Source organism: Salvia hispanica, chromosome 1 (assembly GCF_029641045.1).
Source record: "Salvia hispanica isolate PSC_SH4W2 chromosome 1, Shi_PSC_v1, whole genome shotgun sequence".
Classification (NCBI taxonomy): Eukaryota; Viridiplantae; Streptophyta; class Magnoliopsida; order Lamiales; family Lamiaceae; genus Salvia; species Salvia hispanica.
The window spans coordinates 21474810-21545916 of record NC_142692.1 but is presented as its reverse complement, the minus strand read 5'-3'; the positions used below and the strand labels follow the sequence as shown (position 1 = coordinate 21545916).

The window sequence follows — 71107 nt, the reverse complement described above, 5'->3', positions numbered from 1 at the left end:
TAATTGATTTATGAATGCGCTTCCGCTGCCAACCCCTTCACACCGTGCTTTGTGAACTTCCGGTGCATTGTGTTGAATCCATCGGTGCAGATCTGAAAATGAGAGAAAAACTGGTCGAATTTGGTTAGGGTTTAGTTTCTAGAGAGAGAGAGCAAAAGTAGAGAGAAGGGAGAGTAAATCAGATTTCGTCGATTTGGGATTATTGGAGAGAGAAAGACGACGGTTGCTTTTCTGATGAAAAGATGGTGCGGTTGCAGGCATGATGTAAGCAACCGTACAACTTCCATAAATATCGGCTAGATTATGAATTTCAAAATATCTTTTTCCCTCCTTGACCCCTTCCTCCAGGCTTCCCTTGACTTCTCCCTTCAGGTTCTTCTCTAGCTGATTCCCTTGACCATGTCCTACATAAAAAAGAAATGAAGGTTCCAGACTCCTAGGTCAAGGTTAGAGTATAAAAATATCGGTTCCCTTCGGAGTCTGGTGCTTCGAAAATATTTTTTGGATTTTCTAAGTTTGAAAAGTATTTAAACTATCTACACACTTTTTTTAAAGTATTCCCGAGATTCCCTGGTTCAGTTTGTATTTTCAAAATTGTTAACTTACTCCTTGACCCAGGAATTCATCGGGAATATCCCCCCGTCCGTTTAGGCGATAGTAGGGAGTGCATGTAGTGGAACTTCGTCCACAACACACAACTCGGAATTATCCCTATAGACTTTCACTCTATGACCATTGACAAGGAAAGGAACAGAGTTCGGAGCACTTCCCTGGATCTCCACTGCTCTGTTTGCTCGGATGCCGATGATGGTATATGGGCCGATCCATTTAGACTTCAGTTTTCCTGGCATTAGCTTGAGCCGGGACTGGAAAAGGAGCACTTTCTGTCCCACATGAAGTTCCTTGACCCGGAGATTCTTATCATGCCATAACTTCGTTCTTTCTTTGTACCACATGGCAGACTCAAATGACTCCGGCCGAAGTTCCTCCAATTCTTGCAATTGTAACTTCCGCTCTTCTTCGCAAGCTGTCGGTTTCATGTTCAGTTCTTTCACTGCCCAGTACGCCTTGTGCTCAATCCCAACAGGTAAGTGACACATCTTGCCAAACACAAGTCTGTAAGGCGAGATTCCAATAGGCGTTTTAAAAGCAGTTCTGTAAGCCCACAATGCGTCTCCGAGCCTCTTGCTCCAGTCCTTCCTTGACGGATTAACTGTTTTCTCCAATATCGCCTTGATCTCGCGATTAGAAATCTCTGCCTGGCCATTAGACTGAGGATGGTATGGAGTCGACACTCTATGGTGAACACCATATTTCTTCATCAAAGCCTCGATGGTGCGATTACAGAAATGAGTTCTTTGATCCGAGACTATGGCCCGAGGAACTCCATATCTGTTGAAAATATTGGTCTTCAAAAATTTTGCCACCTCCTTCGATTCGCATGTTGTGGTGGCCTTAGCTTCTATCCACTTAGACACATAGTCCACTGCAACCAATATATACGTGTTCCCACAAGACGATGGGAACGGTCCCGTAAAGTCCATTCCCCATACATCAAAAATTTCGCACATGATCACCGGGACCTGAGGCATCTCGTCTCTCCTTGAAATTCCCCCCGTCTGCTGGCACCTCTCGCAACATTGGCAGAAATCAAAGGCATCCCTATTTAGCGTCGGCCAATAAAAACCGTTGTCCAAGACCTTCCTCGCTGTCTTCCTTGGTCCAAAGTGGCCTCCACATGCTAAGGTGTGGCAATGAATTAACACATCTCTTTGTTCCCATTCGTGAATGCAGCGTCTAATCACTTGATCTGAGCACATTTTCCACAGGTAAGGATCGTCCCAAAAGTAATATTTAGCTTCACTTCTAATCTTCATCTCTGGGCCCGGGAAACTTCGTCTGAACTTGGCATCTCTCCCGTGACCAAGTAGTTGGCTAAATCAGCGAACCACGGTTCTGCATTTAGTGTGCGCTTCCCCTTATCCGATTCCCCTAGACCGGTCAGAGCCAAAACTGCTTCCCAGTTAGGTGGTCTAGGAAATTTCTCCAGAAGGTACAAATGCTCCTCAGGGAAGGCATCGGGTATGGCCTCTTCTGTTTCCCCCTGATGTATTCTGCTCAAGTGATCAGCTACTCTATTCTCCGTTCCTCTCTTGTCTCTTACTTCCCAATCAAACTCCTGCAAGAGTAATACCTAACGGATTAATCTCGGCTTAGACTCTTTCTTAGCCAGCAAGTACTTAATCGCCGCGTGATCCGTGAAGACTATAACCCTCGACCCAAGGAGATAGGGTCGGAATTTTTCAAACGAGTATACGACCGCCAACATTTCCTTCTCCGTGGTGTCATAATTTTTCTGAGCCTGATTTAGCGTCTTGGAAGCATAGAAGATCACATAGCTCTTTCCATCAATTTTCTGTCCTAGGACAGCTCCCACAGCAAAGTCGCTCGCATCACACATTATCTCGAAAGGATGGCTCCAGTCTGGTGCCCTGATAATTGGTGCTGATACTAACCTGTCTTTAAGCAACTGGAACGCCCTTTCGCATCCTTCGTCAAAGACGAATTCCACATCATTATGTAACAACCGAGTGAGTGGTTGCGCGATTTTTGCAAAATCCTTGATAAACCTCCTATAGAACCCCGCATGGCCTAGGAAACCTCTCACCTCTTTTTGGTTCGTAGGGTATGGTAATTTTGATATCACATCCACCTTTGCTTTGTCTACTTGAATACCTCTCTCAGAAACCACGTGACCCAGGACAATGCCTTCAGTCACCATGAAATGGCATTTCTCGAAATTCAACACTAAATGCTTCTCTTGGCATCTCTGTAACACTAGATCAAGGCTGGCTAAACAAGTATCAAATGAGTTCCCATATACGGTGAAATCGTCCATAAATATCTCAATGCATACTTCCAACAGATCCGAGAAAATGCTCATCATACACCGTTGGAAAGTTCCCGATGCATTACACAATCCAAACGGCATTCTTCGGTATGCATAGGTACCAAAGGGGCACGTGAATGTGGTTTTCCCTTGGTCCTCTGGATTAACGTAGATTTGGAAATAACCGCTGTATCCATCAAGGAAACAAAAGTACTGTTTGCCAGCCAGTCTTTCCAGCATCTGATCAATGAAAGGTAAGGGAAAATGATCCTTCTTTGTGGCTTCGTTCAACTTCCTGTAGTCGATGCACATCCTCCATCCTGTTACTAGTCTGGTGGGTACCAACTCATTCTTTTCATTCTTAACAACCTGTATTCCAGATTTTTTTGGTACCATATGGACAGGACTGACCCACTCACTGTCAGGAATGGAGTAGATAATCCCTAGAGCAAGCAATTTTAACACCTCCTTTAGGACCTCCTCTCGCATGTTCGGGTTCAGTTTCCGTTGTGCATCTCGATGAGCCTTGGCACCTTCTTCTAAACGAATGTGGTGCATACAAAGATCCGGACTTATTCCCACCAAATCTGAGAGAGTCCATCCTATTGCTTTCTTGTTTCTTTTGATGACTTCTAATAACTCCTTCTCTTGCTCCTTGGTCAGGTTGTTGTTGACTATTACCGGAAATGTCTCATCCTCCTCCATGTAACCGTACTTGAGGCCTGGTGGAAGTGTCTTCAGCTCTTTTTTTGTTCCATTCGTCTCCTGGGGCAAGGGATTTTTGTCCGCAATTTCTGGTAACGTCTCCTTCCCAGACCCAGGAGATTTTTCCAGACTAGCCACGTGAGTCGATCCCTTAGATCTAGCTGACTCAGGGCTTCTGTAGAATTCCATAATGGCCTCCGTGAGTTCTTCATCTGTCAATTCTGCTGTGTTCATTGCTGCACACCATCCTACAACTTCTCTGTCAATCGAATGACTCAACTCCAAGTTGTCGATTTGTTCATGTATCAATTCCGTCTCAAGATACTCTTGGACTAAAGGGTTAATAACATCAATAGCATAGAGATTCTCAACATCTAAAGGCCTTTCCATCCCCTCATCTATGCTAAAGGTATACTTTTCCCCGTTATAGTCCAAGCAAATTGTTCCATCAAAGACATCGATAATGGTCTTAGCGGTACGCAAAAATGGTCTCCCTAAAAGTACCCCACTGGACTCAGCAGACTCATTATCATTCATCTTGATCACATAAAAATCAGCAGGATATAGAAAATCATGCACCTTGACTATAACATTTTCCAACACTCCTTCAGGGCAGATGCAAGTTCTATCTGCTAACTGGATCACTACCTTGGTACCAACCATTCTCACCCCAGTCAACCTCTTATAGATCGAAAGCAGTAAAACATTTATTGACGCCCCTAGATCACACATAGCATGCTCGACCTTGATATCCCCTAGAGAGATGGGTAATGTGAACATACCTGGGTCGGTGCATTTTGAGGGCATCCTTCTCTTTTGTATCACAGCAGACACAGTCTCCCCGATCACAATCTTCCCATCTGGCTTGGTCTTCCCTGCAATAAACTCCTTGATAAACTTACTGAAGGCAGGCATTTTAAGGGCTTGCAAGAATGGCAGGTTGATTTCCAACTTGCTAAAAATCTCCATGAGATCCTCTGTATCATCCTTTTTCTTCTTTGCTTCCCCTCGGTATGGAAATGGTTTTGCTCGCTTTACTGCATTTGTGGAAGTCCCAGCCTGGGTTTCATCAACTCCCTTGTTTCCTTGCTTGTTCACTCCTTCCGGTTCTTGGTCTAGGAAGAATGGTTCTCTCGGTCGAGGTAGGGATCCCCCTAAATCTCCCTTCTGGAGGTCATCTTGAACAAGGCTTTCCCTGGGTCTAGGGTTATCCCCTTGATGCATCTGGCCTTTTTGTCCTCCACTAACCTGCACGGGTACTTCCTCGTCAATCTCCACAGTCGGCCCTTCATAACCCCGACCAGATCTCAAGGTGATTTGACTAATGTTTGCTCGGTCTGGCGGTTTGACGGTGGCGGGAAGTTTCCCTTCATTCCCTCGCATCTCATTCAAGGAAACTGCGATCTGGGACAGTTGCTTTGCCATCATGTCCATGGCAGCCTTATGTTCAGACTGAGCGTCTTGCAATTTGTGCACCACGTCATTATTGGAGTGTAGGTTACTCTGCATGAACTGCTGTGAATTCACTAGATCATGGACCATGTCGTCCAAACTCCTCTGTGGTCTGGAGTTAAATTGACCAGAATTTGGTCCTTGACCTTGGTTCTGACGATAGTTTTCTTGATGATTGTTGTATTGGTTGTTAGACCCTTGATTTCCCTGATGGTTGTTGTACTGGCTACCAGACCCTTGATTCCCTTGATGATTTGGTTGGGAATTCTGGTAGTTCCCTTGGTTATTTCTCTGATGAGGTGGCATATAGGAACTCCCTGGATTGTTCTGATTTTTGTTTCCCCAATTAGTATGGTCCTGATTCCTGTACCCCAGCTGCAATTTCCCCTCTTGACCTTTTCCTGACCAGTTGGACTGCCTCTCCGGAGGGTGTGCATAATTCGTGAGCTGAAGTGGGGGTGGCTGACCTTGATCATGGTCAGTCCATCGGAAGTTTGGGTGAGTCCTCCATGGAGCGTCCCTCTGTCTTCCTTGGTTCCAACTTCCCATCGAATTTGCCTGAGCTTGACACTCCCCTTCGCAGGGCTGACTGTAGTATGGTTGAAGTTGCCTTTCCTCCTGAACCGGGGGTTTCTCAATTTCCACTGGAGCATGCGGATTGTATTTCTCAATTGCATTTAGCAAGGCCTTTTCCAGTTTATCGATCCTATCTTCCACCTTCTTGTCTTCTTGTTCCATCACTGCATTGGCTGATCCTCTCCTCAATATGCTTCGCGGGTTATAATAGGCCTTCTTCGCCTCGATCAGCCTTCCCAAGGTTTCCCGAGCTTCACTTGCCTTATTCTTGGTAAAATTTCCCCCGCTCGAGGAGTTCATCAAGTCCTTTGATTCAGGGTTTGCACCTTCATAGAACAGATAGTAAGTCTCCGCTTCTATCATCCTGTGGTTCGGACAAGCATCCAGCAGCCCCTTGAAACGGGACCAATAAGAACTCAGACACTCATCGTATTCTTATTTGCACTCCTGAATCTCCTTCTTCAAGGCATTCGTCTTGTTGGATGGAAAGAAGTAATCCAGAAACTCTAGTTTAAAATCCTTCCACGTGTTGATCGAGTCCGGTGAGAGCCTTAGCAGCCAAGTGTTCGCCTCCCCTTTGAGAACAAACGGAATTGCTCGAAGACGGTAGTCCTCCTCTGTTGCCTCGTTGGGTCGCTTTTGAATGTTGCATAGTTTACTGAACTCGTTCAAAAATTCATAGGGGCATTCGTTCCTACGCCCAGAGAAAGTGGGTAGAACTCCGAGTACATTCTTCTTGATATCGATCGACCTCCGTCGTGGGTTCGAGACTATAGCATGAGCGGGTTCACCGTCGAGATGTGCGGTGAGCGACCCTATTTCCGGATCGGGATCTAGCAGATGAGCCATATTCGGGTCTTCCTCCTCCTCGGTCTCGGAATGCTCTGGTTCTGTTGACGACTCCGGGTTCTCCTCTGTCGACGAATTCCACTCCTTTTCACTTTCTGACTCGAACGGGAATGGATCCTCCGTCCTCAATCCTGATCTGGTGGTGATGGTAGATGTAGATTCCTTGACTCGCCACTTGTATTGGCCACTCCCTGACCCAAATGAGCTTGCCCAACTTCCAGAATGGAAGCCTGCTTTCATAAACTGTCAAGGAGAAGGAAAATAACAGAAATTAAAATATTTACACCAAATCCTTAAACGCAATAACAATAAACGACATCCATCCCCGGAAACGGCGCCATTTGAAAGGTTTGCTTTTTAATTGTGTTCACGGTGCGCACGGAAGGAAATAAACAGGTTCCCTTGGTCCAGCAAATCCACTAGATCACGCGGTCTAGGAACTCGTTGGTCGTAGGAATTCCTGGTCGTCGAAAACACAGAGCACTTCTTTCAAAAAACCCTCAACCACTTTACTAAACCTAGTATAGGGAAGTAGGGATCGATCCCACAGAGAAGGATGCGTAATAATCATGTTCAAGGATTTGGACTTGTTTTTGGTGTTGGCTGCTGCCACGCATTTTTTCTTGGGTTGAGGAAAACAAATTAAACTTGACTTGGGAATCTTAAAACTCCTACGCTAATAGCTAGACCTAGGCGAAGTAACAAGAGAACGTTGCAAGAAAATTAACTGCTCAATCACCAGATCTAAGAAAACTACTCTAATTACCTAAACCTAGGAAATAAACTGACTGTGGGGACCATGACTGAAAAAGCAGAGATCATCTTCTTCAACCAAATTGCGTAAAAAACTCATAAGAAAATCAACATGAACGAAATCAGAGCAGAGCTAACTAAATCTAAATCAAATTGATGCATAACAACGAAGAACTAAACGGATCTATAGATGTTAGACGAAGTAAAACAGGAAACAAGCAGAAAACTCAAATCCATCTAATAACTTCCTTTTCTCACTTCAGATCCAACCTCAGACTCTAAATCCACTCCGGATCCAAGCGTCCGACACAAACTCCAACCAACAGAAACACTTCATCACTTCAGATTTAAACAACAACCTCCAATCAGTCAATAAACCACAGATCTATCACCCAATTCCCAGATCGAGCACCACAACATCAAAATAAAACAGAGATCGACATAATACTTGTTAAAATAAACTCTCAGCAGCGAGATCTACGTAAATCAACTCAAAATATCACAACTAAACGCAAATCAACAAAAGCGAAAAGATAACGAGTATCATCAACAGCCAAGTCGACTCCCGAAAGTGATGTTCGACCGCAAAAGTGCAAAACAACTAAAATTAAAAGAGATTGTATCTTCGTCCACACGCGGACGGTGTTACAACTGAGAACTTCTAAAGAAATGAACCTTTCGTAACCCCGAACTACCCCAGATCTTCCATTCCCAAGTGTGTGTTATGTGTGTGAGCTAAAAGAGAGTGAAAAAGTGATATGATGTGCGTTGCATGCTCTTCTATATATAGGCGTTGGAGTGGGGCCCAACGAGGTATAGATAGACTTTGTTGCCCTCAGCTACTGACTCCCTCCGTCACGCCTTCTTTTCTTTTGAATTCTGCTCACTTAACTTCATTCCTTTGCTAGACCATCTCCTTCAGCATTTCCTCGATCTGGCGATTTTTTTCACACACCTGGCTTAGGAAACGTGTTAGACCCAGCAAATTATAACGCTTTTCACCATATAACCGATGCATGAAATTAGCCTTATCACCCATCATTCTATTAACACTACTTTTCACTTACTTTTTCTCCTTCTCTCTTACTTTTTTCTCTTCTCTCTTACTTTACCAATTCTACATAAAACTCGTGCCATACACCAATTACCCTTTTTTTTGTGGACGGTAGGAGTATTTGTTTTCCATTGTCTATGAATCTATTTACAGAAATATTAATATTTATTTTTTGTTTAACGCACGCTTGTTACGTGGACAGAATTGTCTATGAAAAAAATGGTGACACCTGACAAGATGTTATCCAACAATTAAAGGATGGACGGTCGAACTTGTGAAAGAAAGACAAAGAGCAGATTTTGGTCTGGGTCATAAGTATGACCGATATAAAAAGCAACTACATGAAGAGAATGATGAAGTTGATGAATCTGAGGGTGTAGAAGCTTTGAGAGCTTTGAAGATGAATGATCATGATGAAGAGAGGACAATAGGTGGAAGTCAAGAAAAGACTTTCATAGATGAATGGAAGGAAGCTGCCGGGATGTTAAAGCCTCAATATCGAAGATGGTTAAGGTCATGGAATCGGCACTGGTAAACTCATGAGCGTTAATACTCCCTCTGTCCCCAATTAATTGTCCATTTTTGCCATTTTTGTTCGTCCCCCATTAATTGTCCACTTTCACTTTTATACTATAAATGATAGTAGGTCTCACATTCCACTAACTCATTTCACTCACAATTTATTATAAAACTAATATATCAAAGTGGGATCCACATTCCACTAACCTTTTCAACTCACTTTCCTTTATATTTTTTAGAGTGAGCATGAAAGGTTCCTAACTTTTGCATTTGTAACACTGGTGACCCCTAACAAAAAAAAATATCACCACAGGGGTCTAACAAAATATACATTCACAAACCAGGTGTTTTTAGCCATTTTCGGACGAAAATGCCCAAATGACTTGAAGGACAATTTTGTCTAATAACCGTCAACCTACTCACCCACTCTACCTTGACTTCCAGAGCTTTGTCAAATCATACAGTGTAAGTGTCATATATCCTGTGATGTTGCATTTGAAGAGTTAATTTATCTCTCTCTTCAATTTATTTCTCTATTCAATTTATTTCTCTCTAGTTAATACCTCTTCACAACTCCACTAATCTCGATCTTCATCCCCACCCCAAATGAAAAAAAAAATCAAAAATCATGGCGGGGGAAACACGTTTCGCATGCAAGAATTTACCATGTGAGAATCTTTTGAGGTCACATTTAGTCTCATATAGCTGCGAATTCAGTTGTTTTTCAGGAGAAATTAGAGTGTTTCGAGAGGGGAAAATTGTTGAGTGAATCCAAGTTTGTAGAATTGGGACACGTTTTGAGGGAGAATTCCCAGAAGACGTGGCGGGCAGTGTGGCCGCCATTGGAGGAGGAGAAAGCTTGCAGTCGATGAAGGCATTGAGTGGGCACATGTCATGACACTCAGAAAAGGATAGAGGAAGAATGGTTAGTGTTTCTTGTACGAGTCACCATGAGAGAGAAAGAAAGGAAGATGAATTAACTCTATGTAAAATATGCAGTATTCTGGAGAATTGACCCTATGTAATCATTTGTAAAATTGAAAGAAATTTGGTTATTGACGATAAGAAAGAGGGAGTGTGAAGAAGAGGGGTTGACATGTCATGTCGCCTACAACTGTCACTCACACATATTCTGCCAAATTAAAAGTGCAATCAATTTTAAACATTTCTTAAATATATATTTATATAGAGTGAAACAATATTACTTTAAGTCACATCCTCTTGATGTGTAAGTGTGCCAGTACATGAAGCAGGCTGCATGGTAGGGGCGACGTCAGCATGGTGTCTGTGTTTGAAGAGAATGCCCTTTTAGGGGTTGAGGGTGTTATGGTCCGAAAAAACCTCATTCGTGATTGTATAATTTGTTAGACCCCTGTGGTGGGATTTTTTTTTGTTAGGCGTAACTGGTGTTACAAACTGAAAAGTTAGGGACCTTTCATGCAGTTCACTCTATTTTTTAAAACCCATGTCAAAACCAAAGTGGACAATTATTGGGGGACAGATGGAGTAGCTTTAAGGTCATTTTTGATACAACCAGAAATGCAAAGGGATTGAGAGAGGAAGGTGAGAAACAAGTTATAGAAAGTAGGAAAACAATGACACGGGCAATGAGCAATGATGAAATTTATGATCTTTAATGGATCAACATCATGCTTGAGCTAACTAAAGCCACTGAGAGGACATATATCCTGAATATGATAATAGTCCTAATAAGGATCAAAATTTGAATCGGGAAAAGGAAATGGAGAAGGAAAAAGATGATGAGGTGGAGAATGAACAAGAAATGAATAATGAAACAGCTGAGAAAGAAAATGAACAAGGGAAAGAAAAGGAAAAAGTTCCAGAGAAAGAAATTGAAAATGAAGAATACAAGGTAACTTTTAAATGATACGTTTAGTGGTTAAATGATTATTTATAGGGTTTAAATGATATAGGTTTGATAATGTTTTTTGGTTGTCTTGTTTTATTAAAAAAAAATACTTTCGCATCATAAAATGATTCTTTAAGGGGATAAAATGATAGTTTCAGATGATAAAAATGATACTTTTGCATGATAAAATGATAGTTTCAGATGATAAAATGATACTTTTGACTGATAAAATATATAAATGATAGTTTAAGTGGATAAAATGATAGTTACAGAGGATAAAATAATACTTTTGGTAGATAAAATGATACTTTTGGCTGATAAAATGATTCTTTATGTTCTTTGGGTGGATAAAACGATATTTTTACATTATTAAATGATAGTTTCAGATGGTAAAATGATACTTTTGTTTCATAAAATAATAGTTTTAGACTTTTGGCAGATAAAATTATACTTTTAGCTGATAAAATAATAGTTTTAGACTTCTCTTAATTTCCTGCTTTTCATCCAAATCTACTAGGTAAAAGATAACATTATTACAGTAGATACTATCATTTCTTAGAGTGAAAAATAGAACTTTTACAAATAAGGTTCGTGAATTGACATTCCTTTGATCTCTCACAACACAGTTAAAGAAATTCATGAACTGTACAAGATTTGCACGTGGCTTTGTGTAGTTTTTAGAAAAGCTATTCTCCGATCCAAACATCGATGTAGTCCTAAGAAACGACCTCATAGGAAAATCTCAAAAATAAGTAGGAACCCAAAATTCTCCATCTTCAAACATCAATGCAAACCGGTGCACGTCTTCTAATCCATACCGTTCCATTATATCAAACTGATCAGGCTCTAACAAATCGGACACATGCATTCAACTCTTTTTCTTCATTACCAAGCAAGGATTTGGGCAACTTATCAGACACCTTAACCATAATATACCACATACACCATCGGTGTCTTGTTTGTAAAACTACTCGTTGAATTGCAACTTTGATCCCCCAATCTTGATCAGTGGTAATCAATTTAGGTGCTAACCCCATACATCGAACAAAACAATCAAACAACCAAGAATAAGAGTCCCGACCTTCATTTGATAACAAGCAAGCTCCAAATGTAACTGGTCTGGAATGGTTATCTTTTCTAGTGAATGGAGCAAAAATCATGCAATACCTTAATAACATAACATAAAAATGAATTATATTTTCATACAGAGAGAAGTATCATTTTATCAGCCAAAAGTATCATCTGCAACCATTATGTGATTATGATACTCAACAAAATGATACACCTCATAACCTCTGCCCATACCATCAGAAAAATATCTCAAGTTGAGCTTAGCAAGACATTCACACCTAAACGACCGACACCTACGCTTCTTAACAGACACTTCAGTTGATTGAGATGCATGACCAGGTGTAAAATTCTTAGAGCCTTGTATGTTGCAAGTCAAATACTGCCACTTAATAGTACCATGAACTGATTTGTTGCCTAGTTTTCGAATGCCAAACCAACTGAACGAGCATAATGTTCATAGAAATCAACTACTTCTACTAATGTATTTAATTTCTTCAAAGCATCATCGCAAACAGGAATGTACATACCTATAAAGTAGTAAAAGTATTATTTTATCAACTCAAAGTATCATTTTATCAGCTAAAACTATCATTTTATGCACCAAAACTATCTTTTTATCAACCGCATGTATCATTTTATGAACCAAAAGTATAATTTTATCATTCAAAACATTTATTAATCGATCCATTCAATATCATTCAATATGAAAATATCATTATATCTTTTTGAAACTTGAGGTATAACACATAACCGATGATACATAATATGATTAAATGAGAATTTCAGTAAATTAGATATATAACCAATCGATCAGCTAATATTAATCTAAAATCAAATTCAATACATGAAGCAAAACAAACTCAATAAACTAAAATATGGATCAGCTAATATTAATCTAAAATCAAATTCAATACATGAAGCAAAACAAACTCAATAAACTAAAATATGAACACAATCAATAAGCTAAAATAATAGATAATGATTACAATACCTTCGAACAACAAAATAAGCAAATTATGACAGCAATTAAACAGGTGATCATTGAAAATAAGAACACAACATTGAAAACATTTTCCTGATCACAATTATGTATATATATAATTTAAAAATGAATCAAATCGGAAGAAAATCTGGAGCCAGAAGTATGGAATCAAAATATGCGAGAAATATAGAAACGAAATCTCTGAAAAAATTGAGAGAAAAAGGAATCGAACAGAAAGAGAGTGAAAGAATAGAGCGAAATTAAGATCATAAATGAAGTGCAATGACAGTTTTACCCTTTGCGCGTTTTTTATGAAGGAAAGTTACGTTTGAATATGGACCACACGATTGGAAAATACTCCCTCCATCCGTCATTAGGAGTCTCATTCATGGGCGACACGAGTTTTAAGAAATGTTAAAAAAAGTAGGTGGAAAAAAGTTAGTGGAATAGGGGTCCCACTTGTATATATTAGTTTTAAATTAAAAGTGAGTTGAATGAGTTAGTGGAAGGTGGGACCCTATTACCATTTATGGTAAAAGTGAACCGGGACTCTTATTCACGGACGGACTAAAATGGAAAAACAGGACTATTATTCGCGGACGGAGGGAGTATGTATGGTCCAGATTTGGTTATATGGTTATTATGTGATTTATGGGTTATTATATGCTCACATCTCTCTCTATTATAATAGAATTTAAAAGAAAAAATCTCCGGAAATCCTACTTTTAAATATTTTATGTACAAAATATAGGTGTACCGTACTGTACTTCAGTATACAGTAAAAATGCGGTATACCACAATAACGTTAAGGTAACAGTATCAAAAATTAATCATACCGAATTTTCAGTATACCGGATCGGTATGATATTTTGTATATCGCAGTTTTCGGTATAGTATACGCACCCTTAAATTCTCATTGACAAATGTTAATGTGAATTTATAATTTAATTGCAAGGTTTGAAATTTATAATAAATTACCAAAAATTAATTTGACAGTAGTTATGATTTAAAAAATAACTTCTCCAAAATAAAATTTTAAAAAAGGAAAACCACCCAAAATATCAAATATCGGATCCTGCGAATATATATACTAATCCAAAACTAGATTAGCTTTAAAAGGGCCCACCGATGAAATATTTGGCCCAATTAGCAACATTTTAGTCTTATTGTTTACTAAGTATCTCTTTAAATCGATGATAATTTAGATAGCAATCATATATCCTGAATCCCAACTACTTCGTACACTCACTCCAAGCTCTTCAAGATAAATTAAATCTCCAATTTAATGTTTACCAAAAAGATATTAGTGTTATTCAAATATTAAAAAAAAAATAAACTTTTATACATGCACATATTAAAGGACCCCAATATCTGATAGTACTTTATCTTATTCCTGAAATTATTGAGTGGTGAATATTTAAATAAAAAACTAGAAATATTATAAGAAATTGATGATCAACAGATCAAGTACAGCTTATATGACCACATAATTAATTAGGAAACACCATTATTATCAAATCAAAGCTTATGGTAAAGATTATGGCCCACAATAACATTTTGGACTCGGCCCAAATGTTTTTATTTGCAACTTTAAAGGAAAAAGCTGAGATCAAAATTTAGGGTTTTGACGTGTCGGTATCTCGGGCAGCTCGGGCAGATTTTGTGCCGTTACCCGTGTATTTATTTTTTCATTTTATTCCTCAAACTTCCCGTCCCGCTTCTTCTCTCTATTCGAATTTCTCTCCCTTTCTCTCTCTACACGCATTTCATTTTCAAACGCCAAATTTTTGCTTGCGAAATCTGATTCGTAGAAGTTATAGAATTACTATAATTCATACCTGGAGGAGATAATCTGATCTGTAATTTGTGTTGAAGAATCGTTAAAAGAATCAGTCTAGCTGTTTGATCTGAAATCGAAGTGATATTCAATTTGCTGTTTGATTGAGGTATTGTCCCTTCATTTCGTGTTTATTCAATTCAGATCTGAGGATATTTGGAGTTGATTTGGTTTAATTTTCTGCGTATCTACGCATTTAGTATCTGGCTTCGGTTTTTGTTTATTTCTGTTTTCGTGAGATTGTTGTATAGCCCTTGATCATTTTTTCAGTTAATGTACACAATATTTTATATGTTTTGTTTAATGAGAATGAACTCAATCAAGCTTTAGGTTCGTCTATAAGATATTTGATTGATTTGCTTATCGGTGTGTGAATTTAAATTTAGGTCAGGACTGAGTATGACTCGGATTTCACCTTTGCTTTTAAATGAAACCTTTTGAAGTTGTTTACAGTTTGATTCTTCGCATTGATCTCTCTTTGTGTCGATCTATTTACTGTGTCGAGTTTAATTGTATAACCTTCATATGTGATACATATTTTTATCTTTCATGGTTTCGCTCTTATTTATATGAACATTGTGATTTATTTTCCTTAACCTCCTAGCTCATTTGTGCAGAAAAATGGCGTTGGAGATTACCCAATATCTATTGGCTGCTCAATCTCCGGATGCAAAAATACGAAATGAGGCGGAGACCGCTCTTGGTCAGTTCCGTGAACAGAATTTGCCTGGGTTTCTGCTGTCTTTATCGGTTGAACTATCCAGCGATGGAAAGCCAACTGAATCGCGAAGACTTGCTGGTATTGTACTCAAGAACTCCTTGGATGCTAAAGAAGCAGCAACCAAAGGCAACCTCGCCCAACAGTGGGTGGCAATTGACATTTCCTTCAAGTCCCAGATCAAAAACTCTCTTTTGAACACTTTGGGATCATCTGTTAGGGAGGCTAGTCATACTGCTGCCCAAGTGATTGCTAAGATAGCTTCAATCGAAGTGCCAAAAAAGGAATGGCCGGAGCTTGTTGGATTGCTGCTTTCCAATATGACTCAACCAGATACGCCTGTATTGCTGAAGCAAGCAACCTTGGAGGCACTTGGTTACATATGTGAGGAGATTTCTGATGAAGATCTTGTGCAAGAAGAAGTAAATGCTGTTCTAACAGCTGTTATTCAAGGAATGAATGTCTCTGAACAAAACTCTGATGTTCGGCTGGCAGCAACCAGAGCATTGTATAATGCCCTCAATTTTGCTCGGACGAACTTTGGTAATGAGATAGAGAGAAACTATATAATGAAAGTGATATGTGATGCTGCATTGGCAAATGAGATAGAGATCAGAAAGGCTGCTTTTGAATGTCTCGTTTCCATTGCATCAACATATTATGAGATCCTTGAACCTTATATGCAGAAGATCTTTGAGCTAACGTCGAATGCAGTCAAAGCAGATGAGGAAGCTGTTGCCCTTCAAGCATTAGAGTTCTGGAGCTCTATATGTGATGAAGAATTGGACATTCAAGATAATGAGCTGCCTGAGAGCGGAAATTCTAATCCTCCACACTCTCAGTTTATTCAGAAGGCACTATCGACATTAGTTCCTATGCTGCTAGAAACTCTGCTCAAACAGGATGAGGACCAAGACCAAGAAGATGGGATATGGAATCTGGCCATGGCTGGCGGCACCTGTCTTGGTCTTGTTGCTAAGGTTGTTGGGGATCTAGTTGTCCCACTTGTAATGCCTTTTGTAGAGGCTAACATTTCAATGAGTGACTGGCGGTCTAGGGAAGCAGCCACATTTGCCTTTGGATCTATTCTTGATGGACCTACCATGGAGAAGTTGTTACCTATGGTGAATGCTGGTCTTGATTTCATGCTCAATGCAATGAAAGATGAAAACGGTCACGTTAAAGACACAACTGCATGGACTCTTAGTCGTATATTTGAGCTGATGCACCTGCCGGCATCTGGTTTCTCTGTTGTTACTCCTTCTAACTTCCAAAAAATTTTGGTTGTTTTGTTGGAGGGTTTGAAAGATGCTCCACATATCGCAGAGAAGGTTTGTGGAGCTATTTATTTTCTTGCTCTAGGATACGAGGATGCTGGGCCGACCTCTTCGCTGATGACTCCTTTTCTTCCTGATATCTTTAGCACCTTGATTGCCACAGCTGAACGTACAGATAGCAGTGACTCTAAGCTTAGGTCTTCGGCATATGAAGCCCTGAACCAGGTTGTTAGGTGCTCAAATCTTCCTGAAACATCCCAGATAATCTACAGACTTCTCCCTGCTATCATGTCAAAGTTGGAACAGACTATCAATCTACAAATTGTGTCATCTGATGACAGGGAAAAGCAAGGGGACTTGCAAGCCTCTCTTTGTGGTGTGCTTCAGGTCATCATTCAAAAACTAAGCAGTGCTGACGACACTAAACCCATAATACTTCAAGCAGCTGACCAGATCATGGTGCTTTTCCTCAACGTGTTTGCTTGCCGTAGCTCTACTGTACATGAAGAAGCTATGCTTGCCATTGGGGCACTGGCATATGCAACTGGGCCAGATTTTGAAAAGTACATGCAAGAATTCTACAAGGTTTTAGAGATGGGTTTGCAGAACTTTGAGGAATATCAAGTTTGTGCCATTTCGGTTGGGGTTGTTGGTGACATATGCCGTGCATTGGATGGCAAGATCTTGCCATATTGTGATGGGATCATGACGCATCTTCTCAAAGATCTCTCCAGCAGTGAACTTGACCGGTTGGTTAAACCTCCCATATTCTCCTGCTTCGGGGACATTGCTCTTGCAATTGGCGAACACTTTGAAAAATACGTTACCTATGCGGTGCCAATGATGCAAGGAGCCTCAGAACTCTGTGCTCGGATTGACACCAATGATGAGGATATGGTCGACTATGGCAACCAGCTCAGGCGCAGTATTTTCGAGGCTTATTCAGGCATTCTTCAGGGATTCAAGAATGCCAAAGCTGAGCTGATGCTTCCTCATGCTCCTCATCTTCTGCAGTTCATAGAACTGGTTGCAAAAGACCAGCAGAGGTATAATAATAATACTAATAATCAATCAATGGTTTTTTATATGTTTTCGAATATTCTTTCTTATATAGTCTGATGTGGTGTGTTCTGTACTTCAGAGATGAGAGTGTTACTAAGGCAGCAGTGGCTGTTCTTGGTGACCTGGCTGATGCACTGGGTTCAAACTTGAAGATGATGATCAAAGATAGTGCTTTCTGCACTGAATTGCTAGGAGAGTGCCTTGTGTCTGGTGATGATCAGTTAAAAGAAACGGCAACGTGGACTCAGGGGATGATCGGGCGAGCCTTTTCTGTCTGCGGTTAAGCTTTGTTTCTCAGTTCATTGCTTTGTTTGAGTTTCTTAATGGAACAAGTCCTGGTCTTCAAATATGTGGTTGATGAAATTCTTTTCATCTAATTATGAAAAACGTTGCTTATCATGTTTCTGTGGCCTTGTCATTATTCTTAATGATAATAAAGTTATGCTTTTTGCCATATTGTTGCTGCTTATTTTGTTGATTTATTTTATACTGCTGAATTGATTGAACTTCTTGTGTAGCAGATTAATAATTTTGAGCATATGAGAAACTGCAATTTGATTTTCGATCAGGTGTGGTGAAGGAAATTTATTCTACTTTTATGTGGCTTCTGTAATCAATCAGAAACAGCCAAATGCAATTCAGCAAATGTGAAAATTTTTACACAAAGTTCCTATGATCAATGACTAGCAATAGCTGCACAAATAATGAATTGTTTGTTCGGTTTGATTTATGCTAATACCGAGTAAGATTAATCCTAAATTTATCTGTGTGAATTAATCAACTATTATGACAATAGTTTCCGGAATTTGCTTATTCATACCTAGTCCATAAGAGCATCCACAATAGAAATAGGTCAGCCATAGACCAGCCACTCTCTCTCCCTGCTACATCAGCAGCACTAAAAATCCACCTACCACATCAGATAAAAAATAATTCAAAAACAACTACGTTTATGGAATTAAACACAAAATACGGAATTAAATTTACGACACATATACGGGAAAAATTCGTTAATTTTATTTAAATAAAAAAAAGTACATTAACTAAAAATCAAAAAAATTACATAATAAAAAAAAATCCGGGCTTCCACACACGAGCCACCGCCTCACTCTACTCCTCACTAATTTATTAAAAAAATACATTAAAAAATGTTAGTATGCCTTGAATCCGTTATAGTTTGCCGCTAGCCGATGCTATGACATGTTTCTGTTTTAGGTCTTAATTTTGTATTGGGCCTAGTTGTTGTTGTCCATCGCTAGATGTTGCTCTTGTACAGAAATTTAGTGAGAGAGAAAATCGCGTTTATATAGTTTTTCAAAAATTAAAAAAAAAAATAAAAAATAGCGCTAGCCGATCGCTGGCCGATCGGCACGCCACAATGGCGGCCAGCGCCATCAAATCGGCTAGCCCACGCCGATTTTTTCGCCGATTTTCGGCTGGCCGATCGCAATGGTTCGGCTAGCCGACCGGCTAGCGACGCGAATCGGCTAGCCGCCATTGTGGATGCTCTAATAAGAGTCATATTTGGTGTGGGCACGAGTTTTAAAAAATGTACTCCCTCCGTCCCATAGAAGTTGGCACACTTTCCTTTTTAGTCTGTCCCACAAATGTCACATTTCCCTTTTTGGAAAAAGTTTTCTCTCACATGAATATAAAAATTATATTTTCTCTCTCCATTTAACACACAAAACAAAACCTCCTAAAATCTCGTGCCATTTTCAAAGTATGCCAACTTCTCTGGGACGGATGGAGTAAAAAACATTGGGTTGGAAAAGTTAGTGGAATATGGAGTCCACATTTTTATATTTGTTTTATAATAGAATGTGAGTGAAGTGGGTTAGTGGAATCTGAAAGTGAAATTATTGTGGGACGGACCGAAATGATAAAATGTGACTATTTTTGTAGGACGGAGGGAGTACTCCTATAGTAGTATTGATTTTAATGATTGAAAATAAGAGTACGTGAATAGAGTGATGCTAAATGGTCATATTTTATGGCTGGCCATGATCAGATTTTTTAATAAAAAATTGGGTCAATTCTAACAAATTTAATGTGCCTGCATAGCTTTATTGATATAAATATCATGCCTCATATCTCTTATACCTTTATGTGGATGATCATAATGTGACTGATATGAATACCATGCCTCATGTCTATTTTCATAGTGAAATGTTGCCTTTCAACTCATATCTCCCTAACTATTCATATTTTAGCCCTAAAAGTCTTTCTTTTTTTCTTCGTTTTTAAATCTAAGTATTTTGATGTACAGTTGAACTTGAATCTGTTAGATAAGTGTTTTCATTATTATGTTTTCATTGAGTTTGAACCTCAGTAGATTTCTTGAAGGAATTATGTTTGAGGATCAAATCATACATGATAGTACTACATATAAATAAGGGTTAACATTGGGGTGAGAGGGGAATCAATAATTGCCAGCAAATCCCAATTTAGGCATCTAATTTCTTTGCAATTTGTAAACGTACACAAGTATAATTAATTTTGAGAAAATAAATTAATTACCTTCATTTTCATTTATATTCGGTCATAGAGAGTCGGCAAACATATTCCACGAAAGATTTCAACGGATATGGTGGGGTTTATTCAGACATATTATATTAGGAAACATTGAAGATTAGATGATTAACCTTCTTTGCTTCGATTTTTCTCTCTCTTTCTTTTTCCGTGTAAAACAAACATTATAAAATATTTAATTATTTATTGTTACAGTAGATATCGATCGATATCATTGATTTTTTTCTCTGAAATTACGAGCCTGCTTCCCCCTCACTAATATAATTGTAAAAGTGGTAATCCCTCCAAATTCCAATCCAACAAAAATAAGCTCTTAAATTTTTTTCTTCGTCCAAAATTTCTTTGAAATAATATACTTTTGTCAAGATTAAATTATGTATAACTAATTAAGCCTTATTTATCATGTGTTCCTATTTTTGAGGCTGCATTTTGTAGTTGTCACAAAAAGAGAATTATTTTTAATGATCACTTTCAATCTCAATTTCATGGACATTAAATTAAACATGTCTTCTATCATAAGCCTTAATGTTTAATATTTATCTATTTCATGAAAACTACGACTTCATCTTATTCTTCGACTGACACGCGTAAATATTGAGCCCAACACATATGTGTGTGTGAGTATGTTGTCTTATTAATATAGGTTTTTAATCGTTGTTGAAAATTAATGCAATTCCATTGAAAAGCCAGTTTTTGGAATGTTGGGTTTGTTTTATTAGTATTTTAATTTTATTGAAAGAAATCAACAGTATATACATGTCCATACTTATGTATGTATGAGTGCTATTTATCAATTGATATGAAATATAATGAAAATCACTTTATCCCAAGTGTCTTTATAAGTATTTTATATAGATTGTCTCGTCCAAATTTCGAAAATAACAGGCTTCCAATTGTGCAATTTTAATCAATTCTTACTTAATACTTGTTCCAAAATGAATGAGATGTTTTGGTTATGAGAAAAGGGGTAGTATTTTTTTGGGATTAAACACACAAAGAAGATCAGCATCACTTGCAAATATAAATGAAGATCGAAAAATTGTAGATAATGGAGGTTGAATTAATGAATCAAGATTTGCAAATTCATTTATCCAACAAATTAGTAAACTAAAACTAACGACAAATTAAAGGCTGTATTTCATATCTTATCTTATAGAGTGACATTTGGCATAGTAGCTTAAGAATGGGACAACGGATGGCTGATTATGTGAAAATTAATTATTAAAACCCCCTTTTTATCCATTAGCAATCAAATTCAGAATTTGCTTGATAAAATATATGGAGTACTACATTATAGTACATTTTAAATAAATATTAAAACTATATCAGAATTCTTAAATACTCAAGTTCCGATTAATTCCAATTTAGCAGTTACTACTATAAGGATGAAAAGGAATTAACATCTGTCGTTTCTTGTCAATTAGAATAGATTGTGAAAGTCTGATTTAGATGTACTGATTAGTTTCACTATGGTTCAAGCATGATCAAATTTTTTATATATAGTTCCATGCAAGAATTAATATACATAAATGTTAATCACAACCTTGTAAAAGATGCGACAGCTCATCACAAAAATCATCGTTTTTAATTTTTAAATTCCGAGAGATTAGCATATGAATTGGAGGGCTAGCTATTGATAAGAACGAATAAAATTGTAGTCCATATATGTACATTATTTTACTCAGATTAAATTTCCAAGTAATCACTAAAAGCACCACATCACATCTTTTAATTATTCAATACTCCTAATCCTATATTAATTATTGGCCTAAAAAATATGTTTCAGTATATTTACTACATGTTATCATGTTCTGGTCCTCTGGTCAGGCCATTCAACTTCAATAACATATTTTCTCAGAATGAAAATGGTTATCAAAATTATATGGTTAATTAAAAGTGAAATCATTACAGAAACAATTCAACTGTGGTTCTGAAATTACAAAAATGGATTAAAATAGTATTACCTCTGTCCCATGATAAGAGTCTCATTTTGCCATTTCAGTCAATCCCACAATAAGAGTCCTATTTCACTTTTACCATAAATGGTAAGTAAGTCTCACGTTCTACTGACTCACTTCACTCAAATTTTATTATAGCACTAATATAAAAAAAAGCGGACCTCATATTCCACTAATTTTTTCAACCCACTATTTTTTACATTTCTTAAAACACACGTCTACACCAAATGTTACTCCTAGTATGAGACGGAGATTATATTTTATTGGCAATGAACCTTTAAACATCATTGTTACATAATTCCCTGTTAGTATAAAATTTCCGAAACTATTTGTAAGCAACATAAAACCAGAATAAATTGCTCTAATCCTGTCTTATCTGATTGACTACTAATTACAAAAGATATAATAATGGTAGGCATTTCTGATCATTTTCATGTCTACTTGTGATTTAACTGTATTATGAACTGCTAATCTAGCCATTGGTAAAAAGTTGATAGTGTAATGGAAGGGAATAAACTTGAAAGTAACAAAAAAGAAAAATTAAATATAAAAAGTAAACATCCAAGAATAATTCAAGAAAGAAAGAGGACTTCACCGGGAACCTTACCTTAATAAATTCCTTTGTAACATATGACCAACGGAGTAGTCTCTCCTCAAATTTATTTTATTTTTTGTGTCACCATCTTGATATCTACACATATATTTCTATATATATCTGTGTATAAATAAATGATTGATCATGCCTACTACCACACCTCAAATCTATCTCTTACTCTCTCTGTAAAGAGCCACCAAGATTCAAGAAATGATGATGCAACAGGAGCTGCTGCCAAGCTACAACTTGACATGCTCACCCTTTGATACAAAACTGATGTATGATGATCAAGAAATGGATCTTTGTGTGGTTGATGGTTGGGATTTTTCATCTTCATTCATCACCTCACCGGAAGACTCCTCTGTGATGTCTTCAGACTCATGCATCCGCGAAGCTGTGGTTGAAAACGAGTACTATCATGTAACGAAAGAATCGTGCAACGAGTTCCAAGCATGTTTGGACATGGAAGGATTGGAGACAATTTCAAGAGGTGACATTGAGAGCATATGTGAATGGATGAATGAAGAAGATGACACATCTTTGATCCATCTCTTGAGGGCGTATGGCGAGGCCGTGGAGAATGGGGAGGAGGAGCTAGGCGTGGTGGTTGTGGGGGCGATCAACGACAAGAGCAGCCCTGTTGGGAACACAATGGAACGCGTTGCATACAACTTGTTCGGGTTGAGGGAAGGGCATGGGGGGTACATGAGGGATGAGGCAGCGAAGAACCTGATAGCCGCGTTCAGAGTGATGTATCAGAGCCTCCCGGATGGAAGGGTAGCACATTTCACTGCGAACGCGGCTATTCTTGACTCCATCCCTGATGATGCAGGGGTGGTTAGGGTTGTGGACTTTGATATTGGAGAGGGGATTCAGTGGCCTCCGTTGATGGAGGCGTTGGGCCGAAAAGGGAAGGCCCTGAGGCTTACCTCACTAAGGACTAAAGAGGAATGCACTTATTCTTTTTGGAAATTTGAGGACACCAAGAAAATGCTTCTATCACAAGCCAAACAATGTGGGGTTAAGCTCCAAGTTGAAGAAAAGTCCATTGAAGAAATTGGTATTGAGATGATGAGAATGCAAGGAAGGGAATGGGTGGTTTTCAACTGCATGGTAGGGCTTCCACACATGGGGAGGAGACGGCCTAGAGCGAGCGTGGAAGGATTTCTAAACGAAGCCAAGGCTATGGTGGAAGGCTATGGGGGCATTGTGGTGCTTGGAGATGGAGAGGCTATGGAGAATTGTGGTGGTGGTTATGCCTCATATTTTGATTTTCTTCAAAGGCATTACCAAGCCGTGTTTGAGTCGCTTGAGAGGAATCTCCCGGTTTATATTTCGGAGGCAAGGGCCGCCATGGAGAGTCTGTTTTTGGGGCCTTTGATGTGTCCGGTTGCGTGGCTCCGGGACTGGGATGAGACAAGGAGAAGTTGCAATTTTCGGAAGGAAACTCGATTGGAAGGAAGGAAGCTTAGGTTGGAGAGCTTAACTGAAGCTAAGGAGATGGTCCGAGGGGTAAATCCGTATAGTGTTATGATCGAAGGTGTGAGCGATCACGAGATGGTTTTGCGATGGAAGGAGACAACACTAGTTCGAGTTTCTACGTGGGTGTGAACGACACCATTGGTATATACCTGCTAGCGCATGTTTGGTAGGGTAGATAACTCCTCTAAGGATGGAATTCTATGAACAAAAATGACATTGTTCATAGAATTCCATCCCTAAATGTATTAGTTGTTCTGATGATATTTGTATGATAGCTACTGGTTATGCATTTAGTATTCTACTATGGTCATGTAAAAATCCAATTCGTATCAATCTAATTCTAGCCCATTTCCTTTCCAAAAATTGAAAACAATTGACAAATCCTCCAAAACTCTCATGTTTATACATTTGATCACTGCTAAGACAAGAAACTTGCTTTGAATATAATCATTTTTTCCCCAATAATTCTATTACATTTGATTATGAATTCATAATGTAAGAATAAAGAATTTGATTCCAAACATCAGGTACTCCAGGTAAACACCAATGCAGACAATCTGAATAGCTTTTAGGGTCAGCTAATTGTGTTTGGGTTAGAGATCCATAAAATTGCTTATAAATAGATGGGTGAGCATCTTTTCTATAATCTGATAAATGTGTTATATTGAGGTATTGCACTCTCACTCCTCTCTTCTCCAACTTTTCTATGGTTGATTCAACTATGTGCATCATCCTACGATCTGCCATAACTCCCCAATATCCTTCATTCAGAATTGGCTCAGTTTCATTGTAGCAATGTTGTTGTACATCCCATCTTTCACCACTGCAATATTAGTATAGTCAATTAGTAGTAAGAAAAGTATTTTCGATAGATTTATCCAATGTTTGAGGTTGGGTCACATCATTTTTTCATGTTTTAGTAAGGGACACAAGTAGAACTAGAATGTAATTAGGATGACTTACAATGTATGAGTGGGAGAAAGACTCATGAAGAATAAATTTGTTTTAGTTCGATTAGTGTTGACCTCTAACCAATCTGACCATGTATTTAGAGCCATTTCATACAACCGCAGGTGATTGTGGACTTTCTTGTAAATTGCGTCGGAGCTCTCAAATGATCCCCACCTGAGTTTATATTGATATTAAGTAAAATATAATACTCTATACTATATAGTACTCTATCTATCCATGATTTAAAATTCCACTTTGACTCATGCGGATTTTAAGAAATATGAAGAAAAATTGGTTGAAAAAATTAGTGGGATGTATGTCTCACTTTTATATATTGATTTTATAATAGAACGTGTGAGTATAATGAGTTGGTGGAAAGTATGGTCCATCTACTGAAAAAGGAAAAAAGCAAATGTGAAAATTATTTTATGGACGGACTAAAATGGAAAATGTGGACATTATCTCCTGGACTGGACGGAGGAAGTAAAACAGAGATGGTTTGTTGACAATTTTTGTCATTTACTCGCATATGTAGACAAACAACAAGAGTTTGCAATAATGAGGATTGGGTAATTTTGATAAAATGTTAGATAGATAAGTAGGTAGCTGGTGAAAAAAATTGTTCCATGAAACAAAAAGTGTTAAAGAAAAGAAAGTAGCACAATTTTAATGGGCTCATAATGAAATCCTCGGTATGTGTCCCATTTTTTACTCGACATGATTTAAGAATACAATACTCCATCTATCTTATTAAAAATAAAACATTTTTTATTTGCATGTATTTCGAAAAAATAATATCACTAATAAATACTTAAAATGGAGAATAAGTAAAGTAAGAGAGATGATAATGTAGAGGAAAAAAAATAAAGTAAGAAAGAGAATAATGTAGAGAAATGAAGTAAAGTAAGAGAGAATAATAGGACAGACGAGTAGAAAATGAGTTGAAAAGTGGAATTTAAGTTCTACTATTATATGCATTAGGTTTAATATGAGTGAGAATGAATTAGTGAAATGTGAGGTCCTCTACTGAAATGGAAGACGTAATGGGAAGATAGATGGAGTATAATGAATGAGCTTTGAGTTGACCGATGTAAAAACCGTTGGCATAAATTGATAACACTGTATTACTATAAATTTATCTATTTCACTAGTTAAGCTACTAAAAAAAATAAATTGATAACTTACAAGATTGTCATGCTTGGCATAATCCACCACATATACGAATCAAACACAACTATGTCTGCGTCATTCCAATGTCTGGCGTGCTTTTCAATTGATGTAATCCTAACAACACGATCACTTACTTTGTGTGCAAATGGATGATCACAATTAGACTCGACTAGTAGTGGAGACCAATAAAACTCGATTGTTGCATTGTATTCCTTGGTCAAGGTAAGCAACAAAATTATTACTTTCAATTTCAATCACACATGTAAATATATGATAATGGAATGTAATCAAAATACTACTAACTATCTTAATATGCTATTTGCTAACTGAATCAACATAGTAATACTAACTATCTTAACATGCTACTGTATTTGCTAACTGAATCAACATAGTTTGTATTGACATACACATATCAAAATATTGATATTTTTAATATAATATGTTGATTAGCTAGCAAGAAGCACATTTATTAACTAGCACACTAACGCTATCCTCGCGTGCACACTATATTACTATAATTTAACCAGAAAAATCCATGAAAGTCTAAAACATAATTTGTCAAGTAGAGTTGATCTAACATGATATTTTTGATTCTATCAAACATGGCCCAATCTGACTAGGATGAACCATTTTAATTAATTTTATAACCACCCATAACCAACGGTTTTGGTTTAGCAAACTATTAGCAGTGGATTAGGTAAACCATTGCTTACTTTGATGGGAAACCACAACACCAAAAATGAGATTTGCGAATACTTTGAAAGGGTGCATTATGGTCAATAAGTGAAATCCTGTAAAAAAATCAAAAATAAATCTCATTTCTTTGATCCTTAGATTGGATGATTGTGATAATAATATTTGAGCTATATTATTACAGTAAAAGCGTTACATTATTAAACTAATACACGTTACATTATTAGCCGAGCTATATTATTAGACTGCACATTATACATTATTGGATGACATATGACATTCATCTAACGATTACAACACAAGATCCAATGACTGAGATTTGCTTTGATTTTTTGATAGAATTTCACTTATTAATCTGATCATATCCCTTTGAAAAGAATAACTTTTTTTACATAAAAATAACTTTAGTAAAAATCACTTGTCTCTTTTGTAATAATCATTTTATATCAAAATAAATTGTCATTTTTCCTTGAGAACGCACTATAAAGTTAAAGAAAATAACTTTTAATCATTATAATGATAAAAATAACAAATTTTACTTGCAGCAATAACCATTTATAACAAAATAACATTAATTATAAGAATAATAAATTTTAACAAAGTAATTTTGCATACAAGAACGAAAAAGTAACTTTTTCTTAAAGTAATTTATAGTGAGAAGAGAGTTTGCACAATAATTTATAAAGTGAGATTCAAGAGAACTTACTATAGCTTCAACGACAAACAAATTATCTCTTCTAACAACAGGTTGTAGTGAAGATTGACTGAGTGAAGACTCAATTAAGCAAAGCATCGATGTCCATTGATTCCTATTTAATGAATCTCCTACAAAGACTAGCCTTTTCCCGCGTATTTTCTCCAACAATGCCATACCATTGAACCTATGATTATCATCCCAAAAACAATCTAATTGTGATGAAATGTTAAAGAAATTACGTATACAACATACTTATATCAATTGGCTTGACAAAAAGATTAATACTCCCGTTGTCTCATAAAAATAAAACTTTTCCTTTTTGGGTTGTCCCATTAAACATGAAACATTTCACATTATCTCAATTTTTTCCTCTCTCTTCATTAAACTCACAAAACAACATTGCATAAAAATTTCATGCTGAAAGCCAAATGTTTTATATTTATTGGAACGTAAGCAAAAATATTTCTGACCTTGGAAGATTGCAACGATGAGGCTGCCATCTCCAATTCCGATATCTCATATCCTTTCTACCAAACTTCTCACAAGCATAGTCCCCCATCATGAAAGAGCATCGTCCGTCGTTGTACGATGCATTCCCCGTCTCATCGTAAATCCATTTCCCAGAAAACAAATCGCAGCTCGATGCAGTTTCATTAATATCACCACCCTCCTCGTACTTTATCTCCCCCACCAGTGATGGTGGCGGAGGACCGGCTTTCGGGGATTCCAGCTCACGGATGCTCCCGTTTTCTCCGGTCAGAAGAAGAGCGGCGGTGACGGCTAAAGATATGAGGAAGAGAGCGACGACAGAGTAGTGGGATTTGTTTCGGATTTTCGATACTCCTACATCCATTTTGTTCACCATTTCTCACTAACTCCTCTTTCTTTCTACAATGCTAAGTAAATTCAATAGTTGGTGATATACTACTAACTTATAAAGAATATTGTAGATTAAAAAATTGTTTCTATTGTCCTACACGATCATGCTGAGAAAGTCAAACTTAGGTGAGAACAAATCAATAATCTTCCACTAATTGAAATATTACCAACTACCTACTATAGATTATATGATTTTGGTAATATACCAGCTGTAATGGATGGAACGTGCATAATGCAACAAATACACATACCACACACAAATAATGAACTAACAGAAGTACATATTTATTTACATCCATTTTTATGCATTTGGTGTAACAAGACATCATATTTAAATCTACCTGTTTCGTGGATGTTGCAATATTGAGATTGGATTATATAATATGGGAAATATTGTAAAAATAGGTCAATCAATCATCCAAGAATATGTAGATGAGACATGATCGGGTTTTCAATACACTTTGCATGTGTGGACCTAAATGCGCATGCACTACATGTATTTTTTAAGGACACGAAAATTGAGATGCAATTACTAGCGTTTGAAATTTTTTAAAAATAACTATAATTTAGGATGCAAAAGAAAGTCTCCCTAAATAGAAGGTAAATTATCTTAACCTTTTGCTTTTTAGGATACTTTTATTTGTGTCCCCTAATTTTGATTGAGACAACAACAATAAGGACACTTTATGAAGCGTTGGTGGTATAATTAGACACGTAAATTATCGTCCTTACCAGCATTAAAAATCTCCTTGACCATTCTTTTTGTTATAATGATACTTCTAAACATCCAGACAAAGAGATCCTCATCAACTTAAACTCTATTTTGATTTCATATAAAAATGAGTCACTCACTTCCTTAAAGTCCTCTTAAAAGATGGCCCTCCAAAAGTATAAATAAGACAAAGATCTCGGTTCGATATGGGATAAGAATGACAACAACTACTATTTGCAATTCTTAAAATTATCACCAAAATAAATTTCAATAAGTGACATTTGAAGGTGTATTCATTTTACACTATGCACTTTTGAGAAAATTCATTATTTATACATTTTCTTCTTTTTTCTTCTTATTATTAATAACATAAAGAATTGCTACTATCAACGGAGTAACATATAAATGTGGATGAGCTAATGATATTCGGCCCGTTAATAAATAGGTTAAAACTTAGTTGGGCCTATTAAATGAATCCAGTATCCTTTTCAACTAAACCCAACAAAAACATATTGAGCTAATGACATTCGGCCCGTTAATAATAGGTTAAAACTTAGTTGGGCATATTAAATGAATCGAGTATCCTTTTTTTAAGCTGAAAAGTTGCATGATGGTTTTCATTGTTATGTTATACTCAATCGTCCCCTAAAAATAATCGTCCCCTAAAAATAGAAATTTTTTATCTAAGAAAATTTCATTCCCTCTAATTAGGTGGGATCCATATTTCACTCATATTTATTTCTATCTCTCTTACTTTACTAATTTTGTATTAAAATCCATGCCATTTCAAATGTTTCTATTTTTAGAAAACGGAACAAGCTTCTAAAAAAATGAGAAAATTCATTATTTATCAAATTACCAATTTCATTTTCTTCTTATTATTACTTCCCCCATACACGATAAATTGAGCACGTTAGACTTGGCTCGGATTTTTAAGAAATATAATGGAAAATTGATTGAAAAAGTTAGTGTAATGTGTGACCTATTAATTTTATAATAAAGTGTGAATGAGATAAGTTAGTGGAATGTTAGATCTATTATAAAAAATAATAAAAAGCAAGAGTGTAATTAATCATGAATGGACGAAAAAGAAAATTAGTCTCAATTAATTGTGAGAATGAGGATGAAGTTAATAGTAATACATAAAGAATTACTATCAACTAACATAAAAATGTGGATGAGCATAAGATATTCGGCCCGTTAATAAATGGGTTAAACTTAGTTGGGCCTATTAAATTAATCCAGTATCCTTTTTAACTAAACCCAACAAAAACATTGGAAATCCCAACATTACCCTTCCCGTAAATCATATAATTCCGTTAGGGTTTACGCTTCTTCAGTTGAGACAGAAGCAGAGGAGGCGCCGCCGTTCTACATCCACCACCTCCAACATGGTTTGTCGATTCCCATCCGTTTTACTCTTCCGATTTCACACATTAGCGCTGTTTGTTCATCTTTATGATTGCTAATTATTAACGATTTTCTTCACTGATTTTGTTCTGAATCTCGTTTCCCCAATGATCTCTTATGCAAATCTAGGCTTTCACTTCTGCGTTTCTTTCCGTTTTCTGTTTCAATAGAAATTGCAGTATTTTCAATCAATCGTTCAACTTTTTAGTTTAGTTTTCATGAAAAAGTATCAGTATTGTTACCCTCTCGGTAGTTTGATTTGAATAAATGTGAGCTTGATGCATATGTAGCTGTATTTTCTGATGAATCTCTGCTTATCCTGTAAAGTAAAGTTCAATTACTGGAAAAATTTTGATGAACACATCTCTTGATTAGATCTGTAGAAGTATGATTGTAATTTAGCTCTCTGTTTTACTGAAATCTGTATTTAAGGAATTGATCCCAAGAAGTATTTGGAAATATGTAACATTTATTTTGTTGCTAAACAGGCTAGAGGATTGAAGAAACACTTGAAGAGGCTCAATGCCCCAAAGCACTGGATGTTGGATAAACTGGGTGGTGCCTTTGTAAGTATATCCTTACATTTCATGAATGTGTTTTGCATTTAGTTTTAGTTTTGACATTTGGGTGAAAATGTGTAAACAGGCCCCCAAACCATCATCTGGTCCCCACAAATCGAGGGAGTGCTTGCCCTTGATTCTCATCTTGCGAAACAGGTTGAAGTATGCTTTAACTTACCGTGAGGTTATTGCTATTCTGATGCAACGCCATATCCTTGTTGATGGGAAAGTGAGGACGGACAAGACCTACCCTGCTGGATTCATGGGTATGCAATGCTCTTAATTCTTTGCGTGTTGGTTGTTGTTGTTTCCTGATATTGAAATTTTCTACTTTTAGATGTTGTCTCGATTCCCAAGACCAATGAAAACTTCCGTCTACTTTATGACACCAAGGGACGGTTCAGGCTCCACTCTATCAGGGATGAGGAAGCAAAGGTCTGTTTTCAATTTACGTTGTGGGTTTGGCATTTGCCTATGTTAATTTCAAGTTGGTATCTTATGTTCTCTTTTACTAATATTTATGGTGCCTGAGTTATATTTATGGAGCAATGGTTATGTATCTATAAAAATACTCAAATACCATAGGATTTCATTGTTGTTTGAACCACTTTTTCGTGCAATTGCAGTTCAAGCTTTGCAAAGTCCGCAATATCCAGTTTGGCAAGAAAGGCATTCCTTACCTGAACACTTATGATGGCAGGACCATTCGTTACCCTGACCCTCTCATCAAGGCCAATGACACAATTAAACTCGACCTTGAGAGCAACAAGATTACTGATTTCATCAAGTTCGATGTAGGTAATGTTGTTATGGTGACTGGCGGTAGGAATAGAGGGCGTGTTGGTATTCTCAAGAACCGTGAGAAGCATAAGGGAAGCTTTGAGACTGTCCATATCCAGGATGCAACTGGGCATGAGTTTGCCACTCGATTGGGCAATGTCTACACCATTGGAAAAGGTACCAAGCCGTGGGTATCTCTACCAAAGGGTAAGGGTATTAAGCTATCTATCATCGAGGAGGCCAAGAAGAGGATTAGTGCCCAAGCTGCCACAGCTTAGAGAGATACTTACCTCCTTGATGATTGGAGTAGTTTTTAGCTCTTGTATTTTGTTGATCGGCGCTTTTCTGAGATTTAGACATTCCTATCGAGTTGGCCTTGAAAAACATAGCATTAAGTTGCTTTAGTTGGATTTCTGAATTTCGGATCTATTTTATTAATGAAAAGTATCAAATTTTGGTTGCACCTTGCCTTGATTTTTATAGTTTGTATATTTTGTTAAAAGAATGTTATAGGTGTTTGTTAGCTCCTTAATTTTTTGATATTAATTCAACAGAAAGCAACTTCTCTATTTGAACCATGCCATTTCGATGCATAAACAATTTTTTTATGTAGGGGTGTCAATGTAGTATGAAATTTGAGTAGACTATAATGAATGTGCTAGGTATGTTTTTTGTTGTTTGAGATAAAATGATTTCGAGGTGTAATGAAAGTGTGTTATGTTTTGTGTATGTTTGCTTGATCTCCGTCCCCAAAAAATAGAGCACGATCACCATTTTTTGACGTCCATAAAAAATAGAGTATATTCATTTATGGAAAGTTTTCAACAAATAATGATCCTACACATCATTTCACTAACACTATTCTCTCTTACTTTTTTCCCTTCTTTCTTACTTAACCAATTCTACATTAAAACCCGTGCCATATACAAATTGCCATATTTTTCGTGGATGGAGAGAGTATGTTATTAATACTTATTTTTAGGCCTGTCAAATCGGGTACCCGATCCGAAAATGATTTCGGGCTACCCAGATACCCGAGTCGGGTATCCAGTCCCAAAAAATCGGATATCCAATCCCGATGTTAAATTTTGATTTTAATTTTGATTTTATTTTTTTAACAAAATTAACTACAAACTTTTAGAAATACAAATTTATAATAGTTCGAATTTGATACAAACTTGAATTAGTTCGATTAAAAGAGAAAAACTAATACAAATTTTTAGAAATAAAAAATTCTTAAGTTATAGCATCCATCATTCATCAATAATAAACATCACAATATTAACCCTAAATATGACTTAAGAGTGAAAGATTTTGGGACTAGATTTAATTATTTAATTTTTTAAATAATAGAATAAATACATAATTTATTAAATTTAAATTTTTTTTAAAAAAATCCGGTAATTCGGGTAATTTGGGTATAACCCGATACCCGATAATTCAAAAATCTTATACCCGAACCCGAAAAATCGGATATCGGATATCCAATTACCCGATATTTCGGGTTCGGATATTGGGTATCCAATACCCGATATCCATTTTAACACCCCTATTTATTTTCATCCATCTTTCCTAAGTTAATACACTGTCTATAATAACGTCTAATCTTTTTATTGCTGTTTTTTTTTTTTCTCTCATGCTTTTTTTATAAGACAATCAACTAATTAAGTTTAAGGGTTGCTAACACATGTTTATATGTTTTAAAATGTTAGATTTATGTTGTTTTGAATGCAAATTACGTGAATTACATGAGCTTTCGTCTATATTCCTTTCAATTGATTATGTAACTAAAAAAGTACTCCCTCCGTTCCATTGTAGTAGAGTCATTTTTCCATTTCCGTCCGTTCCATTATAGTAGAGTCATTTCTACAAAAGGAAATAATTAGGGCAGTTAATGACAAATTAAAGATTTTAATTAAAAACCCCTTATTACACTTAACAATTAAAAAAACAAAATTAAAAAAAAATGGAAAATGCGGAACCCAAAAGTCTAATTCATTTGCACAATACCCTTCTCTCTCTTAATCTCAAATCCTTCTCTCTCTTCGTTTGACTCTCTCCATCTCAAACCCTTCTCCCTCTTCATCTCAAACCCTTCTCTCTCTCAACCTCACCCAAAAATTCCGACGATTCGACTGTCGTTCTACTTAGAGAACTCCAATCTAACGCTTTATGTCACGGTCGCCTTCTCTCGCCTCCGCCGTGCCGATAAACCTGCGATTCCCAAGATGGTCAAACCCACGCAGCCCCCTCGCCGACGCATTGGGAAATTGGTGGCCGATCCCGCGGCAGAGGTCGTATTCGAGGAGGTTCCCGCCGCGGTAGAGATCGTGGAGCCTCCTCAGCCTCGTGATTGAGTCTGACAATATTTCCCCATTTCTATCCTAGAGAGAAAATGAGATATAAGGTTTGCTTTGGTGCTGATTTATTTCTGGGCTACTAGCGTTGGATCTTCCAGACTCCTTTTGCATGAGGTTATTAGTGTTTGTTTTATTTTTGTTTACAAATTTTACACACCACACCAGATTTTCATAAATGCCCACCATACCAATTGTAGCAATATACATTAGGAATATAGACTTCTAAATTTCAAAATCCAAACCAAGCTTCTAGCACTTTGAATTTCTTCCGATTGGATGATTTTGATAGTGTGTCGCATGGTCCTTGGTTGACACCAATCCTCTTTGATCTAGCCTCGGAAATGGATTTGGAAGGAACGGAGAGACTTGAAAGCAGAGCTGGCATTGGGCTTGGAAGGAACGGAGAGGCGTCTAGGAGGCCTGGCAGACTTCTCCTTGCCGGAGAGATCGAGAACACTCACACTCTTAGTTTTTTGCCTATTGAATCATTGATGAATGTAGCTATGCTTTCTCCCACTTTTATTTGTTTATCAATATCATTGAACTAGATTTGAGACCCCCCTATGTTCTAACAGAAATGAATCTGTTATAACCTGTTCCTTCGTATTTTTTGCAGGCTAACCTAGATATGAGCCCTATAAGGAGGTCGACGCCAAGTTTTTGATGTCAATGTGCACAAACAATTATTTGGGTGAGATCTTTCTATACTATCTTTCCTTGAACTGTTGTGTCCCTGGTTTAGAGGATAAAATTGTGATTTGCTTGAACTATGGTGTCTCTGCCTCATTTAATTTATGTGGTGTACATTGTGGGCTGGTTGCTTGGAAAGTTGTTTGGAGTTTTGTTGATTGCTGCTTAGTTGTTGGTTTATGTACATTTTTGGCTGGCTGTTGGCTATTTGTTGGGTTCTATGTATTGTTGGCTGGATGTTGGCTTATTGTTGGATGGTTGTTGATTGGTTAAGCATGTCATGTGTGTTATATGTGCATTATTGGGGGATTTTGTAAAGCTATTTGATGGGAAGTTTTTGTAAAGCTATTTGATGGGTGGGTTGAACAAGTTTTGCTTTGCCATTTCATGCCTGCATACAAAATAATTTACATTCAAAAAGTTTTACAAAAATATGCATGATTTATGCATTATGTTTGTCAACATAATGCAATACTCATGCAACCCTTTAGCTTAACAAAATCTAACATGCACCGTCATTTTTCACAAAAAAAACCACATAATGTGCATTGCCATAGCTTAAACCTCTTCAGTCTCTTCAACGTCTTCAGCCCCTTCAATCACTTTAGCTCCTTTAATATGCTCAGCCCCTGCAATCACTTCAGTCCCTGCAATATGCTCAGCCCCTACAATATTCTCAACCCTTGCTTCAGCCCCTTCAACGTTTGCAGCCACTTCAATCACTTTAGCCCCTTCAATATGCTCAGCCCTTCAATCACTTCAGCTCCTGCAATCACTTCAGCCTCTGCAATATGCTCAACCCCTTCAAAAACTTCAGCCCCTGCAATGACACCTGCCCTTCCTATCTGTTGAATACCCAAAGCTTGGGATATTATATGAAGCCCATCAGTACAACCCATAGTCTTCAAGTATTCAATTGCCTCAATGGCCAGGTCCACGGGAACCTCCAGATTGGTTGGAAGTTGGGCATATCTCCTGAGGCTCGCCTTTCCCATATGTGGGATTTTGTATTTGTTTTGTCCCTGGACCTTCATTATCTCCACCATACAGCCTTGCAGGGATAGGAAAACATTATCCAATGTCTGAGGAGCTAAATCATGGAAAGATTTCTCCACAGCTTGAACTAATTCATCTAAATTGTTGCATGCAGTCTGATGTTGCAATGACTGTATTGCCCTGAACCACCCTAAGTCGTTCACATTAGTGTCAGGTGAGTTTGGTGGTTGTTGAACTAGTGACATTGTGAACCCATTCTGATTGGCAGCCTGTATAAAATCTGGATCATCATTTGAAATGTGTGGCTTTGCATTATCTTGTTGTATCTTGATACACTTGGATGCCCCATCTGGCCATTTTGCCATGATGGCAGGGATTATCTGAGTAAATACATGAAAATGATTGAAATGGGGTCATAAATGAAACTGGAAATAAATATTCTTGCACATTTGCATTAAAATTAGTGGGTCATGAAGTTGTAGGCCCATTGGAATGCATTTAAAGTGTGCATATAGTAAAGGCATTAGGTTAATGCATACATACATTTGTTATTAGACAATCCTTGATCACAATCTTTGTGATACTCTCTATGGGCTTTGTCTCTATTGTGCCTGCGGGTCTATTCTTGCTTGACCTTTGGGCTGCAACTTGTTTTGTATAGGGAAAAATCCCAATTTTTCCGTCAAATAAGCATTCACCGTTTGATCCAAATAGTGGCCTGCTCACTGCACACATGAACATTATCTTTGAAATAAATTTCTTATTGCTACATGTCCTATGTGGTTCTTCCTCCCCTGGTGCGAGATAGTATCGGTCTGAACCTTTTGTGATATAAAACCATTTTTCATCAATGTGAATGGTATTGTGCATGTTTTTGAATATGATCCTATTCAAGATCATATCCAATTCTAATGCTTCCAAGCTGAATCTCATGCGTAGCAGCTTATTATCAGCTGATAAATCTGGCCGGTTGGCCGAAGTATGTGGCTTGATCAAACCTGCTTTGACCCATCTCCAAACTGTAGTTTTGGAACATTTTAACCTAGCACTCAAGCTCAAGAGGTTGCTCCTCTAAGAGTAAGGTAGGCTCATGAACAGATCAACATCGAAAGTAACTCTCTTAGGATAATACCTGGTCTTTTTGTTGTTTACCAACTGAATTGCCTGACCTGTAGCTTGTTGTTTTTTGGCAGCATTCCACAGCCTTGTGCATGATTGACATGAAATCTTGAACTTCAGTTGCGCCGCCTTCATCGTACCCCGGGGTGGTTTTCCATTGATGCACTTCCCGATTATGAACTGCACAACCTGGTTTTTAAACTCGGGACGGAATTCAATTCGAGCCATTTATTGCATTAAAGAAGTTATGAAAACTTGAGGTTGTTGGAGCATTGAATTTGAAGTATTGAATGTGAAGAAGTTGAAGTGAATGTATTTATAAAAGTTGTTGAACACAAATTTCAATGTGTATTCATTCACTTCTGCCGCCCATTTTTTGGTGGCAAAACTGGCGCCTCATTTTTTTGTAAAAATTTGATCTTATTTTCAGTTTCCAAGAGTTTCATAAGCTAATTAAACATATTTGTATTTTTGTGCATATTTCTGGAATTAATGGAAGTGAGATCTAGTAATAAGTGTCTATATTAATAAGTGTTGGTAAATGCATAACCTGTTACTAGTAGCATTAATTGCGTTTATTGCATTAATCATTTGTGCATTATCTCAAATCACAGGTTTGCATTATGACATTAATAAATGTTGGAAAATGATTTGAATCATTTATTTCATTAAATGTTTTAAAGAGTATGGAAAATTGATTATGAAAATAAATATGCATACCTTTTATCACCTCTATAAATATAGCATTAACACGATTAATGATCAAATCCAGAAATTTGCATTTAATGATTTGAATGATATATGGAAAATTGTATCAATAAAATACGTGCACATTTCACACATCCAAAAATGAGGAGTGAATTGAGGGGAATTAGACTTAATTAATCTAAATTTTTTATAAGATGACCAAATAACAAAAAAATAAGTAGCCATCTATAAAGAGCCTTTACAAGTCATTCCATAAGTGCCTTTCCATATAAAAAGTCATTCCATAATAATTTTCCATACACCAAATTCATTACATAAATATTCAATACAACAAGAGCCAGAAGTTAAGTCTCCATTCTATACTAGAAACATTCAATACAACAACAAGAGCCATTAGAAGTCAAGTCTCCATTCTATACTGCCAAACTATATTAGCCTAAAAAACATCATTGATGTAACCATGGACCAAAAAATGAAATAGCATAGTTTGGAGTCAAAAGTGGCAGCAGCAGAAGTAGCAGCAGAATTTGGAGTCAAAAGTAGTAGCAGCAACAACAACACTTGTTTATGGATCACAAGCAAAACTTGAAACCCATTGTTGTTCACATTTGGCAGCAGCTGTGGAACAAGTTAGAAAAGGAGAGCCAATAACATTTTATGTCAAAGAAGAAAGGTCGAATCCAGATTATATGAAGATAGTAGTCCGGTCATTATCGGTGTTCCAATGATCAACCATACGAAAGATGGATATAATTGCAAATGTTTGCATCATCAAATATTTTGTTACCTAATTGCAAACCTCTAAACATAATGAACAAATATTAAACAGATTCATCATATTGAACATACATTGAACAGATTCATCATATTGAACAAATTCATCTGATTCAAATAATGAATAAACCTCTAAATATTTTAGACAACCTCAAAAAAGCCAACATTTAGAATCAAACTAACCTGATTCTGGTGAGATGAACATCCCAGGCCAATATATTGCCAGAAATTCCATGACAACTCTCTCTGAATTATAAATAATCGGTTTTTTAATCCTGTTATCACCTGCTTCAGAAATCTGTGGACAAAACTCAGATTTTTTGCAATATACACAAAGGGAAAATTCAATTAATGGTTATTCTACAATTGAAATTAAAGAGATAATCGTTCAACACAAACAAAGAAACCTAAATATTATTGAAACAAGAGACTAAAATACCTTTGTGGATGTGGCAAAAAACGAGTGCGAGAAGTCAAATGGGAGTTTCATCTCCTGCACCACCATGTCAGATTCGTCACAAGGAGGAATCATCTCTGGCACTACCATGTCGGAATCGTCAAACAGAAGAACCATCTCCGGCACTACCGCAGTCGAGTCTTCAAATGGCAGAACGATCTCCACCGTACCAGAGTCCTCAAACGGAATCGGAGTTTCCGGCACCACCGTTTTTTATTCCTTCACTGAAACAACCGGATCAGACCCTGAACTTTCAAAATCCGAAATGGGGGCGACAAGAACACTTCTGAACAAAGAGCGATTCACGTTTCGCCGGAGTGGAGGGCTGCGGCTGCGGTAACGCCAGGGGGGAGTATCCGGCACGATGGTGTTCATTTCGGATTCCATTGACAGAAAAGATGGAGGGAGATGAGAAGGAGAGAAGATAGATGAACTAGGGTTTTGATTTATTTTGGGGTGTCTGCCCAAATTGTTTAGGAAGGTTTTGATTTAGTTTGAATCTAGAATGGTGTCTCGATTGTTTTAGCTTTTGGGACTTTCAATTTAAGTAAAAAGAAAATAAATTCTTTATCTACTTTATTAACAATCCCACTTAATACACTAAACATCCCTTTCTTATTCTCCGCGCCGGAAAGAAGTACCCCCTACTACAAAGGAACGGAGGGAGTAGTAGTGTAGTACTATCTAATTAACGTTGTTTGCATATTTGTTGTACCTCATGAAATTTACGAGCACTGGAAGTATATGGTGAAATGGTTTATTATCTCAACCTGGTAAAAAGTTGAAAGCAACATAAAACCTTAAAAACCTTGTTTCTAATTCATCACCAACAATTATTCAAGTTTACCTGCTCTCCCAAGAATTCACTCTCAACAAAATCTGCTAGTTGGAGATCATTATTGGTGTAACGCCCCGAATTTTCGTTCCCTTCCTTCGGGATAAATCGGATTTAGTAGCTTAATCTATTCCCTTTAAGATGCCGTGTAATCGTAGTTATCGTGGTAATTTTCAACTTTGGGATAATCTAAGTATTTTCGTTGGAAGAAATAAAGTGTAAGGAAATTTACATTTCGAGGATAAAAGTAAATGCCATAATTTTATTAGATAAGTACTTGGAGGAATTTAAATACAAGTAGTACATATTTACATATGTGAGAGTGACAATACACACATCTATTCTACACCCTTTATCCTACAACACTAATCAACAAGTTTGGAAGCTAGCTATTTTGGTGATGGAGCCAAGGGATCTCTAGAGGAGCATCTTCTTTCTTTCTCCCTCACCCTCTTTCTCGATTAGGGAGCAGCCACAAGACTCCAAAGCTCCAACCCATATACCTACAAATTAGCACCGAGAAGGATATTAGAAATAGGCTTCACAAAGACTCAAGGTTGGAGACTTCTCCAAAATAGCAAGTATGACCCAACTTACACCAAAATGGCATACAATTAGATAAGCACAAGGGAGAGATGAGATGGCAGCCCCAAAAATAGGAGCCTTTGCCCCCAAGACTTTCTCAATTAGGTAAAGGAACATGATGCCAAGAAAGAGATGGAGCTGGCAGCCAAAAAATAGGAGGCTTTGCCCCCAAGTTTCCACACAAGAGGCCTATATAAACTTCCTCCCCACCTCCTTTTTCCTCCACCACTTTGACACCCCAAATTCCACAAACTTAGAACTTTCGGTGAGGAGTAGAGAGGAGGGCGAGGAGAAGCAGCGACAACGCGGAGGAACAGCCGCATAAACCGAGGATCCACCGAGTGAGGTAAATACCTCATCACCCCAACACCATCCTCTGCATCATGATAGAATCCCATGATTAGGAAGGAACTTAGAAAATTTAGAAGCCTCAACAGTAGCAAAGAATAGAATTTCCATGTTAAGCTCAAGAACTTAGAGCTTTAGAGATCTTTCAATCACAAGATAAAATAAGAATCGATCATAAGCTGCCTTAGCTAATTAAATGCCAAAAGATGCACCAAGGTTTCACCAAACGATAAACTTTAAGAGACTTTAATACCACAAAGCTACTGCCCAAAGAGGAACTCAAGATACTAACTAGATAATGGAAGTTAAAGAACTTAGCTTTAGGCTGATCGAGAAGCTGTCCGACAATGGTCGAGCGACGACGGACATCCCGTCGGAGGGAGCCGGGGAGAGCGCACGCAGCAGCGCCGCTTGCCGGAGGGAAAGCTCGGCGGAAAGCTCGACGCAGAGAGCTGATGCAGGGCGCTGGCAGCAGCGACGGAGATCCGGCGAGCGGCGAACGGCAAGAAACGTCGGCGGCGGTGCCGTGAGCTCTCCGAGCGAGAGTGAGAGGAACCGGCGGAAGGGAAAGGCGACGCCTTCTTCCCCATCGGTGAAATCGCTGGAGAAAGCGAGAGGTGGAGAGAGGTTCCGTCTCTGTCAGAAGAAGAGGGAGTTCGATAGAGATAAAGCTCGACGGAGAAAGGGACCGGTGTCCGACGACGGTGCTGTGATCGCCGGAGACGAGCGGCGACGGAGAGGGAAGACGACGCTGTTTCTTCTTCTTTTAGGGATTTCAATTTGTGAAGAATGTGATTTGGGGAAGGAACAGTGACGATGGGAAGGGAGTACTGCTGATTTTAAGTAATGGTTTGGGCCAAGTAATTTAATGAGAATTGGGCCAGTAAGCTAATTAAGGATTTGAGCCAAGAATTAATTTAGTTGCTGGGCCTTAGTGAATTAATGGACTAGACTTAAGAAATTGGTAAAAGAAAGGGATCCATTAACTCTAGTCAAGAAATGGACTATGGATTTGGGCTGGGAATTATTCATGTTGGAGTGGAATTAATTTAAGGGTTGAGTTGGAGCTCAATTAATTAATTCTCAAATAAATATCGAGTTGGAGCTTGATGAATTAATCCCCGGATAATTTATTCTATTTCCGAAGATGGGAGAAATTTAACTGCGAGATGCGAAGGGCCGACCGACGTCGCCCCGCGATGCCTTGGGCGGCCACTAAGAAAATAGGAGGAAGGAGAGACGACGTTCTCGAGCCACGAAAATAATTAAGTTTAATAAAGAAGTGCTATTAATTAAATTTCCCGATTTAATTAATATGCGAGTTCCTAAAAATTTCCTAGAAGTGAACGGAGGATAAGAGAATTAATTAGGGGCATGCATTCCTATAAGTATGAGAACTTCTTGAGTCTTATTAGTACGTTGTTTGCTTTCAAAAGGCTATATCTGCGAGTAAAGGCGGAGTGAGGAAAAATCAATTTAAGGAGTTTTAAGCGAACGAGGTGGGCTTTCTATTTAAGATACGATTGTTGCCTTAATGTTTAAAGTATGGTTTTTATGAAGAGTGCCAAGGTGATATGAAAAGTACAGTTTACGTTTACAGTTTCATGAACAATATTTTATGATGAGTGCTATTTACATCAAGTGAAAGTGATGTTATTTAGTTATGTGACATTATGTGTTGCTTTACGGGTGCTTGTGAACTGTCAGCCTTCGTTGATATTTTGTTCGGCTTTGACCGATATAAATGAGTTTTAGTCGAAAATGATTAAGAGGAAAGGAAGTTTTTGAAAGTTATGTCAAGCCATGTTATGTTTTGAACTTTTCCTATCTGATTGTCTAGCAAGGGCGATGTCCCTAGTAGACCAGGAGTTCGTGAATTAGTTTCACCAGGAGTTTGTGAATTCATTTCACCAGGAGTTGTGAATTGGTTTCACCAGGAGTTGTGAATTCGTTTCACCAGGAGTTTGTGAATTTATTTCACCAGGAGTTGTGACTTTGTCTCACCAGGAGTTAGTTCAGATATGGCATAAGTTCCAGCAAAATAGAACAGCAGATCGCTTTTGATAATGACAAGGAAAATGTTTTAGTGCTCTCGGAATTTTTCCTAAAACCCCGAGTTTACTTAGGAGTGACTTGACAAAATCAGTTTTTAGAAAAATATATTTCGGCACGTGTCCACTGAGTACACCAAGTACTCAGCCCTGCATATGTTTTAAAAATGTGCAGGTTGAGCAGTGATGACGGCGGGCGGTGTTGAGTATAGACGATGAAGATCCTTCGATAGAATAGTACTTGGATGCGTCGTGTCTCCATACACGATGTCATCTGCTCTTGACTCTTTCGCTGCAATGTAAAAGTCGAGATTTCATTCTTTTGTACCATGCACTCTGATTTATATATATATTCCAAGTTATTTCAGTTCAAGTTCAGTTGTGCCACAGTTTTCCCCTTTCTTCCCCGCTTCTTTCATCCTCCCCTAGTCACGGTCAACCGGGCTTTCTATCCTTAGAAAGTGCGGTCGTGACAATTGGCATCAGCAACCTGTTGAAGGAAACAAAAAATGCATACTTATTCGCCCGTAAATTCAAACTTAGCATTTGGAGTATCAAATAGATAGAGCAATACTCTATGAAGTTTCAAAAGCTTCTCATTGGTTAACTTCTCCAACGACAACGCTAGTTCCATGGCTGAGACAGGACAAACATAGTAGATCTGTAAGAGATCAATTCTCCTAGGGCTGTCAAATCGTGCGGGTTGGGTCGTTATCGTGTCAACCCATTATCGACCCAACCCAATCGTGTCCAACCCAACCCAACCCGAAATCATCGGGTTCTTATCGTGTCCCAACCCAACGGATTCGTGTCAGATTCGTGCGTGTTATCGACTTATCGTGTACCAAAAAAAAAGTCAACTCTCTGTTAATGATAGTAAGTTAGCTTGACACGACACGATAACGATTAAAACATGATGTTATTATACGATTTAAACCTGATATATTGATATTACACGATAAATAAAAAATTACCAAATTAAAATAATTATTTTCTTAATCAAATAATAAAATTAAAGTATAGTAATATTAAATCTATATAATAAAGTTAAATAATTAAAAAAAATAGTTTTTAATAAAATCTAAGCATAATATTTTCTTAAAATGCATAAAAAATTAATTAATACTCCATTTTTTTAATTAATAAAATTTAGGTACAGTATTTTTTAATCAATTAAAATTAAAGTATAATATTTTTAATTAAAAAAAATAACTAAAAATTAAAGTTTAATAATTTTTTAATTAATAAAAAATAATTACTCCCTCCGTCCCACTTTAGGAGTCCCGATTTATCATTTTTGGGTGTCCCACTTTAAAAGTCCCGGTTGGAATATTCCATAAATGGTATTAGGCCTCTCATTCCACTAACCTTTTTCCACTCACATTTTATTATAAAACTAATATAAAAAAGTAGGACCCACATTCCACTATCTATTTTCACCAACTTTCATTTACATTTCTTAAAACCTGTGCCGAACTCAACCGAGACTCCTAAAGTGGGACGGAGGGAGTATTTGTTTTCTTAATGTATAACCCAAACCCGACCAAAACACGACCCGACCCAACCCGTTATCTTCATGTTCTTATTGGGTCGACCCTATAAGGATCCAAATCCTGAACGTGCGTGTTCGTGTTGTATAATCGTGTTGTGTTATTCCCCCCTCGTCTGACTGGCTTCGTTGTTATGTTATACTACCTCCGTCCCACAATAAGTGTCACATTTTGCCATTTCGGTCAGTCCCATAATAAGAGTCACATTTCACTTTTACATAAATGATAAGTAGACCTCTTATTCTACCAACCAATTCTACTCACATTTTATTATAAAACTAATATATATAAGTGAGACTCACAATATATTACTACCTCCGTCCACCAAAATTTGTCCCACTTTGACCCAACACGAGTTTTAAGAAATGTAATGGAAAGTGAGTTGAGAAAGTTAGTGGATTGTGAGTCCTACTTTTATATATTAGTTTTATAATAAAATGTGAGTAGGAATGAGTTAGTGGAAGACGAGGTCCACTACCAAAAATGGTAAAAGTGAAATGAGACAAATTTTGGGGACGGACGGAAATGAAAAAATGGGACAAATTTTGTTACGGAGGTAGTAACTTATTCAATCTACTTTTTTTACATTTCTTAAAACTCGCACCCATACTAAATGTGACACTTACTATGGGACGGAACCATCTTCTGAAAAAATTGAGAAAATTCATTATTATCAAACTTCCAATTTCATTTTCTTCTTCTTCTTCGTGTTGATGAGCTAATGATATTCGGCCCGTTGATAAATGGGTTAAAACTTAGTTGGGCCTATTAAATTAATTGAGTCTCCCTTCTAAATAAACCCAACAAGAACATATTGCAATCCCAATATAACCCTTTCCGTAAATCTTATAACTCCTCCGTTAGGGTTTACGTTTCTTCAGTTGAGACAGAAGCAGAGGAGGAGGCGCCGCCGCCCGTTCTGCATCTTCCACCTCCAACATGGTTTGTTGATTCCCATCCATTTTGCTCTTCCGATATCATACATTAGCGCTGTTTCTTCATGTCTATGATTGCTAATTTTTAAGGCTTTTCTTCACCGATTTGGTTCTGAATTCCGTTTCCTAAATGATCTCTTATGCAGCTTTGTTTGGTGTCGCAAATCTAGGTTTTAATTTCTGCGTTTCTTTCCGACTTGTTTTTATGTTATTTAATTAGTATTGCAGTTTTTTCAATCAATTGTTCAAATTTTCAGTTTCGAACCTTTAGTTGTACGCATATGTTTAGGAGATGTCAGAATGATTTTGGAACTTTTTCAATCTGCTATGGTTTTAATTGTTTGCTGCTTCACACTGTTTCATTTTCTTTTGCATCTTCTAAGCCGAGGCTGATTTCTTTGCCTATTAGTTTACATGAAAAATTATCAACATTATTACCCTCTCTGTAGTTTAATTTGAATAAATTTGAGCCTGATGCATATGTTCCTTAATTTTTCTGCAATGAATCTCTGCAATGAATCTCTGCTTATCCAGTAAAGGAAAGTTCAATTACTGGAAAATTTTGGCTTAACTCATCTCTTTATTAGATCTTTAGAATCACTATTGTCATTTTGCCAGATGTTATTTTTGGAAATATGTAACATTTATTTTGTTGCTAAACAGGCTAGAGGATTGAAGAAACACTTGAAGAGGCTCAATGCCCCAAAGCACTGGATGTTGGATAAACTGGGTGGTGCCTTTGTAAGTATATCCTTACATTTCATGAATGTGTTTTGCATTTAGTTTTAGTTTTGACATTTGGGTGAAAATGTGTAAACAGGCCCCCAAACCATCATCTGGTCCCCACAAATCGAGGGAGTGCTTGCCCTTGATTCTCATCTTGCGAAACAGGTTGAAGTATGCTTTAACTTACCGTGAGGTTATTGCTATTCTGATGCAACGCCATATCCTTGTTGATGGGAAAGTGAGGACGGACAAGACCTACCCTGCTGGATTCATGGGTATGCAATGCTCTTAATTCTTTGCGTGTTGGTTGTTGTTGTTTCCTGATATTGAAATTTTCTACTTTTAGATGTTGTCTCGATTCCCAAGACCAATGAAAACTTCCGTCTACTTTATGACACCAAGGGACGGTTCAGGCTCCACTCTATCAGGGATGAGGAAGCAAAGGTCTGTTTTCAATTTACGTTGTGGGTTTGGCATTTGCCTATGTTAATTTCAAGTTGGTATCTTATGTTCTCTTTTACTAATATTTATGGTGCCTGAGTTATATTTGTGGAGCAATGGTTATGTATCTATAAAAATAATCAAATACCATAGGATTTCATTGTTGTTTGAACCACTTTTTCGTGCAATTGCAGTTCAAGCTTTGCAAAGTCCGCAATATCCAGTTTGGCAAGAAAGGCATTCCTTACCTGAACACTTATGATGGCAGGACCATTCGTTACCCTGACCCTCTCATCAAGGCCAATGACACAATTAAACTCGACCTTGAGAGCAACAAGATTACTGATTTCATCAAGTTCGATGTAGGTAATGTTGTTATGGTGACTGGCGGTAGGAATAGAGGGCGTGTTGGTATTCTCAAGAACCGTGAGAAGCATAAGGGAAGCTTTGAGACTGTCCATATCCAGGATGCAACTGGGCATGAGTTTGCCACTCGATTGGGCAATGTCTACACCATTGGAAAAGGTACCAAGCCGTGGGTATCTCTACCAAAGGGTAAGGGTATTAAGCTATCTATCATCGAGGAGGCCAAGAAGAGGATTAGTGCCCAAGCTGCCACAGCTTAGAGAGATACTTACCTCCTTGATGATTGGAGTAGTTTTTAGCTCTTGTATTTTGTTGATCGGCTCTTTTCTGAGATTTAGACATTCCTATCGAGTTGGCCTTGAGAAACGTAGCTTTAAGTTTGTTTAGTTGGATTTCTGAATTTCGGATATATTTTATTTATGAAAAGTATCAAATTTTGGTCACCTTGCCTTGATTTTGTAGTTTGTATATTTAGTTAAAAGAATATCTATTATAAGTGTTTTTTAGCTCCTTAATTTTCAGATATTAATTCAAGAGAAAGCAACTTCTCATTTTAACCATACCATTTCGATGCATTACCAAAATCTGATGTAGCGGTGTCAATGTAGTATGAAATTTGAGTATGATTAACTTTGTTAGGTAAACTTTAAGTGCAACTATAGGCATATTTTTCATTGTTTGAGATACAATAATTTCAAGGTGATTTAAGGTTTATAATGAAAATGTGTTATGTTTTGTGTAGCTTTGCTTGATAGATTTTCATCCATCTTTTCCAAGATAATACACAATAATGACATCTAATATTTGCATTTGTGTTTTTTTTTTCTGTCTTGCGTTTTTTTTAAGACAATCAACTAATTAAGCTTAAGGGTTGATAAACACGTATTTATATATTTTAAAAGGTTAGATTTATGTTGTTTTGAATGCAAATCACGTTAATTACGTGCACTATCGTCTATATTCCTTTCAATTGATTATGTAACTATAAAAAAAAGTATCTAATTAATGTTGTTTGCATATTTGCGGTACCTCATGAAAATTATGAGCACTAGAGGTAAGGTGAAATAGTTTATTATCTCGATGAAATTTTTTATTGTTTTGGGCTATTTTGGCCCTTTTTAAATTTTTTCTCATTAGTGGATGGTTTGGTACATCAAAATTATTTGATTTTTGTGTCCTCTTGCACTTCATTTGTTATTTATAACAAATCCGAAATCCGATTAGTCTATTGGATTAATCAAAATACATAACTTTTAGGATTGTAAATTTCAACCTGATAAAATTCTAACATGATTAAATTGTATCCGATTAGAACTAATCGAAAACCTAATGAAGAAAACAAATTTAGCCACATAAATGAGTATGCAAAAGATGTGAAGATTGAAGAATCTTCCACACAAAATCTTATTGAAAACTAAACATAGCACAACCTCCAACTGCTGTTGCTTCTTGATATACTCTTACAATAGAGCTCCATGCTCAAGCAAATAAGGTAATCAACCATATACCCCCATTCTAATCTTATACTAAAATGACATTCCCTTACAGCCTAATCTAGCACGAAACGGCACCTGACTCTCACACCGCGCCTTCTCCTTGAAGGAGCATCTGATCGAAGTGCCATACTCCTGCACCACCAAAACACAATTGCAAGTTCAAACGAAGAACACTTAGCAACATGAATTGCAAGAAAACGATGCTTGAATATTTCTTACCGTGTCCCTTTCCAACCCTCCTCAGCTGTGAGATGTATTCTGAGATCATCTTGATGGCCTCAACCTGGTAAAAAGTTGACAGCAACATAAAACCTCAAAAACTTCGTTTCTAAGTAGTACATTTTTGCTATTTTCATCGTCACCATTCACCAAGAATCATTCAAGTTTACCTGCTCTCCCAAGAATTCACTCTCAACAAAATCTGCTAGCTGGGGATCATTGTTGGCATCAGCAACCTGTTGAAGGAAACAAAAAAACGCAGACTCATTCACTCGTAAATTCAAACTCAGAATTTGGAGAAAACTACCGAAAAAATTATATAGCAGAGCTCGTTTTAAGTTAGAGCAATACACTGTGAAGTTTCAAAAGCTTCTCATTGGTTAATTTCTCCAACGACAACGCTAGTTCCATGGCTGAGACAAGACACAGATTTGTAAGAGAAAAATCAAAGCACAAAAATCACAGGACGCGGGAATGGAGAAGAGACGAACCATGTAGTGCATCGCCCTTCTCAACATGATCAAACTCTGTAGGCGGCATCTGTAAGGAGAGCAGCTTCACTCTCCCTCCTCGTTTATTCTACAAACGCATCCCAAATCAGAAACAAAGCACACCAAATTACCTAAAGGCTAATGTACAACAATCCTTGGCTTCTTGTTTTATTTCAAGATCATGTTAAGCAATTACTACCTGATATTCCATTAGCTTTTCAGCATGTTCTCTCTCTTCTATGCTCGCCTCCTTGAAAAATCTGTTGAAAGATGACACCATAAGCACGCGTAATAGGCAAGGAAAGCCAAGGGCAACGATACTGAAACATCGGAGTGTTCCTAAACTTACTTAGCAAGGCCCCTTAGCGCGACATTATCTCTGTCGAAGTAAGCATACAGGGCGTGGTAAACGTAGGAAACACAGTACTCAACACTGCAAAAAACGTAGTTAAATCAATAACTATAGCATCACAACTAGTAGTTAATTATTCACACATCACTTTTTCCTTCATTTTTGGTTGTGAAAACTGATAAATCATGAGACTGAGAGAACATAGAGTGATACACACTCTTAATCATAGCAAAAAAGGGTCTAAAGCAGTAAAACTCCAGCTAAAATTAACTCTCGAACTTGGCACCTCATACAATAATGTCTAAGCTCTTTGCTGCTAGGACAAAGGCTCTACACACACATGCGGGGCATTATAAAATGTTTAAATCTTGTCCCATGTCGACTTGTTTATAAGCTAATCCAAACCATCTATTAATAGCATTAAATCCAATCAACCCTTGAATGTAACACACGCAGTGAGAGAGAGAGAGCTTACTTGATCTGCTCATTAATGGCAGATTCACACTCTTGAGAAAATTTCTGTCTGGCAACGGAAAGATCTGGAGCAATAGGAACAGCAAGCTCCTCTTTCTTGACCTCCTCGAATGGATGAAACACCACCCCAGCCAGCGGCATACTCACCGCGTCGTTCGAAGACGCGCTCGCCACGAACCCATTTTCACTCTTCTTCGCAAAAACCAAGCCTCCTCGGAAACGCAAATTCGGAGTCGCATTCGACAAGGGTCCGAGACTAGCAGCAGCAGAAGGCAGAGAAACGGCAGAAATTGCTTCAAGAAACATCTCTTTGTCTCTGCAAACAATCAAATGGGAATCAAGCAGTGATTGGAATCGGAGAAAGATGATTCGGGACTGAAAAAGAAATGATTTTGGGATTTGGGTGTGTGATTTCTTGAATGTTGAGTGGTTCTGATTAAATAGAAGTGGCGAATATCGATACGGAGGGGGAGCGGCCAATGAGAGTGAGACACGTAGAGAGGGAGAAGAGATCCATCTAGACAGAGGCGTGTGGCGAGCTCGTGGCCAAATCCGATTTTTTTGGGAGCATTATCTACAACATTCAAATGGTATCAAGGCTTATTTTAGCACATTCACACGATGTGGATTCATTGCGTTTTTAAATTTCAAATAATCAATATGGATGGTGACAACAAACTAAATTTCAATAAAGTTTAGCCAACTTTTAGAAATTAACAAAAATTTTCTCTATATAATGGTTAATTTTCAAATGTTTTATTGGTTCAGAATTGCAATTTCATTTTTCTCATCACCATTTAATTTGATGAAATTTCTTCTTTAGAATAAGAACTATACCTTCAAAATCCTAATTATTTTTGTCACCTTATGTTAAGTTTCTCATTCCAGGGTAGGGGTGGAGTTGGAAAAAAATACTCCATACAACACGGAATTTTAAGAGTTTGAGGTGGCCACATATATGTAGCAAATTGAAAAATTTATTAATTAAAGAATAAAATGGTATAAAGAAAAGATGTTGAGAGGGAGTAAAAATTTCATGGTCCTTTCACACCATGGTGACATAGTGATTTGATGTGCCTCACCAATAATTCTTTGACAATTGAAAATAAAAAGGGTCCATATACCACATCACTTGACATAAATTTGGCAACCTTATATCTAAATTTAAAAGCATCCATTATGAGCATTTTATGAAAAGTGTAATAAATTAAATATAGAAATTGTACTTTTCATATGAATAATGAAATATGATAATCAATTGACGTTAATATACGGAGTACAATTTATACATGTATATTTATCTCATAATATAATAGTACTAATATACAAGGCATCTCTCTTATAAAATAATAATGTTTTTAGATTATATGAATATTTCATTTTATTTTCCTGTGTTAAAATTTTTTGAATTTTTTACATGCTAATAAATATAATGAAAATTACAATATATATACTAGTATATGCTAACAAAATATAATTTCAGTCATAATTTTTATTTAAGTGAATTTTTTCTTATATATATAATACTAAAACAATTAAAAAAGATATTTTTTTTTACAGGAAAAGTAATGCAATATGATTACTTTTATGTGCATAATATTATTGTATTATAAGGGAGTGATCAATTGCTAACTCATCATTTAATTGCTAACTATAACTAATTTAAGGTCATAAGATTTTAGAAAACATGTGGTCTACAATTTGCCACGTGTAATTTTCGTTTTAATTAATTAAATCGATTAAGATAAAAAAGAAGAAGTTCCAATTAGGTTTTTGGATGAAAATGTCAATATAGTGTTCCGAAAATATTAACGCAATGCTTTGAGAATGTCAACACAATGCTTTAAGAATGTTAACTCATTGCTTATATTGACATTCTACATGTATTATATTGACATATTTTATATAGTATGTTGACATTTCTGCTTGTACGAAAAAATTAAAAAATTTTGAATTTTTTTTCAAATTTTGACGTCGGAACATATGCATGTATGATATCGTTGAAATCCTTATGAAATTATCCTTAATTTGATATATGTTATATGAATTTAAAGTTTTGGGATTTCTTTTAAAAGTTAGTTATAACTAAACATGTAGTTAACTGACATTAATACCCCTATTGATATTTTTTGAAATTAATCCTATGGCTTTATTGACGTTTTTCTTTGATCGTATTGACATTTAAGGATTAATGATCTAAGCCCTTAATTTGAATATCTAATGGCTATTATTTAGTTGTAGGTAGCAATTAAGTTATGAGTTAGCAATATAACACTCCCCTATGAAATTAATATGCATATAAAAATTGTACTAGTATATTAATGTTAATTCATTATTCATATGATATACTTTCTATATTTAATTTATTACACTTTCCATAAAATGATTAAATAGATGTCTTTAAATTTAGATATAAGGTTGCCAAATTTATGTCAAGTGATGTGGCATGTATTTCCAATTGTCAAGAAGTTATTGGTGAGACACAGCAAATCACTATGCCACCATGGTGTGGAAGGACTATGGAATTTTTACTCGTTGAGAGGGGGCATTTGCCCCTTGTGCTCCTCAAATGTGCCACCCTTGTTCTGAAGGATCTCGGAATATACACAGTTGCTCTCATTGCCAATGACATTTATTGAAAGCAAATAGATTTCTACACTCCATGGAGGGGGCGGATATGCTATTTTTGGCTTGATTCAAGAAAAAGTTTAGGCTCTCCGAACAGGGCAACTACCCCCTCTTGCCCCCTATATCCGCCATTGACTAAGTTGCACCACTCCTTTGCTACGAACCTCCAACAAAACCACTAGAACACTTCTCAACCTATCATTCTCGAATCTCGATGCCTCCTCACTCCGACCTCCTCTCTCTCTCTCAACTTCGCACGACCTCGATAGGTTAGATCATATAATGCCCTCTTTTCTCGTCCTACCATCACAAATCTTGTCTTGTGCTTACCAATTAATTATATTGCTCTTTTTCATGCATCTCCTCCACAACCCTCCTTCTCAAGTCTCCGCTCTTCTCACTTTGCGCGCACCTTCATTTTCCGACACATCTTAATCCACCGAAGCCTTCACGTCGCCATCACTCTTCTTTTCTGATGTACCCTCGTCAAACCTTAGAGTTTAATGTGGTTGGGCGGCGTCACACATTAACCAAATCCACTTGGAACAATCATTAGAATCGTTTGGGTAACTAATTCTGATTTGCCTCATACTCCCTCCGTCCACCATTAGGAGTCCCATTTATAGGCGACACGTGTTTTAAGAAATGTTAAGAAAAGTGGGTGGAAAAAAGTTAGTGGAATAGGGATCCCACATGTATATATTAGTTTTAAATGAAATGTGAGTGGAATGAGTTAGTAGAAGGTGTGACCTTATTACCATTTATAGTAAAAGTGAACCGGGACTCCTATTCGCGGATGGACTAAAATGGAAAAATGGGACTCCTATTCGCGTACAGAGGGAGTAATTATTTTCCTCGTTTTTTATAAATTAATAAAGAATTATAATTATGTAAAGTAGTAAGTTGCCATGTGACAGACTAAGGTTGAATTTGCTCCTAAATCTAAGGGTTCTCCACGGTGCTACATTGTCATTGTCAATCTTAACCCAACCCTAATTGTAAATGTTTTGAAATAAATAAGTGCTAAACCCTCATACTTCGTTTAATCAGTATACAAGTATTTGTCTATTTGCGATTCAGTTCAGTATCATATCACATCCAATATCATCAATCATCTAAGATAAGAATTGAGTTCAGAATCAACTCTGCAACATTTCACTATTGTACATCTATGTAGGTTGTGAATATTTTTTTATAACCATGAGGCTATTGATCAGTATAAAATGTATTTGTTTGTTCAATTAATTACTCCATCGTTCCCTCATAGTTGAGGCATAACTTTTTGGTATGGACTTTAAGAAAATGATGTTTAGATGTCAAGTAGATAGATAAAAAAGTAAAAAAGAGAATATAGTAGGAAAACGAATGAAGTAAAGATAATAAAGTAAAAGAGAGTAAAATAAGAGTGAGAAAAAGAGTTTGGAAATGACTCAACTATGGAGGAACTTCCCAAAATGAAAAAATGACTCAACTATGAGTGAACAGAGAGAGTAATATTTTATAAATTTAATCAATAATAATACTAAATTATCAATTCATGTGATGTAAATAATTCCATCTCATTAATTTGAGAAATAAGAATTATAGAATACAAAATATGTTTTTTTTACTATGAATCCTAATAATTTTATGTGAAAAAAATTGAGTTATACATTTAGGAAATCAAATAATATTTCTTTCGTTTTTATTAACTGAGGCGCTTCTTTTCAGAACATAATTTTAGAAAATGAAATTTTGTTAGTTAAGTGAATAAAAAATAAAGTAGAAAAGAATAAATTAGAGGTGAGTAGGTACGATATATCTTACCGAAACCATCATATCGTATATCTTACCGTAAATTTGATATGCGAGAAAATCATACCTTTACCTTACCAAAATTTTCTGTATACCTTATTTTCGGTATGACGAATTTCCATACCGATATCGTACCTCATTTTATGTGTGTCGTACCAAAGTTCGGTATACCTTACTTTTGCGGTATACCTTACTTTCATCATCAATGAAAATAGATAATTTGAGTTTTTAGAATATTATTTATATTTTATAATTGGGATATTGGCACCTAAATATCATGGAACTTTCAAAAAGTTGGGTTTTTCTCACGAACTTTGAAATTGACAAATAATATCATGAACTTAACCCTGAGTTTGTTATTTCCCACCAGTGAAAAAATTACGGGTGTATTAATAGATCGAAGAACAAATTTGGAAGGTGTGCTTCAAGAAAAACTATTTTCAAAGATTGAAAATCTTGAAACTCTGGAAGTTGTTGTCAAGAAATTACGAAAAAAAAATCTTTATCATGGTATTATTTGCCTGAATATTTTCATTGGTGTGAAATAACAAACTCGAGGTAAAGTTCGTGATATTATATGCCAATTTCAAAGTTCATGAGAAAAAACTAACTTTTTAAAAGGTCCATGATATTAGGTGTCAATATCCCTTTGTAATTTAAAAATATTTTGTTCATAATTTTATTAATATTTTATAGTAAAAATTTTATAATTTAAAAATATATAAAATATATTTATATATAATTATATTTACATTTTACAGTATATATCTTAATTTCGGTATGCAGCGGTATACCGCGGTATATGAAAATTCATATTGTTACCTTACCGAAATCTTTCGGTAAGGTATCATACCGTACCAAAAATTACGGTATCCAAAAATTTGGTATTTCTTTTACTTTTTCGGTATGATACGGCTGGTATTTCAGTATTTTTTCCTAGCCCTAGATAAAATAGAGAGTATAAAATAAGAAAGAGAATTACATAAAAGCATTCAATTTTTTCCAAAAATAAAGAAATACTCCCTCCATCCCACTTACATGAAATATTTGGGAATTGACACGAGATTTTATGCAGTGTTATTTTGTGAGTTAATGAAGAGAGAGTAAAGTACGAGAGATGAAAAAATAGAGATAGAGTTTTTTGATATGTGCATAAGATGCACTAAAATGCTCAAACCCCGGCGAGAGGCGAGCATAGAGCTACAGGCCAAAAACAAAGAAAACAAAACAACATACCACAGTCACTAGGAGCACTCCGCACACCAAGCAAAGAAAACGAAGACAAAGAAACAACTCCTATCCATCCTTAGAAATTGTTTTCATTTTAGAAAACGTTTCATTTTTAATGGAACAATCCAAAAAGAAAAACGTTTATTTTTAACGGGACAACGGGAATAACTTATTTATTTTAGAATGTGTCAAGAAGAAATATGAACCACTTGCCAAAGTACACGGAGAGAATACAATTTTTGTATAAGAAAGAGATGTTATTATTTCCACTAAGCAGAAAAACGAAGTAATGATTCTCTTTTAGAATATTCATAAATTTGGATCAATAATGCTTTATGCAGCTAGCAAGATAGAAATGTTACGTTGCTTGTAAAAGATGAAACTGACGTGATCTATTGTCAATATTATTACCCTCAGTACATCTCTACCAAGGAAAAGATAGATGAAAAGAATATACTCATGTATTTATCTTTTTAAAAAATAAATATATATTTCTAAAAAGTATACATTCCAAAATAAAAAAATACACAGAAAGATAAGTATTTTTTTTAAATTAAAATATTGTATATGTAAAAAATACATTAAAAAATATAAAAATGTAATTACCTTCTCAAATACATTCTTCTTTGTCTTCTCAAATACCTTCTTCCTTAGAGAATGGTTTTTCATAAAAAGAAGACAAATATGGTAGTTATAAGATCTTAATGAATAGGTAAAGATAGGGATGTCAATTGGGCTAACCCGCTCGGGTTCGGGCCAATCCACTCGGATTGTCGGGCTATTTTGGTGCGGGTTATTCAGGTAGTGAATTTTTCGGGTTATAAATTTTCGGCCATAACCCTAAATCATCGGGTTTCGAGCTAACCCACGGGCTATTCGGGTCAATTAATAGTGATCTTATGGGTTACTTTCTATCAAATCCAATATTCTAACTTATAAAAAAATATATTGTCACAAATAGTAAATTATTATCAAAGTTATCAAGAGAGAGAAAATAATAGCATTTGAAAAATGAAACAAAATACATAAACACATCATGAATCTGACAACAATTAAATGAAAATCATGCATTATTATTAATTGTGTACCCAAAAATAAATTCTAAGTAGTCCAAAAAGATAGTATAGATAGTAGTACGTTAAAAAATAAACTCTATGGAGTTGAATGACATTCTTCTACATCAATAACTTTTGAAGCTTCAACCGGATCATTGTCTTCGAGAGGAAACACGTAATGCAACGTTGTATATGAGTACATATTAATAACATTTATATTTCATATAACTCTAGCTTTCAATTTGAGAGAAAAGACATAATTACCATACATACTTCGTATCAATTCTGCGAAGCATATAATCCAAAATTTTAATTATATTTTTATTTTAAATGCTCAACCTATGGGCTAACCCGAAACCCACTCGGGCCAGCCTGCATAACCCGTTGATCCTAACGGGTCAGCCCATATAGCCCTATTTTGCATTTGGGTTGCCATTTTGCTGCCCTAATCCTATGATTTTATCGGATTATTCGGGTCTACCCGCTGGTTTTGAGCTAGATTGACATCCCTAGATAAAGATATCTTTTCAAAATAAAAAAAATACTATAATACCTTTTTAAATACCGTTCTTTTTAAAAAATATTTTTCATAAAAAAAAAATGAATATGATAGTTATATAACTATTATCTCCATTTACATGCATTCTTCCCGTGGATTGAGGGTCGTCCAAATTTAGCTTCACCTTTTGGTATTGTTAATCCTGCTCGGTATATCTATTTGATGAAAAAAGAAATGGTTATATTATTAAAAAGTTTACTACATAAGTAAGATGCACTAGTGGTCTAGTGGTAGAATAGTACCCTGCCACGGTACAGACCCGGGTTCGATTCCCGGCCGGTGCACTTATATTTTTTGTTTTTTCCATTACCTTAATAAATTTCTTGCCACTTGCATTCTTTCATTCCTTTGGGTGAACTTGACTTGGAAAAATCATACCTAGCCATCTCGATGCAAAGATTCACTTTCACACATTAACTTCACCAATCAAGAAGGGTTGATGTGGGTTTTAAATTTTAATCACACGACCATAATAACTCATCTCTAGGTAGCTGTGATATTTGAAAATGGGTGGTTATGTTGTTGAATTCTTTCTATGTCATTGGTGCCAAGTTCTGCGATTTCTAGCAATTGCCAGATCTATTACCCTTTTTAGAAGAAGACTACGTCAATTCTAGCAATTGACAACCTTTTTAGAAGGGGATGACATCAATAGAATTGAACGAACAAGGGCAGCTATGTCTATTAATTATACTACTCCCTCCGTTCCACGGTAGTAGATGCGTTTCTTTTCAGGACGGGATTTAAGAAAAATTGTGTTAAGTGGGTTAAATAAAGGAAGAATAAAGTAAAAAGTAAAAAAAGATAGAGAGATGAAAAAATAATAAATTAAGAGAGAGTAAAGTAAGAGATAAGAAATGTGTTGACTTTTGCTATAAAAAAAATGACTCAACTACTATGGAACGTACCGAAATGACAAAATGACTCAACTACCGCAGAACGGAGGGAGTAATATTTTTTATGAGCGTATGGATTATACTCCCTCCGTCCCACTTAAAATGCAACATTTGTGAATCGGCACGGGATTTTATGTAGTGTTGTTTTGTGAGTTGATGAAGAGAGAGTAAAGTAAGAGAGATAAAAAAGTGGAGATAGAGTTGTTTCCATTTTAGGAAACGTTTCATTTTTATTGGGACAACCAAAAAAGGAAAACGTTTCATTTTTAATGGGATACTAGACTTCAACTTTAGGTTAACGTTACCTAAACATAAGATTAATTTGTCAATTTAACAAGTCTTATTGGAGTATTCTCAAAGGTACTGCCGCCAATGATAGGTATATTAGTAAATGCATATCAAATATACTGGAGTAGTACCTTTCATCGACTGCGAGCAATTAAAAAAAATAATTTCAATTTTCAGATCCATATTTTTATCAATCTTTGCATTCAGCATTCACAAAAAATTATTTACCACATCAATTAATTAGAGTCGAGCATTAAGCACTAAATTCATAAGAGTCGAAATTCTCAAAAACGTATTACAACATGGGGCAATTGATTCATTAACTGCAGAATAGTGTTAGAACTTGTCTATGCCGATTCCATCTCTAAGAACCTCGTATGCATCTCTGCTTCTCGATTTTTTCACCCCGGCAGTGAAGCAGACCTTCGACTTTTCGGATGAGATGCAAGTAACTTTCACCCATACAATCACCTTTGTCTTGATCCCTTCAATGTCCACCAGCTTGCCTTTCTCTAGATATCCAGTCACCATGGTCGAGAAACGCAGTACAGATGAATCCTTGTAGCCCACTTCACACACCGCTGGAATGTAAACAGTGAGCTTACCAGTCTCCTCATTGAACTCGTAGTTTGTTGCATCACGGGGGAATATGCCTACAGGTAGATCATACTCCTTTAAGAGTTCAGGCAGTGGTTTCTGCATTTTACCTGAAAAAGGACGAGCTTTGTCACGCCTTAACTCCACAAGACGATGGAAAAATGCATAAAACCAAAAATTTTCAACATTTATAAAGTGATCAAACTACATGGTGATGATTTATATATTCACATGCCCAAGATCCTCGTGAATATTGCTGTGAGTAGACACCAAATAGTTAGCTCATTCATAATTATCATAGAGCAGATGACATTAATCAAAATTGCATTCAGAAATATCAATTATATGAGAAACACAATTATGCTGCGCATGGAAGCTGATTACATATAACAACAGATGCAGAGTATAAAAGAGGAGAAAGAAGCAACCTTTTAACTTATTCACCAGCCATTTGGCACCTCCCTCAATACTAGAACCCAATGACTAACAAAAATAGAAAGACAAGATAATTAGTAAAAACGGCCAAAATGCAAAGAGGAAAGCATACAACTTGCGCAATGGTAAGTTATAATCAGTCATTGCTTGTACATCTTAACACGCACACGAACTTGCATATGTGCTCTACAAGCACTTACACTGAAACAGCAATAAGAAGCGAGAGGAAAAATAAAACTTGACATAAAAATCAGTGAAGAACCCTAACCAAGTTGGCGGATAACGTTTTCGATTATCAGAGTAACAACAGAGATGAAACAGACAAAAAAACTGAAATAGACCTAACTAGACGGAAAATTCTCCACAAAAACTCCCAAATTTTTCCTACAACCAAAATCTAGAGAAGACACCCAATTCACTTCCATTCACAGTCTGCAATTGAAATTTTGGTGCAACAATCCAGATTCTCAGAATTCCTAAAATTGTACAAGGAAGCCATGATGTTCTTAATTTTCAACATAATCATTCTACTATCAGAATTATACTAGTATATAAATGAGTTTGCAATGATTTTTCATAAACTTCTAATTTAAGAAGTTTATGGATTAGGAAAATTGATCAACCAAAATAATTTCCAAACAAACCAATCATAATGTAACATACCCAAAAATTAAATTAAATATCACATAAAATCCCCAAATAACCCCAATATTAATCGCCCTTCCTTAAAAGCAACTAGAAAATACCACGAAACAGAAACCCTAAATCATCATTTGATCAAAAACTACATAATAGTAAGATTTTCAGAGACGATCATAATAACTGCTTATCAGAAATCAAACTACTAATTGAACAAATTAAAGAAACATATAGACAGAGGATGAGGAGAATTACGTTGATATCATCGCCAACGGAGTTGATTTCCTTGTTCGCTTTTTGACCCAACCAGTAGGATCCCACCTTGTTCAGAATTTGATCCATCTACAAAACTCAAAACGATTACCCTGTAAAAGATTTATATCGAATTCCCCAAAATTTCAGATCTAAAGACTAAATCTTGGCTCCTCTCTTCCAAAATCTGAGTTAACCCCCAATTTCGAGAGCGAGAAGACTTTGATTTATTCTCTGCGACAGTGAAGTCATTTTCGTTATAATTATAGGGAATATGATTAAAATAAATATTTTAGAATCAAATAATAAAAATAAAATGGATTTCTTTTACTCTTTTTTTCCTGTACAAAGTGAATTTAGTTAGTTGGATTTGGATGGAGTACTAGTACTATATTGTATATATCTCGTTCGTCATAATTACTCCATTCGTTTCACATATTGAGGTGTTTCATTTTGGTATGATATTTAAAAACATGAAATTTTATTAGTTAAATGGAAAAGAAAAAAACATGAGAAAACAATAAAGAGATGATAAAGTAAGTGTTAATTTTTATGGTAACTTGTCTCATAACGTCGTATACATCATTAAAAAGAGAGAATATGTACATTTTTCTTAACATTTAAGGATAGACAATTTCAAAAGAGGGAATTACATATTTAGGCTATATACTTTCAGCGACGAATATTTGTGGTATCTATACTTGCAAAATATTATTTGTGGTATCCAGACTATACTACTTACTCGTTTCAAGTGTTTTTTCACTTTTTGATCAATTTTTCAGACAAAAACACCCCAAAGACCTAAAGGGCATTTTTGTACATCACTCTTTAAAAGTAGGCGTCATTTACTGACATTGAAATACGTGTATATTATTTCAAATTCCTACTTCCTCTATTTCCTTTGTTCTTTCTCGTCTCTTATTCATTATTAAGTCTTCTTTTTCATTCTTCTTTTACCTCCATCTTTCTTCTTCTTTATAAATCTTATTTCTTCATTTCTTTTTCATAATTTTTCTTTCTTCTTATTTATAAAGTCTTATTTCTTTACCTTTCCACTCTCATATTCCTATGTCTTCTATTATGTACGAATTCTTTTTTTCTCCATATTTCTTCTTCTATATAAATCTTATTTCTTCATTTCTCTTTCCTAAATTTTCTCTCAAATAAAGTCTTATTTCTTCTACCTTTCCACTCCCATAACTTCTTCTCCACTTTTTCCAAAACTTCTCCACATTTCACGCCAAATCATTAAGTACTGAACATATATGCCTGCCTAAATCATAGTAATTAAATATCTTGGTTGGGAAATCAAACAGTCGGAAAATGGCGCCTAAAGTAATGTACAAAAATGCCCTTTAGGCCTTTGAGGGTGTTTTTGTCTGAAAAATTAGTCAAAAAGTGAAAAAGCACCTGAAATGAGCAAGTAGTATAATCTGGATACCACAAATGATATTTTGCAAGTATAAGTACCGCAAATGTTCGTCGCTGAAAGTATAGAGCCTAAAAATGTAATTCACTCATTCCAAAAGCACACTATAGTCCTAGGTAAGGCATTGAGTACGAATTTTGTTCCCATTTAAAAAACTTTAAAAAAATGATGTAACCATTGAACAAATTTGCCTTTGAAACATAAATATCTCGTATTTAAAGTTTCTTCTCCGCCTTTTTTTAACTTCTAGTACTCCCTCAGTCCTAAAAGAGATTATTTATTTTTAAGTGACACAGATTTTAATAATATTGTTTCGATTTTAGGCGGAGAAGTAATAAAATTGGAAAAATAAAATTGATATAAACGTATTTTTATTTTTAACAATGTTCATCTCTATCGGAACAGATAAAAATAAAATAAAGAAAACATTTTCATCCTAACCAATGGAGTACTAATACAAGAACCATTGGTTTGAAATTTGAATCCATTTCAACATGCAGATCCTAAGCTTCGAATAATCTTGATACAATATCTTGAAGAACTATTGGTTTGAACTTTGATTTCATTTCAACTTGCACATCGTATGCTTTCTCACTACTTTCAACAATTTCCATGTTAAGGGAGAATAGTCTAAGGGACCATGGCACCACCCATGGATCCATATTAAATTTATTTCTATGGTGAGTGAAATTAGTTTCAAAGGACCATGGCACCATGGATACATATTAAATTTATTTCTATGTTGAGTGAAAATAGTCTCAAGGGACCATGGCAATTATGGATCCATATTAAAGTTATTTCTATGTTAAGTGAAAATAGTCTCAAAGGACCATGGCACACACATGTATCTATATTAAAATATGAATGTAGTATAATTTTTAAAGATAATAGTTATTTAAATTATTGATTTTGTCCAAATGCTACTTCGAGCGAACTGCCTTAGTCCCTAACGTTTTGGATTGTGACATCTTAGACCCCTAACAAAAAAAGTAGCACCAGAGGACCCTAACGTTTAATATAATCACGAATAATATTTCTCGGACTAAAACATCCTCAGGCCCTATAAGGGCATTTTCGTTACTTTATTATATTGCTAACATATGATTTTTGTTAGCAACTTCATATGTAATTTCCTAAAAAGTCCTGGTACTTCATTCCGTAATTAAAATTTTGCCATTATTTACAATTTATAATATTTTTATAATATACAGATTTATCATTATCTGCATTAATTAATATGAAAATAACAAAATGACACCCTTTCTTCCTTATAAAACTCATTTTCTAGTATTTTTTCATGTTTCTATTTTCCCTATTTTTTATTTATTTTTTACCGTGATTTACAATTAATTTTATTTATTATGAAAATATCCTAATTTTGTGGTATTAATTTATAAATTTACATTATCTTAATTTCAAATACTATTATTAATAAAAAAAAATCTCCAAGGACTATATAGCTAATATCACATGCTTGAATATTTTCAAAATATTACTCATGTTTCAATTTTATCATGAATGACAAGAAACTATGCAAATTTATATATAAAGATTGAATGTTCAAATGATGTTCAAAGTTCTAGTTTGAACTAAATTAAAATTTTCAATAAAATATCAATCATAAAAATCGTCTTAAAGTTAGGCTTAGAGTAACAAACTAATTCGATGATATATAATGAAATAATATTTTCAATGTTAGTGTTTTCAAGAAAATAATTACTCTCCCGTCCCATTTTAGGAGTGTCAATTAGTTATGACACGAGTTTTAAGAAATTGGTGGAGTGTGTAATAAATTAATTGAGTTAGTGGAAAGTGAGATGGTATGACTTAGCTTTTGGGTTTTTTTTTTTTTGGGTTTAGTTTTATGTTATTTATTGCCGTTTGGGTGTAATTTTGATGAATAATGGGGTAAAATTTTATGTCCAAATATGGAAGATTCTAAATGTGACTCCTAAACTAGGACGGACTTTTATGGCAAAATGTGACTCTTAAACTTGGACGGAGGGAATATTATATAATCTAATTAAACGTGAAACATTTTTTACTTTGTGTATTATTGATTCAGATTTTATTGCATAAACATCTTCACTTTTCCATATTTTTGGTTGTTTCTCAATGAATTTCCAACATGATTGATACGTTCGGATTTTGCATGGTTTTAATGTCATTATTTGGTCCGTTTTGAATGTCAAAGTTGCATTACATGTCCATTATTTGAATATTTTATCTATTTTGACATGTTTTGTGATAAATGTGCATATTTGAACCTAAAAAGGGAGTCAAAACGCGAAGTTGGAAATTTGGAGATTCTGGGAGCGTCCAGCGACCGCTGCAACACCGCCGGCAACCAACGACCGCTAAGTCCATAGCGGCCAGCTCCGGGAAAGTTGTGCATGAAATGAAGACAAGCCCAACGACCGCTACAAAGGGTCCAAAAAGTTATGGGATGATAGGCATCGACTGCTGAAACAAGTGCAACGACCTCTGCTCAAGAGTTAGAAGCCTCGGACCAACCCATAACGACCGCTGGCCAAGGTGCAGCGGCCCGCTGGGAAAAAGCTGCGAGCAGTTTTTGCCCTACTCTCTCTCCAAAATTTACCATATTTTACAACTCTTGTCCTTAATTGAAGAGCTCGATTTTTCCTCTATATATACCCCCTCAAGCTTCATCATTAGAATCCTCTTTTTGCAACATATTTTCCAGAGATTAAAAGTTAGAATACTTCATTGTACAAGAAGTTGAAAAAGGATTCAAAATCATCAAAGCTACAATGTTCCAACCTTTGGGTTTTATTTGTTTTAGTTTTATGATTTCATTGTCTTCCTTTTAATCTATGTTTTAGATTATTCTATCATGTGTAACTAAATTCATAGGATTATAGGGGTGTATTAGTAACGACTTTGGTTACACAATTCCTTTCCCTATTTAATATCTGTTTGTTCTTACTTTGTTTCTTCCTTAAGTTAATGGATAATGCTTCACGTTTGAGTGACACATTCTGTGATGATTTAATAAACCTTGCTACATAATCGTGAGAGGAGGTTGTCGAGTTAGGTCCACATAATAGACAGTACAATTAGTTTACTTTAAAACGACACTGTAAATTGAGAGTGAGGACTTTTCTAGGGTCTTAGGAGCTTTTAGGAGTTACTGAAACGCTCGGATTTTGCACTGTTTTAAGGCCCTTATTTGGTCCGTTTTTTATGTCAAAGTCACTCTACACGTCCATTATTTGCATATTTGATCTATTTTGGTATTTTGACGTGTTTTGTGAGAATTGTGCATAATTGAGCCGAAAAAGGGAGCCAAAACGCAAAGTCTGGAACTCTGGAGGCAGATGGCGACCAACGACCACGCGAAGTTGTACGGCGACCGCCGGCGCCTGGCGGTCTGAGCAGTGCAGGGGCCCGCCTCGGAAAATTACACTTGGAAGAGAGTCGTCCGGCGACCTCCGGAAGTCATGCGGCGGTCTGCCGCCAAAGGAACAGAGACTCTGGACTCCAATGCGGCGACCGCCGGCCAAGGTGCGGCGGCTCGCCGGAGAAAGGCGGCGAATCCGAATAGCCCTAGATCTACTCCAAGATTTACCATATTTTGAAGATCTTTTCCTTCTACAATGAGAATTGGCTTTCCCCTACAAATAGGACCTCAAGCTTCATCAACCATAGAGCTTCTTTTTGCAAAACAAATTCCTAGAGATTAAAAGCTTGAGTACTTCAATTGCGCAAGGAGTTGAAGAAGGATTTCAAGAACATCAAGAACGACTAGGATTCAACCTACGGGTTTTATTAGCTTTAGTTTTATGTTCAAATTGTCTTCCCTTCAATCTTTGTGTTTAGCTTATTCCATTATGTGTAACTAAACCCATAGGATTCGAGGGATGTGTTAGTAACGACTTTGGTTATACAATTTCTTTTTCTATTTAATATCCGTTTTGTTTTTACTTTGTTTCTTCCCTAAGTTAATCTTGATGCTTCATGATTGAGTGACACAACCGTGTATAATTTAATATAGCTTGCTTCATAACTGTGACAGAGTTCTAGCGAGTTAGATCCACTTAGTAGACGCTACAGTTAGCTTCCCTTAAAACGACACTGTTGATTGAGAGTGAGGACTTTTCAAGGGTCTTAGGAGCTTTATGGAGTTACGTGTTAGGATTGACAATCCTAATTTTGTAATCAACGTTTGCATCGCATGAGCATAAGCTAGGTGACTCGTCCTATCAAAGTAATAACTGTGCTAGGGTATTGTAGTTTGGAATTTGTATAACAATAACTGTGAACGCACATCCCTGGAATTCCCTTATCTCTATAATTTATCTCTGTGTTTTAATTGCATCTAGTTGTTATTTGCTTTCTATTGCTTTTAGTTTTCAAAAAGTTTTCAACATCTTTCGTTTTTCCAAATAGTAATTGAGTCTTAGTAGGAGATAGACAGTCCGTGTTTGCCTTCCCCGTGTTCAATATCCGGTACTGACCTTTAGCTATACTATATATACTTTGTATACGTGCAGGTTTATTTAGTGCTAAAAAAATAGTGGATCAGTTACGTATTTAGGATTGACAACCCTAATGTTTGTAACCAACGTTTGCATCGCATGAGCATAAACTAGGTGACTCGTTCTATCAAAGTAAGAACTGTGCTAGGATATTGTAGTTGAAATTTGTATAACCATAACTGTGAATGCACATCCCTGGAATTCCCTTATCTCTATACTTTTATCTTCGTAATTTATTTGCAATTAGTTGTTTATTGCTTCAACTTTTCTTTGTTTTCAAAAATTCAAAAATCTTTCGGTTTTCAAAATAGTAGTGGAGTTTTAGTAGAAGATAGACAGTCTGTGTCTATTTTCCCGTGATTGATATCTGGTACTAACCTTTAGCTATACTATTCCTACTCTGTATACTTGCAGGTATTTATAGTGCTAGTAAAAGTGCATCAATGATATAACTAGTATTGTTACAACTAACTAGAAATAGAGGGATATATGAGAAGTTTTTTTTTTGTGTGCAAATAATGACAAAACTTTAATCACGTATGAAATACTACCTAAACTTATTAGGAAATTCCATAAGGAGTTGATGACATTAATGTAACAAAACTCATATGTCAGCGAATTTAGAGATTGTCAAAAATGGCCTTCAAGTCATTTCGGCATTTTCATCTGAAAAGTGGATAGAAACACTGCATTCGTGATTATATTAAACGTTAAGATCCTCTGCCGCTATTTTTTTTTATTAAGAGTCTATGGTGTCATAGTTCAAAATGTTAGGGATTAATAGGACAGTTCACTCTAAATTTATTTCTATGTTTGTGTGAAAATAGTCTCAAAGGGACCATGGCAATTATGGATCTATATTAGATCTATTTCTATGTTGAGTGAAAATAGTCTAAAAGAACCATGACACACGCATTGGATCCATATTAAAATATGATTGGAGTATAATTTTTAAAGATAATTGTTATTTAAATTATTGACTTTGTTTAAATGTTAATTGATCTTATAAAATTTTAAAACTACGAACTGCGTCCGTCTATGAAAAATAGTTTTGGACGTATAGGGCTGCTTAATCAGGAACTAGATCAGGAATCAACCGGTTAATGAGGAACCGACAACTAGTTTTTGTCTGGTACCGATTCTGATATTTTTTTAACAGGTTCTTGGTTCTAATCGGAACCGACTAATTTTCAACGGTGAATTGAATTATATTTTAACTTTAGTTTTAGTTTCAATATTGTAATTTATTACTAATATTATACTATGTCAATGATGAGTGAAGTGAGTTAATATGATGTGAAACATATTTACTATTTAATAAAAATAATAAAAATATTTTATTATTATAAGGACGCATAGAAATGATAAAAATGGATGCTCCCTCTGTCCGCGAATAAGAGTCTCGTTTTTCCATTTTAGTCTGTTCGCAAATAGGAGTCCCAGTTCAATTTTACCATATATGGTAATAGGATCTCACCTTCTACTAACTCATTTCACTCACATTTCATTTAAAAATAATATATGCAAATGAGACTTTTATTCCACTAATTTTTTCCACTCAATTTTCTTAATATTTCTTAAAAATCATGCCGTCCGTATTTAGGACTTCTAACTGCGTGCAGAGGGAGTATTTAATAAAGAACTGAGAAATTATTAAAAGTCAAAGTGGAATAAACAAATGATAATGCTCTGTCAAATTAAGTGGGCGGCGATTTATAGGCACATGCAATGACTGGCTTCTAATGTAACATACTATGTTACTATAATATTCGAAGATGTCTGCGAAAACTATTTTATTAATCAAATATTCTTACCAAAACTTAACCAGAGAATATAGTTCACGTATATTGTAGTCAATATTCAACCTCTCTGTTACGGCTATCCCTACTAAGCAACACTAAAAAGAACTTGGGCAGTTTTAAATTTATATAAAGTGGACAATTTAATCATTTTCAAGATTTCCAAAAATTAAGGAATTTGCATTTTAATTGATATACTCCACACAGATATATAGAGAATGGGTATTGTATATTCCATTTCCGATTTTAAGAAGGATATGCTTAATTTATTCCAAACAAAATATTAATACTCCCGCTGTCCCAAAGAAGATGTCCCCTTTCTTGGACCGCACGAGATTTTATGCAGTTATATTTTGTGTGTTAAGAGGAGAGAGTAAGAGAGAGAGAATAAAGTAGAGATGAATGTGTTTCCATTTTAAGTAACGTATCATCTTAATTGAGACAAATAAAAAAAAAAAGTGGATCATCTTCAATAAGGAGGGAGTACTAAATTAAATAAGTTCATAAAATTTATTTATGAAACGACCAACTCTAAGTATTACTCCCTCCATTCATCAATAATTGGCTTAATTTGACATGTCACAAGTTTTATGAAATGTACTTAATTCATAGTGGAATGTGAGCTCTACTGTTATATATTAACTAGTATCTCCCCCGTGCTATGCACGACCCAAGTAATTTTCTATTTGAACTTATTCAAAATTGTGAATTCATATTTAAGATATGAGAAACAAAATCGTTACATCAATTTTAAACCCAAAATTAAATACAATAACAATTCATTATACCAATAAAAACTATATAATCAAATAATGTGTGGGTGGCTAAGATCTACTCTACTTCAACAACATATAACAGAAAAGGTATCAAATGCTTTATCTGCATATCAAACAAAATCAATATAAAGGTTTAGGTCTTATATATTACCCTAATAGATGCATATAAATCACTATACATCATAAAATTACATTATCCTCTACTCCTTATCTCAGAGCATAGTGTTAGATCCGAAGCATGTAATCTCTCGCAATTTGCAAATAAAAATGATAAAATCAACAATATGCCAACGATTTGCAAATAAAAACTATAAAGTTTTGCGTTATAAACCTACTCTGGTTTTGAAAAACCTACTGCATGTTTTATATATTATTTTATTTTTATACAATAATTGAATAACACATTTCTTCCTAAAATAGTCAGAAAGTTTTAACTTGCAGAAAATAAAAACATTTATCCATTTGAGAATTGTAGAATTTAAATCTATTTTCCAATTTGTTAATGCTAGAATAACAACTCCATTTGGAGAAATTAATTTTGCATTTGGACTAAGACTTGGGAGTGAAGCATTCTATATTAAAACGAATTTATGACACTTACAAATTTTGAGTAATATCAGTGGAAAATCCATCCAATTCTGAAATATTTCTATTTTTGTTATCAAATTCTAGGTTCAGTTAGATCATAGAAAAATCATTGCAAGAAAAAGGAAATTCCATAAAATACAGAAATTCTTAGATAACAAATTCGAGAAATAAAGCAGGAGTGTTACCCAAAATCTCATTGGAAACAACTACAGCCAGTTAAGCTATTTTACAGCTTTCAATTCAACTAAAAAAACCTGAAATTCTAAAATTAGAATACGAAATCAGAAAAGGGGAAGAGAGCCAGAGATGTATCGTGGCCGAAGCGTGAAAGAGAAAGAGAGAAGAAAGTCGGAATGTAATACTGGAAAAATTCCATGCACTCCACTACTCCAATAAACCAACTAAACAACAGTTATAATTTATGATTTACAATTATAAAGTTTTTATTTTATTTTATTTTAGTATAACAATTATAAAGTTTTTATTTTATTTTATTTTAGTATAATATTCATAATGGCAGTTTTGTAAATATCTTCAAAACTCCCATTTTATATATTTATAGAGTAACATATAAAATGAGACTCATATTTCACTAACATTTTCAATTCACTTTTTTTTATATTTCTTACAATTTTGGCCAACTCAAATATGGACATTTAATGGGCCCAAAGCATACTATATTAGAAAATTAACTACAGATAGAAAATTGACTACACATTTCACATGATTTACAGTACTTTCTTTGCTCTTAAGAAACAAAATAGTTTGATATTAAAGTTCACATTATCCTAACTCAACAAGTATATAGTATTACCTGCGTTCTATAATAAGTCACATTTCACTTGTACTAAATGGTAACTAGATCTCATATTCCACTGATTCACATTATATTATAAAATTAATATTAATATAAATAAAATGGACCACATACTCAACTAAATTTTCAAACCTTCTACTCCCTCTGTCCCATTAAAAATGAAACGTTTTCCTTTTTTGTTTGTCCCATTAAAAATGAAACGTTTCCTAAAATAGAAACAACTCTATCTCTACTTTTTCATCTCTTTTACTTTACTCTCTCCTCATCAACTCACAAAACAACATTACATAAAATCCCGTGCCGATTTCCAAATGTTTCATTTTAAGTGGGACGGAGGGAGTATTCTTTACGGAGGTAGACCTACATGGTAGGGTGGGGGGGGGGGGGGGGCACTAAATCCCCACCAATTTTCAGATTATGTATATATTACAGTAGGTCTGCTTATTCGTCCGATTCCGGTTCTAATCGAACCGGTTGATCGGTTTTAAATTTTCATAAATCCTAGAACTGGAACCGAAACCGATCGGTTCCGGTTTGGAACCGGCCGGGGTTAAGAACCGGACGATTTCGGTTCCGAACCGGAACCGATATGTAATTTTAATATGAATTTATTTATAATTTTAAATAGCTCAATACTAAAAAATTAATAATCCAACATCTAGAAATATAACAAATAATAACTAAAAATTTAAATATATACACAAAAAATACAATCCAACAATACAATAATATTCATAGATGGATAAGAGTGATGCCAAGTGTAGTAGGTCAGACTAGTTTATATTAGCAATTTTTTAATACAAAAATAGGAGTTCTAAA

The 71107-nt window shown here is 35.8% G+C and overlaps 7 protein-coding genes, 2 long non-coding RNA genes, 1 other non-coding gene and 1 pseudogene across 10 annotated transcripts; 6 read left to right on the top strand and 5 right to left on the bottom strand.

Moving 5' to 3' along the window:
- Positions 1-14431: 14431 nt before the first annotated feature.
- On the top strand, positions 14432-18069 carry LOC125223907 (importin subunit beta-1-like). The gene is made up of 3 exons (XM_048127214.2): positions 14432-14667; positions 15176-17599; positions 17695-18069. The coding sequence occupies exons 2-3, from the start codon at positions 15180-15182 to the stop codon at positions 17897-17899; spliced, it is 2625 nt and encodes an 874-aa protein (XP_047983171.1). The 5' UTR covers positions 14432-14667; positions 15176-15179; the 3' UTR covers positions 17900-18069.
- Positions 18070-22910: 4841 nt separating this feature from the next.
- Positions 22911-24311, top strand: LOC125221040 (protein NODULATION SIGNALING PATHWAY 2-like). Its single transcript, XM_048123166.1, has one exon. The coding sequence runs from the start codon at positions 22911-22913 to the stop codon at positions 24309-24311; it is 1401 nt and encodes a 466-aa protein (XP_047979123.1).
- Positions 24312-24601: 290 nt separating this feature from the next.
- Positions 24602-28650, bottom strand: LOC125218122 (protein trichome birefringence-like 34). The gene is made up of 5 exons (XM_048119725.2): positions 28164-28650; positions 27703-27877; positions 26319-26515; positions 25146-25307; positions 24602-25005 (listed from the first exon to the last, which is right to left on the bottom strand). The coding sequence occupies exons 1-5, from the start codon at positions 28556-28558 to the stop codon at positions 24663-24665; spliced, it is 1272 nt and encodes a 423-aa protein (XP_047975682.1). The 5' UTR covers positions 28559-28650; the 3' UTR covers positions 24602-24662.
- Positions 28651-30590: 1940 nt separating this feature from the next.
- Positions 30591-32497, top strand: LOC125222322 (small ribosomal subunit protein eS4z). The gene is made up of 5 exons (XM_089063208.1): positions 30591-30678; positions 31183-31260; positions 31340-31520; positions 31592-31689; positions 31881-32497. The coding sequence occupies exons 1-5, from the start codon at positions 30676-30678 to the stop codon at positions 32310-32312; spliced, it is 792 nt and encodes a 263-aa protein (XP_088919334.1). The 5' UTR covers positions 30591-30675; the 3' UTR covers positions 32313-32497.
- A 3306-nt stretch (positions 32498-35803) lies between these two features.
- Positions 35804-37427, bottom strand: LOC148933434 (uncharacterized; annotated as a pseudogene).
- Positions 37428-40215: 2788 nt separating this feature from the next.
- Positions 40216-41704, bottom strand: LOC148933433 (uncharacterized). The gene is made up of 2 exons (XR_016134457.1): positions 40571-41704; positions 40216-40476 (listed from the first exon to the last, which is right to left on the bottom strand). It is a non-coding gene; the product is annotated as an uncharacterized LOC148933433 (long non-coding RNA).
- Positions 41705-41870: 166 nt separating this feature from the next.
- Positions 41871-43330, top strand: LOC125222323 (uncharacterized). The gene is made up of 2 exons (XR_007176530.2): positions 41871-42405; positions 43133-43330. It is a non-coding gene; the product is annotated as an uncharacterized LOC125222323 (long non-coding RNA).
- A 2035-nt stretch (positions 43331-45365) lies between these two features.
- LOC125222320 (small ribosomal subunit protein eS4z) lies at positions 45366-47418 on the top strand. The gene is made up of 5 exons (XM_048124851.2): positions 45366-45449; positions 46106-46183; positions 46263-46443; positions 46515-46612; positions 46804-47418. Exons 1-5 carry the CDS (start codon positions 45447-45449, stop codon positions 47233-47235), a joined length of 792 nt encoding a protein of 263 aa, XP_047980808.1. The 5' UTR covers positions 45366-45446; the 3' UTR covers positions 47236-47418.
- A 918-nt stretch (positions 47419-48336) lies between these two features.
- Positions 48337-50425, bottom strand: LOC125218552 (ferritin-4, chloroplastic-like). Its single transcript, XM_048120237.2, has 8 exons — positions 50009-50425; positions 49531-49614; positions 49381-49441; positions 49182-49269; positions 49042-49103; positions 48861-48926; positions 48691-48754; positions 48337-48603 (listed from the first exon to the last, which is right to left on the bottom strand). Exons 1-8 carry the CDS (start codon positions 50311-50313, stop codon positions 48554-48556), a joined length of 780 nt encoding a protein of 259 aa, XP_047976194.1. The 5' UTR covers positions 50314-50425; the 3' UTR covers positions 48337-48553.
- A 7061-nt stretch (positions 50426-57486) lies between these two features.
- Positions 57487-57557, top strand: TRNAG-GCC (transfer RNA glycine (anticodon GCC)). The gene has a single exon. It is a non-coding gene; the product is annotated as a tRNA-Gly (tRNA).
- A 1109-nt stretch (positions 57558-58666) lies between these two features.
- LOC125217640 (uncharacterized protein At5g01610-like) lies at positions 58667-60633 on the bottom strand. Its single transcript, XM_048119161.2, has 3 exons — positions 60384-60633; positions 59483-59537; positions 58667-59164 (listed from the first exon to the last, which is right to left on the bottom strand). The coding sequence occupies exons 1-3, from the start codon at positions 60468-60470 to the stop codon at positions 58794-58796; spliced, it is 513 nt and encodes a 170-aa protein (XP_047975118.1). The 5' UTR covers positions 60471-60633; the 3' UTR covers positions 58667-58793.
- Positions 60634-71107: the final 10474 nt, after the last annotated feature.

Bases quoted from the DNA above. Each gene is read 5' to 3' on its own strand.
- LOC125223907 (XM_048127214.2), top strand. From the start codon at position 15,180: ATGGCGTTGGAGATTACCCAATATCTATTGGCTGCTCAATCTCCGGAT. The intron at 17,600-17,694 runs GTATAATAATAA...TCTGTACTTCAG, and splicing joins GTTGCAAAAGACCAGCAGAG to AGATGAGAGTGTTACTAAGG.
- LOC125221040 (XM_048123166.1), top strand. From the start codon at position 22,911: ATGATGATGCAACAGGAGCTGCTGCCAAGCTACAACTTGACATGCTCA.
- LOC125218122 (XM_048119725.2), bottom strand. From the start codon at position 28,558: ATGGTGAACAAAATGGATGTAGGAGTATCGAAAATCCGAAACAAATCC. The intron at 25,308-26,318 runs GTAAGTTATCAA...ATATAAACTCAG, and splicing joins ATGCCAAGCATGACAATCTT to GTGGGGATCATTTGAGAGCT. The intron at 25,006-25,145 runs GTAAGTCATCCT...CTAATATTGCAG, and splicing joins CTTTCTCCCACTCATACATT to TGGTGAAAGATGGGATGTAC.
- LOC125222322 (XM_089063208.1), top strand. The intron at 31,261-31,339 runs GTAAGTATATCC...ATGTGTAAACAG, and splicing joins ATAAACTGGGTGGTGCCTTT to GCCCCCAAACCATCATCTGG. The intron at 31,690-31,880 runs GTCTGTTTTCAA...GTGCAATTGCAG, and splicing joins TCAGGGATGAGGAAGCAAAG to TTCAAGCTTTGCAAAGTCCG.
- LOC125222320 (XM_048124851.2), top strand. The intron at 46,444-46,514 runs GTATGCAATGCT...TTCTACTTTTAG, and splicing joins CTACCCTGCTGGATTCATGG to ATGTTGTCTCGATTCCCAAG. The intron at 46,613-46,803 runs GTCTGTTTTCAA...GTGCAATTGCAG, and splicing joins TCAGGGATGAGGAAGCAAAG to TTCAAGCTTTGCAAAGTCCG.
- LOC125218552 (XM_048120237.2), bottom strand. From the start codon at position 50,313: ATGTTTCTTGAAGCAATTTCTGCCGTTTCTCTGCCTTCTGCTGCTGCT. The intron at 49,270-49,380 runs GTAGTAATTGCT...ATGCGTTTGTAG, and splicing joins AAAAGCTAATGGAATATCAG to AATAAACGAGGAGGGAGAGT. The intron at 49,104-49,181 runs GTTCGTCTCTTC...GTCTTGTCTCAG, and splicing joins GAAGGGCGATGCACTACATG to CCATGGAACTAGCGTTGTCG.
- LOC125217640 (XM_048119161.2), bottom strand. From the start codon at position 60,470: ATGGATCAAATTCTGAACAAGGTGGGATCCTACTGGTTGGGTCAAAAA. The intron at 59,538-60,383 runs GTAATTCTCCTC...TATTTTTGTTAG, and splicing joins CCGTTGGCGATGATATCAAC to TCATTGGGTTCTAGTATTGA. The intron at 59,165-59,482 runs GTTGCTTCTTTC...GTCCTTTTTCAG, and splicing joins GCTGGTGAATAAGTTAAAAG to GTAAAATGCAGAAACCACTG.